At 36.3% G+C, this 72,089-nt stretch overlaps 1 protein-coding gene across 1 annotated transcript; it reads left to right on the top strand.

Annotated features, from left to right (window-relative positions):
* Positions 1-19,094: 19,094 nt before the first annotated feature.
* On the top strand, positions 19,095-21,176 carry LOC135158015 (forkhead box protein F1-A-like). Its single transcript, XM_064115257.1, has one exon. It carries the CDS (start codon positions 19,866-19,868, stop codon positions 21,174-21,176), a length of 1,311 nt encoding a protein of 436 aa, XP_063971327.1. The 5' UTR covers positions 19,095-19,865.
* Positions 21,177-72,089: the final 50,913 nt, after the last annotated feature.

The following is a 72,089-nucleotide window of genomic DNA, read 5'->3' on the forward strand; positions in this document are numbered from 1 at the left end:
CTGGATTCTTGAGACTTTTAATCTCTCTTTTTCTTATTTCCTTTTCTATTCTAATTTCCCCTATTTCTTTTTAATTTAACTGATTTATGTTCAAGTTGTTATTTTGATTTTTATATGCTATGTAACTAGAAGAATATTTATTAGGAGGCTGCACTCTACAAGCTCCGCTTTTTAGCAGCCTCCTCCATTTCCAACCTGAGATGTAATAATCTTGAATATAATTTTTGTACAGGGATACTTGAAATATGTTATGTTATTTATATTTCAAAATGTACAAAACAAACTGTAATTGTTGAAAATGGAAATAAACGAAATGAAATGAAATGAAATAATTACGATAGCTGATCAAATACGTTAAAAGCTACTAAATTCTAGATATTTGATTGGCTGATTGCGTCAGAGACACCAAATAGATTGATTTGATTCAAAGATGAAAACGACCCCAAAGCACTTTGATCATATTTTTGGTAAAGCGCTATAAAAGTACCTGTTATATGTATAGCTTGAAGCTCTGCTGTTCATTTTGACTGATTTATTATTTTACAGACGCTGAAGATTTTACATTATATTAAAAATGAAGACAATGGATAAACTCGCAATAACTTTTGATGCACCCTGCTGTCTGTACCTATTGACAATGTCAACGATGAGCATGCATACCCACCTTTTTCTTGAAATTTCACTTCTTTTGCATAAACACATTAATCATATTCTTAATACGATACGAGGATTAACCTGAAAGCAATGTGAAGACCAATCAGAAGCACGATGAGTGTTTTCTGAATGTTTGTTTTGGTCATCGAGAGTACGAGACAGTGCAAAATGTGATTTATGAGAGATGTAACAATATGATTCAAATCTACCGAGATCTCGGTTTTGAATAGGCAATTAGCCTGCATAATTTTGTAGGCCTATATTGATCATCCCTGTAGTAAATTGTAAATTTCCTGGCTCAGTACTTGTACATGATATAGGCCTAAGGGAATATAGACATGATAGATGGGTCAATTTATTATACACCTTTTCATGACTTTAAAAAGCAACACACAGTATGGTATGCCAACTCGAAAAATACAGGTTATGCCTTTCAAAAAGTGCCCCAATGTGAGTCGGGGGTGTGTGTGTGAGGGTGTTGGGGTGCGTGTGTTTGTGAGTATTGCGTATTTCCAGGCATGTATCAATCGTTTATAATTATTTACGTCAGGAGCCGATTTTGAACGTCACCATCCAAAAGAAGTGACCAAGGCTGGAACCTCGAAATCCCCGCATCCATGCGCAACTATCCAATCTAAGCAAAATTTAAATGTTGGTAAATCCCCCCCCCCCCCAAAAAAAAAAAAAAGATGAATGTCGCTATTCCGATTCAATACTAGTTCACATGTTTATCAATATGGATGTGAAGTATATGTCACAAAAAATGTCTTTTATTTCATAACTTTTACATTTTACATTTACATGAAAAATATTATATTCATTGGGTTCTGGTAATAAGCAAAATAAAAGTATATACGTCCTATAAAAACACATTAATCAATATCATTCGTTTAGAAAAAAGAAAGTATTTTGTAAATCGTTTGGAAATGTTCCAACACGATACCCACAACACATGGAAAATCATCAAACAGGCGATTAACCTAACTAAAGGAGTTTCTGAAATAAATAGAATCAGGATTAATAATGAAATTGTTGAAGATCCAAAATGTATAGCGAATATTTTCAATAATTACTTTTCCTCAATTGGTAACGATCTGGCTAAAAATATTCCTCCTTCTGACAGGTGTTTTACTGACGTTTTAGGTCCTGCTAATCCAAGTTCTATTTTCTTTTTTCCTACGAATAGACAAGAAGTCACAAACATTGTTTCCAACTTACAAAATAAAAAAAGTTCCGGCTTTGACGGAATCAGTAACGTTTTCCTTACATTGCAGATCCATTAGTCCATATCTTTAATTTATCACTGCTGCATGGTGAATTTCCTAATGCCATGAAACTTGCTAAAATCATACCAATATTTAAGAAGGGTGACACAATTGAAGTAGGTAACTATCGGCCAATCTCGTTATTGTCTTCTTTTTCCAAAATTTTAGAAAAAATAGTGTTCACTCGAATGATAACTTTCTTGAAGAAAAATAGAGATCCAAATGTTCTTGTCGATGTCGTCAATGCAGAGTTGCGAAATGTTTTAGAATGGATAAGAACCAATAAACTGTCATTAAATCTTTTGAAGACGAATTACATATTATTTAGTAACTCCTTAGCTTCATTACCGACTCAAATTATGTTTGACAATACCCCCACTTAAGCAGGTTTCTCATACAAAATTTTTAGGTGTTTTGGTTGATAGCAAGCTCTCTTAGACATTACATATGGAAAATATTTGCAAAACAATCTCTCGAAATATTGGTATCATTAACAGACTAAAATCACATTTTCCACAACCATCTTTGCTTATTCTTTATTATTCTCTTGTTTTACCCTACCTAAATTACGGACTTTTGCTTTGGGGAAACACTCATCAAACTCTGTTAGAAAAAATTATATTGTTACAAAAAAGTAATTCTTATAATCTGCAATGCTCCGTTTTGTGCCCACTCGGATTCACTTTTCCACGAACATAATATTCTCAAAGTAAACGATCTCTACTGTTTCATCTTAGAGAATTTATGTATAAATTCAATTCTGGTGCCCTTCCCTTAGTTTTTCCTGACATGTTTATAAAGAATCAAACTATTCATAAATATCCCACTAGACAGTCTGAAGAATTTCATTTACCTTTACTAAAGACACATTCAGCACAAAATACATTCATTTTTGAAGGTCCTAAATTTTGGAACACTTTGCGCATAGATTTGAAAAACTCCCCTTCACTCGCAGTCTTCTAAAGAAAACTGAAGACATTTTTATTGGCTACGTATAAAACCTAGCTCTCCTTGTTGTCCCTTTTGTTATTGTCAATATTATCACTATTATCATGATTATTTTTGTTATTAGTATCATGATTACTATTATTATTGTGATTATCAATATCATTAACATTATTATTATCTCTATTATTACTGTCATTGTTATTATTGTTGGTATCCGAAGAACTCGTCACCACTTCTCAACCAGGCATAAACTTTGATCCGTTTCCTATGCGCGTTTACTGCATACTCGTTATACATCACCTGTGAAACATTTTCTTATTTTAGTCCACATGCAGATATGTTCTCATCATCGTCTCTCCTCGTTATTCTTCGTAAATTACTCATTTCATGCATTATGTTATTGTTTATTTCACATTTTTCTTCCCCTCTTTTGGCCACTATCATTATTTTAATTATGTAATTTAATACTAATGAATAATTTGTTTTGAGGGGTCCACGATTTACAAGCACAGATTCACAGTGGACCTCTCCATTTCCAGCATGTTATTTTCAGCCACAAATGTTTCATGATCCATATTGAGGTTTCAAATGTATAATTTAGATGAATATATATATATTGTGTTACATGTTTCTTTATTACATTTCAATTGTTATAACTGTATTTATGATGGATTTTGTCTACTGTTTTGTTGGAAATGAGAAAAAATAAAACTGAACTGAACTGAACTGAATATGTGGTGTTTTTTTTTGTAGCATAGGCTATAGAAAGTATGTTGACTCTTGGAAATTTTTAATTTTGTATGAATGAAAACGATATTAAGAGTATCATTAAACTGGTTATAATTCATACATCATAAAATAAAACGTTGCATTCTGGGAAGGATACTGAACCGATATACTAGTACTTTGTATAAGGTTTTGGGTGCTGTTGTTGTTCAAGTCACTGTGGTACAGTACAAAGTCATGAAAGTTGAACCTTGTTGTAGAGTGTATTAAACGGTACAAGCAACATCAAAACTACTACTAATTTTAATACTATACTACTACTACTACTACTACTACTACTACTACTACTACTACTACTACTACTACTACTACTACTACTACTACTACTACTACTACTACTTCTTCTTCTTCTTCTACTATTACTATTATCATTATTACTGTACCTCTACTACTACTACTTCTACTACTACTACTACTACTACTACTACTACTACTACTACTTCTCCTCCCCCTCCTACTACTACTTCTACTGCTGCTGCTGTTGCTGCTACTTCTACTACTACTTCAAATACTGCTGCTACTACTACTACTACTACTACTACTACTACTACTTCTACTATTCCTCCTCCTCCTCCTCCGCCTACTACTACTACTACTCCTCCTCCTACTACTACTACTTAAAATACTGCTACTACTACTACTACTACTACTACTATTACTACTACTACTACTTCTACTACTACCAATAATAATACTACTACTACTACACCTACTACCCTTATGAACAATCACAGTGTTGCAGCAGTGTTGTTAGCAAATGTGGTCACAGTGTGGGACTTCAGATCACATATATAGGTACCCAAATAATTACCTACATAGTTGGGTAACAAATACAGTGTTGCTACAGTGTATTCACATAGTTTACTATGTGTAAATTGTGTGTTAACCATGTGGTCACACTGTTATTACAGTGTGGGACTTCAGGTCACACAGTTAACCACATAATTACCCACATAGTTGGCATTCAGAACACAGAGTGGCACACAAATACCACAGTGTGGTATGTATTGAACTACGTATGTGTAAATCATGTGTTTATAGTGTTATCCACAGTGTGTTCACATAGATGACCGTTGTAATTGCGTGTTTACCATGTGGTCACAGTGTTGTGACAGTGTCGGACTTAAGATCACATAGTTAACCACATAATTACCCACAGAGTTGGCATTCTGAATACAGAGTGGAACATAATATACCACAGTGTTGTGTGCATATAGAAATATGTATATAGAACTGGTGTCGTCACAGTCTGAAATTGTGGCTTTCCACATAATTTCCACATACTAGTAGTTGGTATATCGAACACAGTATGGTCTATTTTGAACAATGTGTACACCCTGTGTTGATAGTGTTGTCACACTGTGAGAGATTAGATCATTCATTTACCACATTTTCATCCCCCAGACTCGGTATACTGAACACAAATGGTATGGAGGTGTTGGAGCGGGACCAGCATTTGGCTATAAATACGGGGAGAAATAGACCAGGAGCCCATTTGGAATCTATCAGAACTTCTATCAAAGAGATCCGTTCAGCTCCGTATAGTCAAAAGCGGTTTGCCGCTAAACCAACATTAAACCCCCGCCGAGCCAACGCCCGCTTGCGCAGAACGCCGCTTTATCAACGCTCGCGTCACGGCTAAACCAACGCTCGCTACCGTTAAACCAACGCTAAAGCAACGCCGGCTTTAGCGGTGCACCACTGAGGCTCCTTTTCCCCATTTTGTGCGCGGCGACGAGCGTTGTCGAAATTCGGCCCCCTCCCCCTACCGTTCAAGGAACGTTCCAGCAAAGGTCGGGCGGTGTGACCAGGCCTTAAGTTTATTCTGTTCTGCTGACGGAGGCTCGAATCTCGCCTCGAACCATCGATTCGATATTTTTTTTATTATAAATTAAGGCAAAATTGTGGTAACAATGTAGTACATGTATATACAGTGTTCCCTCACGTCCCCAAATCACATAGTAGCCACATAGTGATAAAATCCTGTGTTACTTACCGTTACCACACGTCCCAAAAACATATATTGCACACACACGTACACACACACCGGTACACCCTGTTACCACACGTCCCCAAATCACATAGTAGCCACATAGTGATAAAACCCAGTGTTACACACTGTTAACACACGTCTCAAAAACATATATTTGCACACATGTGTCACACACTGTTTTGAATAGTGTGGTTATAGTGTGATCTCTACTACTACTACTATTTTCTCATCGACATCTACAGCTGCTTTCACTCTCAACCATGATCATTTGACGGTTAGTCAAAATTAAATTCCCGGTTGGTTTGTTACAATTACTTGGATGTTCTAGATAACCAATATAATATTATTTTCACCCACCAATGACCAAAGCTACCTCTCTCACTATACTGCTGCTGCTTTTCCTAATCGTGTTCCAAATTTCCTCGCAAATCCCCTTCATATTCATAACCACTTTCTTTCTAAACATAGAAGACCGTTTCAATTTACCCAATGCACTTGATTTCTTTCCCAATAAACACTTTCAAAATCGATTCATTTCTCTAGGTCAGCGAAAATCAACACCCTCAGATTCACTATACACGCCTCTTTGTTAGAATTGAAAGTGAGATTTTAATAATCGGAAGTATTATGCTGGACTCGGAGATAATATCATTTTCGAATTAGTGATGTTTGCAGCTTCGATTTCGTATCATACAGGAAGACGACAATACAGTGATCTAATTAATACCAGGATGTGAAAATAGATTTTGAACACATCAACTGCCCGTTCACCATGTTTATATTATGTTATTTTTGCACGTGTATATTTTTTTCACACGTATATGGTTTACCGTCATACAAGTTACTCGAAGGGTTTCGCTCACGAACTAAATACATATATGTATAAATCCCACGAGTTAAGTACATTTTACATTAGCCTTTCTATCTCATGACCCGAATACCGCGCATGCTGTAAACTTATGGATTTTCTTCTCTTTTTTTTTTGGGGGGGGGGGTTGTACATTTGGTGCCTTCAATTGTTGTCGTATATAAGCAGAGGGGTTGCAAGGAGCATTTTCCCCAAATTCTAAAAACCTACGTTTTTGTAGCAAAATTTCACAAAAATGCTCAAAGTGTATCCATTGCATCCCTCTTTTTCAACTTAAAATAAAAGAAAAATGACACGATATAGGTCGCTTCGCTCACTCGCTTACTTATGTTTTCGAACATTTTATGTATTCTTGCTCCTCTCCCGGTGAAACAGTCTGTTTACTTCGTCGGTTGCATTGGTCATTTCACATTTTCTGTATAAATTATTTGACAATAAACAAAACAAAAAGCAACAACATATTTTGAAGGCGCAGAGTAATATTTTGATCTGTTCATGACGTTCAATCATGAATATTTGGTATTTCTTTTTGGCCAAGAAATATTTTGTGGATACTCATTGAAACTCTTTTGAACAAGAATTTCCTTTTAAAGAGTTGACGATAAAGAGAATTTACCCTTAATGACAGGATCTTTCTTTTACCCTTCCACAGGGTTCTTTATTTTCAAAAATCTACTTCATAACATCATTATACAAAATTTTTCATACAAAGCAGTGAATAAACAAGATAAATCTCATTTTCAAAATGTACATGCATAGATAGTTGGATAAAAGAATTAGAATTTTGATATTTCATATAATGAAATACCAAAGAAAAAGTGTGTGACGGTGACATAATCGGATCTCTCATTTGCATGTCAATGCTTTGTGTAAATGAGCAAAATTTTAGCTTTCCAAATTCGATGAAATTTACAGGGTTCTGCTTTGCTCTCCCTCTCTCTTTCTCTCTCTCTTTATACAAATCAACGCCATGTTGGGATGGACATGACTTTTAACTTGATTTTCAGAGACAGAGTAGTATCTCAGTCGGTATATGGACCGACAATACATCACAACCCAATGGCCCGGGACCGTTTCATCAACATTTTTGTCCTACAAGTTGTCGGATCTGACAACTTTCCCTGATTCTGATTGGCTAAGAGGCAATGTTACTATGGCAACTGTAGGATAAAACGTCCGACAAGTCCTTTCATGAAACATTCCCCTGAAGTACTGTTACTATGTTAATTGTCCGATAAATGTAAGACAAGCCCTTTTATCACATGATGCCCAGTCGGTGCCCTTTGGCATGTTTGTTATAAGGCAGTCATCTTCAATACCATGTATGTCCCTCGAAGAAGACCTTAAAACCGTCGGTTCCCTTGTTGCTTTCTCACGTACATTCAGTCACCACACGTTCTTAGCAGTCGGGTAAAAACACCATGAATTCATATGCATAATTTGAAAATACCTGATATAATGTTCAGTGCATTATGTTTTTTAATGACAATCAAGATGACCAAGGAGGCATTTTCATGCCAAGATGGTGTCGGTCTCCTAGACTGAACTTTTGATTTGTGAGGAATCACAGGCGGGCTGAAGACGGGGATGAGCTGAAGGAGGTCTAGGTGGGTCTACGATCTAGAGGTCATCGTGTTTACATAGTTCTTACCCAAAGGTCAACCATTGTTTATCACAAAATGTTTTTAGGCAGCGTAATTTTTCATTGCCCGTCAGAAAATCGCCAGGAGCGACGATCAGTTCAGAGTTTGAAGAGATAGAGAGGGGGAAAGTAGAACCATGGAGGTAGAAGAAACATAACACTCAACCATTGAGCCAAGTGAGATGAAATCTCGGTTCCTGCAAAAAAAAACACGATGTATGAAAGATACTGTATTGCAGATATTTATAACGTTTCACTGAATATTATGTATTTTTAAACGATTCGGAAAGCATTTGAATCATGATGATACATAGCCATTGGCGTATTACTTAGCTCCAATCCACCCCCCCCCCGCGAAGAAAGGGTATACATGTATACGGTTGATTCGAATGAGTGCCATGTAGATACATATATATTTTCTGAAAATAATAATGAATTGAAATACCAATAATAGTAGAGAGGTGAAACCAATAATGAACATTAGTTAACTTTGTATCTGATTTCGGTCATTACTCTTCACTGACACATATGGCAAATAGAGCACTCAAATAACTAAAGGTATTTATGGTTGGCTCTACATTTTGTCCATACTTATGTTTTCCATCCTCTTCCACATTTTGTCGGTGTCTACCAAATTTCTTTATTTCGGCAAAGTTCATAGATGGCATGCATGGCGAACTTAGCATAAATGTAACCCTATATCTGCCATAGCATCAATAAATTGTCCAACTATATCATATTTTGTATGTTTAAATAGATCTCTGCCTATGTCATGCTTATGTTGGTGTAAGGTGTTCTGAAAATTATGGCACCACACTGAGCCACGATGCCCATCCAATTGAGTTAACCAAAGCTCAAGTTGCATCGAGATAAAAGACACAAGCAGGCAAGTAGACAAAAAATATGCATCTCGACGAGTCGACATCTGCAGGGCGAGAGACCAGAAGACAACAACTTGGATCCCGATCGTCGAGTCTACATCTCCAGGATGAGAAAGAAAAGGACAGTACCTTGCATCTCGCCCAGTCGACAATTTCAGGGCAAGATAGAAGAAGATATTAACTTGGATCTTGATCGAGGAGCCAATTTTTTCAGGTCGAGATACAAGAGCACAATAGCTTGGATCTCGTGGAGTCGACATTTCCTGGATGAGATACACAAGAGGACAAAAAAACTTGGATGGATATCGTTGAGTCGACGTCTTCATGACGAGAGATGACAATAGCTTTGATCTCGGCGAGTCGACCTCTTCAAGATGAGGTACAGGAGGACAATAACTTGGATCTTGTCGTATTGTTTAGAACGAATCGTCAAGTGACTTCGTAAGAGAATGGGCACCAATGTAAAACAAAAAAGGTTTCAAATTTATTAAGACGAAACATATATATTTTTTCATATAGTGTGACGAACAAGTGAAAACGAAGTCTTGTGAAAATATCTTTTTAACCAGATTTTGATAAAGCGTTAAAAACTGTAAAAGGGTGTACTCCGGGCTGAAAATATTTAGATCTAAATAAATAGAGTAAAACCAAACTCACAGAGCAAAATGCAGAATATTCTTCAAAACCTGATAATGAATACCGAAGTTATTGAATTTTAAAGTTTAGCAATATATTGTGAAAACAGTGATGTCACACCCCCATCTTACCTTTCCTTATGTTATTACGTGAAAATATAATTATTTCATTTTTTCATACATGTGTGAATTATTATGTCTCCCTTATAATGAAATAATTTGCAACCTGGAGCTCCGTTAGTAGCTCTTTGGTTGCAGCAATCTAATACTCTACATCTGTTGTCAGTCCAATTTTTTTATTTCTTGAAAGAAAAAAATGAATAAACGTAATTTCATATAATAAAATGCAAATGAATAAGTGGGGATATGACATCATCAGTTTGCTCATTGGATATTCATGAATACACGCCTAGAACTGTGTCACTGGAACATCTGGGGGGTAATGCAAATCTTAAAATGCCATAAATTTGTTATTCTTTGTCCGATTTTGATCAAATTTTCAGTGCATTCTTTGACTTTATTTTTCTTTATCTGTTTAAATCATATTATTTTCAGCCTGGCGTACCCCTTTAATGATGACCTGAATACAGTTAAGCGCTTCGTCTTACTGTATCCTGTAATCTATTGATTGAGTGCTGTTTAATGGTTATATACCTAACTGGGAGCTTCGAGTATGCCTAACAAAAGATAATTTGTGCACCGACATAGCAACACACGTGGTTTATTATATAATTCACTAAAATTGATCCTGTTCTTATTTGGACCCCCACCGCCCCCTAAACTGTAATGGCCGCCAATAATTTGGAAGCCCCCCCCCCCCCCCATACGCTATTCTGAAGTCGGATTCATCTACACCTCCGTGGAATACCATGATGCATGCCATGATGGAATAATGAAGACGTCTTGGAGCAAGCCTAGAGGCACCGGTGAAGTGAGCCCCCAATCTGTCATCGGCCAAGGGGGATAAAAGCGAGAGCATTATGGGTAGAGCTCGTGGCTTTTCACGTCATGCATAATGCAGGTCCTCTCCCTGTTCATCTGCCTACTATTTGTCTTGCGAAGCCCCTGTGACCGTGACATTGGCTGGTTGAGGCTATACGCAGGCTGGTTAGTTCAGGGCCTGCGATGAAATGGGATGATGGCCGGTGTGAGAGATGGATGGCTCTTTAAATTCAACATTCCTCTCTACCCCTCTTTCCCTTTCTCTCTCCCCCTCTCTCTATTTGTCTTTTCATATCTGACAGATTCCTCACCCCTCCCTTCCCCCTTTCCCCTCTCTTCGTTGTGTATGTACATCTCCCCCTTCTCTCTCTCTCTCCATCCCTCTCACAGTGGACATGGTGGAGCTATCACTTGAGTCCGTATACTATCCCGATTTCCCTTTTTCCCACATAAAATTTTGTGAATAAATTTCGGCATTCTTCACTTTCAAGACTTTTGTTTCAACGATTACCATAAATTATTACGAGTATGATCAAATGCAAGTATACAGGCCACATTCTAACAATGGCATGTTAAATCATTGTCATTCATTATGTCATTTAAAAAAAATTAATCTCTATTTTTTTCTCACTCTCATCTTCATCTCCCTCTACATGCCCCCTCACCTTTTCTTTCTCTCTCCCTCTCTCTTTCCCTCCATCTTCCTTGCTGTCTTCTGTCTCCTTCTCCATCTAGTTAGCGTTGGAGATTGACCTTCCATCTGTCATGCGGGAGGGCATCACTCACGGAGGGCGGGACCCGGTGACAGGTGCTGGCTTTTCCCAGGTTCACTTTCATAGGTGATGATGATGGTAGGGGTAATGGAAGGAGGGGGCCGGTGATAATGGTGGTGGTGGTATAATGATCATGATGGTGGTGGTAGTGGTGATCATGATGGAACTGATGTGGTAATGATAGCGGTGGCTGTGGCTGTTGCTATGTGTTTGATAGTGATCACGGTTGTAAAGAGGGAGGCGTGAGGGTAGATGTAATGATGATCATGCCAACAAAAAAGGGCTGTAACAGAGTGTTAGTGGTAGTGGTTGTGGCAATGATGATGGCGACGTTGATGATGATACTGATTCTGATGTTGTTGATGTTGATAAAGATGATGATGATGATGATGGTGGTGGTGGTTGTGTTGGGGTTGGTGGGACGGGGGTGGTGATGGTGTGATGATGATGATGATGATGATGATGAAGAAGAAGATTAGGATAATGATGATGATGGTCGAGTGGTTATCATATTGGTGGTGGTGATGGTGGTGAAGTTGTTGTTGTAGGTGGTGGTCATGGTGGTGATGAAACATCTACAGAATGGTAATGTGAAAAGGCTGGAATGAGTGATGGTGGTAGTGGTGATGTGGCGATGGTGGTATGTTGTTGGAGGTGTCGACGATGCTAAAGACGACACCGAAAATTAAAAAAAATGTGAAGATCATAATCATCATCATGATAACAGTGATGATAGAGATTGATTTTGGTAGTGGTGTGGTACTGATAAAACCGGATGGTGATCATGATGGTGATGGTAGTGATGATAGTCTTTGTGGTAGTGGTGGTGATGCTGATGATGAAAGAATTTAAAAATCAAGTCACATCATATTAAAACAAGAGATACCAGTAATTGGGGATACGATTTCAGTGTTGTCGAGGAAAAATGTTGGAACCACTGTTATATTCATAATTGATTTAGATAAAAAGGGAAAATCATACGAGCATAAGAAAAGGGGTATTCCAGGCTAAATTGATGATGATGATGATGATGATGATATGATTCGAACAGATAAAGAAAAATCAGACAAACGAAACACCGAAAAATTGATCAAAATCGGACAAGGAATAACAAAGTTATGGCGTTTTAAAGATTTGCATTATTCCGGCATTATTCTGAAACAGTTCTGGGTATGTCTGATGTCATATCCCCACTTGTTATTTCGTATTTTATTATATGAGATTATATGAATTTTTTCCTTCAAGAACCAAACAAATTGGAATGACAACTGATTTAGTGCATTAGATATTATTTGCTGCAACTTATTTCATTACAAGGGAGACATATCATTCACACATGTATGAACAAATGAAACAATTATGATATCATGTAATAACATAAGAAAAAGGAAAGTGGAGATGTAACATCATCAGCCCACATAATGAATATTCATGACAACGTGCCTATAACTGTTCACAATTTATTGCTAAACTTTTAAACTCAATAACTTCGCTGTTTGTTATCAGATTTTAATGAAATTTTCATTATTTTGCTCTGTAAATTTTACTATATTTATTCAGATATAAATATTTTCAGACCGGAAAAATAAGTCATGACATTTTATTATTTCCTGCTTATTTATTGCACAGCACAGATGTTTTTAAAATGAGACAGCCGATGACGACACATTCACTATTTTTTGTGCATATTGTCATATGAAATACAGGAAAGTTAAATAATTTTTGTAAAGTTGACTATTTCGTATTATGTCATTCAATTAATGCCTGAAATTTTTTCCAAACTTATTCAATGAACATACTCGCGAATGATTACATTATTTCAATCCCATTCTTTTAATTATTTTTCGCGCGCTCTCTCTCTTCAATTGTGACACTGCGTCGTCTTGAACCAGTGGTTGGTCTTTCTGTTCTCACAGACGAAAAAATAAAATGAAGGTGAAATCATAGTGGAATCTTGGAAAGTTTTTATCGCGGTTTCACGTTGCTGAAAACAATGTTACCTGAGACTCACTGTCGCTCAACGGGGCGTATTATTATCGAGCCAACTTCACGCTCAATTATCGCTGTGGGAGTCACGTGGTTCTCGGTATTGCAAAACTTTCGACCAGTAGCCGCGAGGCATCTGAGGTGCGTCACACCCGTTCTTCGTTATTACCTCCACCGCAAAGTGGGGGGGGGGGGGGGTCAAGATACGAGCAAAACTTCAGGTGACGTGTAAATATTTCTTTTAGGCACGAAAACATGCGTGTCTCTTTTGAACTTTATATAGTTCACGTTTTGTTAACACCCGGGAAACTGGGAATCCAGCTGTACTTTCTTTGTGACCCATATTCTGTCTATAAATGCTTAGACAATTTTTTTTTGAAAAACGTAAATGTGTAAGTAATTGCTTTCTACTGCACCACTAATTCAAGTGATCCCTGTTGGCGAAAACTTTATGTATTTTTGTTTAGTCGATATGGCTAAGTGATAAGTTTATTTTCATCCTCGTCCATATTTGGAAACTAATATCCCTTTCCCCATCTTTAGTCTCTTGACTGTCGAAAGTAGCCTTTCGGGCTGGGCGAGAACATGGAGACGTGACACGACATTTGCCCCTGCGACAATTGCTCTGGGCTTTATTTCGTCTAAGATGTAGGGTGAGGGTTACAATAGGCTTTGAAGTTAGGTTTGGGTTAGGTTTAGGATAGGGTATAGTGTCAAATCCATGGATGAAGTTGGTCATTCCAGTAGTGTGTGGAATTCACAGCGGAGCAATCATCGCCGGAGCAAATGTCATGGAACCCATATTAAGAAGGGGGCTCAGACTTCAGAGGACGACTTCACTTTTGTTTGTCATGTTTGTAGGGTATATACAAAGCTTTTCCGTGCAATATATCGTTTAAGCTGGACCAATTTTTTTTACGACCGTCACCGTAGTGAGATCACATTTAGGCCAGCTCAAAAATTTTAAAGATACGACTTCAGATTATGGCAGGCGATCTCTAGGTCGAGTAAAGTCTTAAGCTAAAATATTTATTTAGTAGCTATATGCCGAAATATGTGAGCATCCTACCTAACTTCCAACTTGATGAAAAACACGAATAATGTGGAATACGTAAAATCATTTATGTTGGTGAAAAATAATATGTTTCTTTATTTTTGTTAGTTCTCTTGTGTTTTAATCGACCTTTCACATGCAAGGCCGCTAACATCTTCCCAATTACTAACATTGATTTTTTTCAGATCTGTCTTTACAATGAGTATAAAGAAGACAGTCTACACTGTAAAAAAAAACTGATTTTACAGAAAAAAAAAGATTTTGCAAAAAGCAATAACAGAATCATTCTGTAAATTCATAAAACAGGATTTTTTCTGCAATTTAACAGAACAGGTCTGTTTAAAAAGGGGAAAGGGGTGTTTTATTTAAGGAAATTTGTAAGATTCCTTACACCAAATACCAATTTCCTGTAAGATTACGCAATCTGGTAAGATTACAGGTGTACAGTCTAGTAAAGACTGTCTACAAAAATAAGATTATGATAATTAAAATCATGCATGATAATGTTTGTACACTTTGTCTCATTTGTCATACCAACTGTAAACCAAGTAATGATTTTGTGTTATTTTTCTATCGGAAAAGAATGATTTCGGAAAATGAACCCCTGATTCCTAGACCGTTTCTGTATGTATACGGGGTGGTGTATGATTTCTGTATGGGTGTGTATGATAACGACCTCGACTGGGCCTTCGATCTCGGGGGACCACCTAAGACGTCGACACCCACGACCTTATACCACCTCCACTGTTGAACATTACACCAAATCGTTTCGGTTCATAGATCATCGATATCTTATTAAACTCAACGTATTTCTGGGGAGTACTGACTTGGGATGTGGGAGGGGGGCACATAATAAGTCTGTAAAGTCACAGGCCGAAAAACAAACATAAATCATCCTCCGTTTCTTTTCCTCTATAATTATCTCTCTATTTGACTTCAGAGTGGGGGTGTCTCGATGACTCTTACGTCGCCCCCCCCCAAAAAAGTAGACAAATTAATTATCTCGGAAAATGTGTGTTTTCTTTATTAATTGCAAGGGAGAAATTCTAATCTGTTTGGTTTTTTTATGAACTTTTTTTAATCATCGTGGGACTTATGGCATTGATTATGCTACACCATGAACCAAGTCTTAGCTCAAGTAAATGAGCAATCATTACAAACTCGAACCCCCCCCCCCCTTTTGATAGAAATGAAGATCGTCGAAAGTCATGGCACTGAGTCAATTACTGCAGCCCTCTTTAGTCCATCAGCATTGATTTACGTGGCGAAGCACTGGAAACGACTCCAGCGGGTCGTATTTTTTAGGCTAATTCCTCCTCCTGTCATTTGCGTTGAACCTCAACTTCAAACCTGAACAGAATATCAAAGACCCTCCACAGTCTCAAAATCACAGATATTCCTTTTACCTCTTTTTAAAAGAAGATCCGAACCATCATTCTGCTTATTAAAACCGATTGCTCAGTATCCAGAAATTAAGAAGGGGGAGGGATTGTTGTTATTGCTGTTGTTGTTGTTGTCAGTATTATTGTTATCAGTATTTTCATTTTCATTATTATCATCATTATCATAGTTACAAGCATTATTATTGCTATCATCATCATCATCATCACCATAATTATGATCGTTATTATTATTAATAATAATAATATTATTATTATTATTATTAGTAGTAGTAGTAGTAGTAGTAGTAGTAGTAGTAGTATTAGTATTAGTAGTAGTAGTAGTAGTAGTAGTAGTAGTAGTAGTAGTAGTAGTAGTAGTAGTAGTAGTAGTAGTAGTAGTAGTATTAGTAGTAGTAGTAGAAGTAGTATATTATTATCATCATCATCATCGGCGTCATCGTCATCAACATCATCTTTATTCTCATCATCACCATCATCATCATCATGTCATAATCATTATTATTTCATTATCATTTATACTACCATCAAGAAGAAGAACAATTCAACACAAATACTATGCCCATGGTGTGCATGTGTTGGGGTGTGGGAGGTTATGGGACCCGAGGTTATGGGACCCCCCCCCCCCCCTTTCATTAATCTCAACGAGGAAGATGCATAACTCTATACTTGTATGAGACTCAAATTTTAAATGAGGCAAAGGATATGCCTATACAAGCAGAAGTATAAACTTGTAAAATATAACACTCTTTCTCATTGATATAATAACAAGTTTCAGAAAGGTAGACCTTTCTTTGCAATATTTTTTTATTTTTTTTATTAGCTTAGTGTCTTGGAATGTAATAAGATTAATTAAAAAAAATATGATACCTGCGCAAAATTTAACTTCATGCATGTGCATATAGCATTACCCTGGTTTCCATGGTTACTATTCATTTTGACTCTATACTGTTATAATTGTCGAAAATAGACCTCCGTTCAATCCATTATTTCAGTTGATAATAATAATGATAATAATGATGATGATGATAATAATGATAATAATAATAATGATGATGATGATGATAATAATAATAATAATAATAATAATAATAAAGGGATATTTACGCAGGGTATATAGCTAGCCACTTCAGTTCCGAAAACTGTTCTCACAGCGGGCCCTGCTATTATTAGCACGGCTACCTTGATCGGGCGCTCGAGCATTCGAGAAATTTCCTCCTACCGGGTACCCATTCACCTCACCTGGGTCGAGTGCAGCACAATGTTGATACATTTCTTGCCGAAGGAAATTACGCCATGATTCAGTTCGGAATCATTATATCATTGTTCTCATTGTGATTACATTTACTCTGGTCCAGATTGTACCGATTCGCACAATCCTGTAAAACACACCACAGGCGTACGGATGGACCCCCCCCCCAAAAAAAAAAAAAAAAAAATAAAATAAAATAAAGACAAGGAAAAACATGAGGAAAGGTAAGAAAATGGAAGGAGAATGTTGAATATGATATTACTTTCTGAATTTTGTGTCAAAAGCTGTAACAGCAGTAGCTTTTTACTGAATAGGAAAAGAATTTGGCTCACTCGCTTCGTTCGCTGGCAGCTTTTTGGAGATTTCGTCCCATACGCCATGTCTGATTCCCTACAAATTTTTACTCATTGCGCCACTGAAACACACTAATCAGGAAGACAAGAACTGACAATTAAAGTATCAAACTCGTTTTCAGAATCAAATGCATTGGTGTTGAATTACACAAAATAGCCAATTAAAACATCATGTCATTTAAATTGATATATTAAGAATTGTCTACTTGTAAACCATGATTAAGGTCATTAAGAGACGTACTATGTGTAAGTGCACTTTCCTGTGCGTCGATAAATTGAGGTATCAATTAGATTATTAGTGTAATGATAATTTTATATACTCATGTCCTTTCATAATGCCTATTCGAATGGTAATTCAGTACAATTGCCGTTATCAGACTCTCGCATTAGGTGTCTACGCATGTTGATGAAACCAGGCCATATTAACTGGCCTGACGGGGGGGGGGGGGGGGTTCCAGCAAAGAACAAAATAAATGTCAATGGGTTATGCAATTAAACAATTGCATTTCTATGCCAGTTCATATAATTCCTTTGGTTAGGCTTACTTGAAATCTGCCATATAAAAATATCATAAAAAACACCATCAACGCCAAATGGGTCTATACATGAAAATAATGTTCGTCGAAAAAAAAATGTAACTTTCTCTAACACTACTTGTTACTTTATTTCAAGTATAATATGACTGAAGGTGTCAACATTAAAAGGGGATTCGATGAAATTTGTCCTTTTAGTCCTAAATTTGATTTAATCGAGTTCGAATCTGAACATATATATTTTAGCAATATTATAAATTGCTTTACAGTCGAACTTTTAACCATATTTAATCACATTACTGACAATAAACATTGAAGACGTCTGAATTTTGTGATACATTGATAGCTGGGCAATTATCACCCCCATTCCGTTTGCATGATTTGGTGCAGTATTTTTGACAGGTGTTTTTTTTTTTCTTCGTGATTCATAATTTAAACAAACCCTAATGATAATAATCTCTTTGTTAATATTATGAATAGTTTCTTATAAAAATATGCCTATACATGAATGGAAGGTTGAGGAAACTGAGTAACGTCGGAAGCGTCCAGTTTATTATGATTTTACATTTCAGTAGTCACAAAGGTTCAACTTCAAGTGGTACGCAAGAAAAAAAAATCGAAATGTCAAATCGAATTTCATAGCTTTGCAATATCTTGTCGTTTTCTTGCGGCTTTTATAACGACAAGGGGAAGTTGTAAGCATGGGTACATTTGGGTTTGATACTCACGCAAGCAAATGTTTGGTTTGATGATAAGAGGAAAAGATAAGGCAACTCTTTATCGATTACAGTTTATTTGCATAATTAATTATGCGCACGCGCGGTCTTCAAGGAGTAGCCTATGTTTCAAGACTGGAAGAGAAAGCCCGAGAAAGATAATGCATGTAGGAGTAGATCAAGAGAAAAAAAACAGTGGGGAAAGATAAAGAGGGTTGAGCGTGAGAATATTAGAAAGAAATACAGAGAGAGGAGGGGGAAGGGAGAGGGGGATTCCTTTCACTTGACATGAAGCAAATGCTTTTTCATCGACGTGGGGGGCGAGTGGCCAGCTCGAAACCCTCTCACTTCTACCTCGCCCTTACACACATACACTTGCTACCCGCCTCATTCACGCACCACGGTCGTATACAACCACTCAGCAATATTATAGTCTGCTAGCTTCAGCTTGGCCTGCGTCAGCGGTAGTGTAGTAACCACGAACACTCGTCTCTTCTTTCATTCACTTGCTTGCTTGGGTGCCCCTCTTTCGCTCCTAAATATTTTTGGGCTAAGGGGATGGTCTTATCTTTTCCGGTATTTTCTTGGAAATTGTTACTATCCAAATTTAGTGTGCTCATCTATGGTTCATCATCTAAGAACAGAAAGTTGTACAACGACCTACCCATTCTCACCTTCGGCTAGCAAACCTATATGGACGTCGAGAATGTTGCAGTATAGACAAATAAACAATGTTTGACTGTGATAAATAACATTGTGTATTGTTTTCCTGCCTCAAACTAGAAAGAAAACACCCTGATTTGTTTGGTAACTCAATGTTACCAAGATACAATGATTGGTCAATAGATAGACGGGAAGATTGGAGTATTATACACATCGCGAGTTGAACTCAACCCCAAGCAGACGATTTGTTTGTTATCGGGATTTATTGGTCGATTACCGCGTCAACTTGAACTATCGCCTTGCTGCTCTAGGGCAGCTAGCTCTTCAAACTCCAATCGCTTACATTTCACTCACGTGTTCTGCTATTTCTTGTAAATTCTGGACTGAGAGAAACTGTGAAAGATTATCTTCTAGAAAAAGCAAGAAGGGGCTGTGGTCTTCGGGGTTTCTACATCTTTACAATACATCTTATTTCGTGCAGAATATCCCGGGATTAGATTTAGTGCTGTCACACTCTCCAGATGACTCAATTAGAGAGCATGTCTGCGACTCTTCATAGCTCGACTGCTATGTCGGGCCAGCATTTGCCGCCATCCCAAGGCCAGAACCAGTCTCCACAACATCATCACCACCACCATCATGTAGCTGCTCATCACCAGCACAATCATCAGCAACCTCATCAACAGCTTCACCACAATCAACCGCAGCAACAACCACAGCAACAACAGCAGCAGCAGCCGCAGCATCAGCAGACGACACAATCCCACCAGCCAGCGGTACCTGCCGTTCAGCCTGCCGACTCGGTCGGCTTGGAGCAGTGTTCGAGCACCGATATCCCGGCCGACTCGCCCACCAGTCAAACAGATAGCGGTGACAAGGCGCTTAACAAGAAGGGTGGGGCTGGTATTCGTCGTCATGAGAAGCCGCCGTATTCCTACATCGCTCTCATCGTGATGGCGATTCAGAGCTCGCCGGCAAAACGGTTGACGCTTAGTGAGATTTATCAGTTTCTCATGCAACGATTCCCATTTTTCCGCGGTCCATACCAAGGATGGAAAAACTCTGTTCGCCACAATCTATCACTCAATGAGTGTTTCATAAAGCTACCCAAAGGACTTGGACGACCAGGAAAAGGACATTACTGGACCATCGATCCAGCCAGTGAGTTCATGTTCGAAGAAGGTTCATTTCGACGTCGACCACGAGGTTTCCGACGAAAATGCCACGCTCTTCGACCTCCTTATACGATGATGAATGCGATGCCTCATCATATGTTAGGGATGGGAGGTATGGATATGTTTGGACAGAACTCTGGCCCCGTTGCTCCCAGTGGATTACCAGGCATGCAAGCTGGTATGAATCATATGGGTCACATGAATGGGATGGAAGGGAACATGAACATGAGTATGATAGGCGGTCCGATGTCGCCACACCTTGCGAACAGCGCACCGAACGCCTGTTCACCAAACGGTGGCTTCATGACCAGCTGCTCGATGTCGGGCGGGGAGTACATCACGGCCAGCAGCGCGGGGACGCCTCCGACTCCGACGGGCCTATACATGAACACTGCCACCATCAGCGGCGGTGGCGGCTTGGGAATGGATTCAACGCAGTGCTCTGTCAGCTATGCCGGAGGTTGGGGGAACACGGCGGCGAATAGTCGGTACATCAAACAGCAACCACCCGAATGCGAGGATGGTTCTCCTCATCCCGCTGCTCTCCAATCTCATGTAGATGCTACCAATTACATCACATCAACGGGATCGCATCATCCAGTACCAGATGGGATAGATATGACTCAAGGTGAGAAGGAAAATGAATTTACAATTTAGGATTTTTAATTTTTTGGTAATTTTACAAGATGTAAGCAATTTTATGTGTTTTTTTTCTGAGTAAATGAAAGTAAATGACACATGCTGATGATGGAGGATGGCAAATATGATTTTGCAGTGGAAAGTGTATAGGGTGAACATGATTGTGGTACACAAAATTTATAAATTACTGCATGCATGATTATGATTTGGTGATGATGATGATGATGATGATAATGATGATGATGATGATGATTATCACGATGAGGACGACACCGACGATAAAACCGATGATGACGATAAGGAAGATAATGTTGAATTGTTGATAGGCTTAAAGAAGTGATTATAATAGTCATTGAATAATGATGACTGCTATTTATGGTGATTATGGCGAATATACGTTCGAGCTAGCCTATTAGTACACTTTTGATTGAGATGCTTGATTAAAATTATGAAAACAAATCTTACAAGTAAGTTATGAAACGATACGAATTAAAACAGCATGAAGCAGTGCCAGTTTCTAGGTCTCTTGATAAAAGATAAAATCGTTTAGAAAATAAATAAACTAAATAAAACTGTTAAAAAGGAGAAATATGTCATTACCGTGCGGACGTTTATACATCTTCGGTGGTAGGTGACTTTTGAAGAGTAAATATCCGAGGCTTGTATTTTGAATAACAACAAGTCAAGACTGAACACTTCAAAACCCCAGTGAGCCTACGGGAAAATGAGTTGCCCGACACCTTAGCGATTTTGTGGTTAATGGTCAGCCTTGCAAATATAAACAAATTTATTTAAATGAGTTCAAAGGTATCGTCAACTATAAACACACACTCACGGAAATATGTAAATCTCAGACCGACTCCTTTTTGTGGTGTCGAAAATGATATTCATAAACTTTATCGCACAGGTATAAGGGCCAAATTTTTGTTTGCAGATATCTTTTTGGTAATCGTTACCACATTCGGTATAGACAAAGAGGTTTCCTCATCTAATGCTGTTGGACGACTACCATAACACTATAACCGTGCCAATTATGACAAAAAATATTCTTGGTGAAAATGATGGTTCCTTTTTTTCAGTCTATTTTGAGAGAATTGTCGGATTATCGAAGTAGAAATGAAATGTTATGGATTTTAAGAACAAATTAGAACTGAAAAGTCAAAATTGTCAAATGAGATTATAAATCATCAGGAGTTTAATTATCATATTCATAATATTTTGCTAAAAATGATACCTTGATTTCTTGAAATAATCATGACCGTGCGAATTACAAATATATTAGAAAATGTAGAATTGTTAATACAAAGGTCAGTGGGTGATTCATATCGGCTTCTGATTTATGCTATATTTGATCATTAAGGCAACATAAATTGCACTTGTGTTTTACTCTCAGTCTTGATCGGATGAAAAATTGATTTTAAAAAAAGAAGTAGGCCTACAAACTTTGTAACGTTGTATTTTGTAGCTGCAGGAACTTTAACCTGAAACGTGTCTTATCATGGCACGCGATATGATAATTTTATCATCACGGAGCTTGATTCTCATTAGTATAGACATGACAGAGCAATAGCAAATATGGTATAACACGAGATGGACTTTCTTCTCTTAAAAAAGGATGAAATATGTCTTCGAAATACTATCATTTGTAGGTGCATTATTATTATTATCTTTGGGGGGGGGGGGCTGCAGGTTACCCCCACCCCCTCCTAACTATATTCTATAAGGAACCCTGATAACGACGAGTTATCTTCCTTTGTTTCATTTTGGTGTTATATTGCATTTAGAATGAAAGAATATACATTACAGAGCCCAGTAATCGTACAGGTGAAATGATAAAGGTAAACTCCTACGTGTCTGATAAGCTACGGTGATGTCTCCTGTCCACTTCTGCTGGTATTTCTTGGTGTAATAGAGCGAATGTGTCCGTGTTATAATGAAAGGGAAAGTTGAAAAGTGATATCCATTTAAGGCTTATAATGAGACTCGTCGTAGAGAATGATTTTTACTTAAATGCGTGACACCTTGGTAGTTGCTGTAGGGGTTCTTAAAATTATAGGTTTTTATTTGTATCTACGTCTGTGTTTTAACAGGGAAATGATTGCATAATTAAAAGCCGTGCGACGAAATCCTTTAACAATGCAAATGATATCAAGTAGACCTCTGGTGGTTAATCCGTATGCCTTGTAATTTGTAGTAACAAATCGGGTATGCATAATTATGAATACAGGTCATTAACCCAAGTATTAAAACCCCGAAAGATTACACAATTAGGTTATAAGGCGTTCGATCCCAGTTTTAGCAAAAAGGGGAAATGTTTAGCATGTAATACCCCCATAATGAAAGCATTTTGGGTGAATCAATATATTTTTTTTCTACAAATACCATTGTACCAGAAGCAATTTCCTTAGGAGATCTCGCAAATTGAGTAAGGTGCGGCAATGATCATAAAATGGTGTGGACAATTTTACTGCAATCGGATTTGGTTTGATTACATGGACATCTTTATTATGGTCCTTATGTACAAGCCAATCTTTCCTTCCATGCAAACTGTTATAGGATTCTGGTGACCAGAGAAGGTGTCGAATAACTATGCAAGGAAATTTGAGCGTAAACTGAGACACTTTTTAACACACGTTGCATGAAATATATGATCGTTTGGCACAGTTCGCAATTTGTTATTTTGAATAAAATTTAAAAAATCGACTCCTTGATAATTTAATCTTTTGGTGTAAAATCATTCCACAAGACCAGAATGTTCAGGAAAAAAAAACAGGGTATTATATTATAGGATCGTATTTAGCTTTCTGGTTCAGTTTTTTTTAGCCTTCATTATTAACGGACATACCTCTAATTTTCTAAATATAATGTAAACATGTTATTCAATACAAAATTGATAAACTTTATTTATTTTTTTTTGCAATTTCCTGCGATATATAATGACAAATTCGAATTTGTGGGGCTTTCATTCTCTCTGAAATTTTATGACATTTTAATGAATATTTATTAATATAATTGACCTAGTATTTTCTTTAAAAATAGTCTTCATTTTCGAAAATCAAAAGATAATCGAATTCTTCTATTAAAGGATGTAACGATTTTATTCTAAATCATAAATTCGATGTGCTATTCTTTTAACTTATTTGATTGTTAGTTATTTTATTTCGTGCAAATATTAAAAACAGTAGCTCTATGGCAAAACAGCATGATTATGATTCCCATGTTCAATGACTTAACTCAGTTTTAACTCTCCTATTGTCATTTTATAAAATGCATGCAAAACTCACTTCTGACAAATGACAAATATTGCATATTGGTCTATCAAACATTTTAAACTTATTGGGACCGGCCGATGGGCATGTATGTCTATAACCAAGGAACTTCGAACACGTTAGAAAATGCATTTTACTTGTATATATAGATATAGGGATTACCACAATGCATATCATGAAAAGATGTAAATTCACAGTAAATTTCAAGTCCAAAATGTTAGTCAGCACTGAATAACCATAAGCATTTTGTTTGAGTAGAAACTTAATCCTGTAGTTACACGTGTAAGCAGGCTTTTACATTAATTAGAAACTCAGATACAAGTATATGGGACAGCAAATATAAACATGTTGATTTTTTTTTGTATCCATGGTCCAATTTGACTTTTAAAAAGTCCACATTTGAATGGAAGCTTTTTTGAAAGACCATGACTCAGCAGTCACCCCATCACTTGATTTTTTTTCGCGGGTTTGAAGTTCAATTTTGCTAAGATACATTATTTAAAATCTGAATTTATAAGGATGAAAACGATTCGTGTTTTTTACATGTAAACAATGCACCAGTCATTAACATATAGACACCACCCCCCAAAAAAAAAAAAATAATAGAATAATCTACGACCAAGGAAGAAAAAAGGGTGCAGAAGGAGAGAAAGAACTGAATGAAAGGAAAAAAGGATGAGATATGATATTTTTTTAATGAATATTATGTCAAAATCTATCACAAAATTATATTTTGAGTGTGAAAAGGTCACTTTTTCTCGCTCGCGACCTTTTTAGATAGAAATTTAGCGCCTTATACCATGTTCAATCTCCTAACAAGTTTATTGATCGCTCTTATACATGGCTATGGTCGATGGTAATTCAATACTTGCCATTTCCCATTATAGCTCAGTATTTATTAAAGTTATTTTTTCTTACTGAATAGGGTCATTTGGAATACATTTGTAATTTTTTTTGTAATACATTGCCAGACTCACTCAAACAGATGAAAATCATTTATCCCTATATAAAAAGGTATCAATAAAAATTACTTCTTAATAAATACACACTGAGTTAAATGAGAATATAGTCTTTGTCAACTGTAACATTGTAAGGACCAAGTGCTCACACCCCCCTCAGCCCCCCCCCCCCTCCATTCTGCAACTGCACTTTTACATTAAGATACTATTACTAAATATAATTTGTGATTGTTTTTCGGGGTTGCCACACAGTCGAGCTCATCAGCTTATTGTGGCATCCCTGCAACCTTCTTAAATCGTTATCTTATAGAAAATACAACCTTGTTTATATTTTTTTGTATTTGAAAAGTCGCAGAAACAATAAATACATTGATTTTTTTATATTAAAAATTTTGTCGACCCATAGACATATTATTTTGATCAAAACTATGAATATTCGAAACTGCTACGTTATGACTAACGGATGAAAAGTTGGGTATTTCAGAATTATGATTTTGCTTCAATACAACTGACGATACATTTTTTTTCAATCGCAGTAAGGCTAGAATATTAAAACATAACAATCAGCACAGTGATACAGTATCTCTGGGAATTGGAATGACGATGAAATTTTATCAAGTTCATTATCAAATTATACCCGAGACTATATCACTCAATTACATGTTTAATAAAACCTGACACTTGATCGGCGAAACTATACGCACAAGCTATACTTCTCTAATGATAATAACAAATTATGGATAAAATTAAAGAGGGAAAATGATAAAGGAATGTTGTGTAAAGGTGAGGAACATGGATCACATTGCGATAAACACTAAATGAATGCACCGCAACCTAGCCAGCCAATCAGCCGCTACTAGCTGCATAACAAATCAAACGTCAGGTTTAACCTAAACACAGTAAATCCTGAAAATAAATAGTGTTAAATTTTCAATAAACTTAAGATCGAAAATGGCACGACTAAAGTTAAACAGTTTACAATAGGAGCAACCTGAAGTTTACATAAACTGTTAGTGTTATATCCATGCTGGTATACAATCAGCTTCCACTATCTCTTCGTTTCTATGCTAGCCTCTGGAGAGAGAAGGTGGGACCGGGGGACAATCGCAAAAGTATATATTTATAAACGGAACGCTTGTGTTTAAAATTTGGAGAGAGGGTTTTGAAGAAGGGAGAGTTGGGAGCTTTATTTACGCAAAGATCGGCCAGTGAGATCTTAAAATGAATATAGTCATAACAAACAATTGATAAAAAGGCGAGAGAAGTAGACTTGAGAATTTATTCGCAGCACAGATTATCATCAGAGTAGGACTAGAAAGAAGCTTCGTCAGGGTGTACAACCATCTTTTCGATCTCAAAATTTTGCCGAATATTGATCAAAGATCCTACTACTCATCGTCCTGCTACTTTGGCCTGTGATTCCGACAAAATAAGGACAATTTCTCTGACATTGTGGAATTTAAAATATTGGAATATATAAACTCTGTCTTGTGTGATGAGGATCCGTAGAACGTCTTTGTAGGAATATACAACCTGGTAAGAAAATATAATCTTCCCCTACTATTAATCGTTGAATAGAATGGACAATTCCGATATGTACTTTTCATCGTGGGGGGGGGGTATCTTGGTGGATATTTTTCTCGCTCGCCTTACCATACTGTGCTGTTACTGATGACATTGTATTTGCAATGACAATAATATAGAATGATTGTTCTGCAATTCATGACTTCAGAATTCATCTCTCGTTATATGAGGCTGTAATAAACATCTCACTTAAAAAAAAATCCACAGAGACAAATTAATGACAACAAAATCAAATCGTCCATTCTCGAATTAGTTTGGATCGTAAGTACTTTTACAGTCAATAGAAGAGTCGAGACTGTTTTTACACGTATGGCCCAGTCGCGGCTAAGGACTTTCTTGGTCACACCAGGTAACCAGGAGCATACAATAAAAGTAATCATTTGAATATTCATTAAACCCTTGAAACCGATTTCATTCAGCTACGTATCGACTCATATAGGAGAATCTGCTTGAATTATTAATTTAGGGGATTTTTTGTTCTTCTTTAATATTCCTGCACCTTCCTACTTGACTCTTAACCCGCGTTGAACTTCAGGAAAGGATCAACAACATAACGATTATGCAAGTGCCATAGAGCCAGGTCGGATTTCTTGTTGATGCAAATTCAAAGTCGACAATGTTCATTCGTCCGTTTCAGAAATTTCTTCACTTTTTTTTTTAGATAATACAGTTGTATCGTAATATTTTCGTACTCTTGAAAAGAGTCATTGTTGTTGTTATCAAGGTCATGCGCCATGGTTTAATTGGGATTGAACTCCAGCAAAGACTTTGGTCATAAACAATGCTAACCGGTCCCGGGTCGGCTCTTTTTGGCACGGGAACGCAATATGTGCATTATTGGGCGTGAGCCCCTTCAAGCCGGTCGTGTTTTACATGTATGTAGTGTGAAATCGAACATTGAATCTCAGATTTATGCAATAGAGCAATGAAGCTCACTCTCGTCATCGCTCTCTGGTCGCTAGTCGCGTCGGTCTTTTGAATATACTTTGGAGAAGGATTCCTCATCATCACATTGTTGGTCGTTCTGTAGTTGGTCGCGTTGTTTTAAATGCAGCAGGAGTAGGGTGCTCTTACCGTCGCTCTGAGGTCGTTGTAGGATCGGACATAGAACGACTGCAGTAAGATCAGTTAGACTTTTGTGACCACTCTACGGTTGTTCCGCGGTACATCTGTTAAAGAAAATGCACAAGAAGTGAAGCTGTCATCACCCTTTGATCCTTCTTGGTTTGGTCCCGTTCAATACGGTTCGAAGTGAGGCTCTTGTCGTCGCTGTTTGGTCGCTCTGAGATCGCTGCCTTCAATTATGTATTCATACAACGAATCTTCTCAAATGCAAAGGACCTTTATGCGAGTGCATGTGGATGTGTCTAGACGGGACATTTGACTGACTAAGAATATGGTTAGAGCAAAAAGCCTTCCATCATTGCTATTTGATTTCTCTCATTTCTGGTCAGGTTTAGGTGTGAAGCAGTGATTTTCTTGTCATCGATGTTTGGTCGTTGTGGGTTCGGTCTCGTGGAGGTAAATAAATGTAGTATGATTCGACCAGCGAGGCTCTGATCGCTATAGGGTCGGCCTTGCCGTTACGATTTGAATGCATTACATAGCTCTGGTCTTTCTGTTGAATGCAGTGAGCAATGAGCCAGTTTGGTCGCTCTGAGATCGGTGTCGTTAATGCAGTATGATTTGACCAGCGAGGGCCTCTGATCCAAAGACGGTCTGATCGCTTTATAAGATTGCCATAGGGTGGTACTCTAACGTTATGTTGTGGACGAACCCCGTTGCTTTATCATTCTGTTGAGTGTGGCACGAGTAGCGAAACCATTTCGGTCGCTCTGGGATCGGTCTCGTCACTCTCGTGGAGATTAATAATGTACTATGCGTCGGCCAGTGAGGGACTGATCGCTCTTTGGTCGCTATAGGGTCGGCCTTGATCGTTATGGCATGAATAGATTGCATCGGTTTGGTCATTCTGTTGGATGTTGTCCGCACAGGGACAACATGGGATGTTGAAGAGAGATGGTGATACCATCGACCTACTACTGTAGTACTAGTCGGTCCATGGTGATACCGTGGTGATGCATTCTCGCCATCGGTCGCGTGATTTCTGATGGCTCCTCTTGATAACATTCCAGTGAACTGAATACTGGTTGTGTTTCAATGTCTTCATGCTGATAACATGTAGGTCCGTGGTGATAACGATGGTAATGGGTAACAGTATACCACCGTTAAAGGGAAGGTTTGGTAAGTGTTAAAGGGGCACGTTCAACATTTATGAATTTGTAACAAATACCTCTCGATGAAAAATCAACAAACTTCAACTTTTCAGGCATATTGAAAAATTAAAACCATTGCAAATAATTGCAGGAGACTTTGAATTCGATATATATAGTCCGTGCATTAAAGGGGACATCGCCCTGACTAAAAGTCTATTGAATAAATAGCAGAAAAAAAATAATTATGTAATATATTGGTGAATGTTTGAGGGAAATTGAAATCACGAACCATTAAAACTTCGAAATGTATGCATTTTTTATCACATAACATAAGGGGCGCCTGCTCGTATGACGTCACAAATAAAAAAAAAACCCTGTAAATTCTAATAACCCTACATGGGCGATGAAGACCGGGAAGGGACAGCGTAATGTCTGCTCGCTTATAAGTATGGTTTACTTTCTTTTGCATTAAAATTATGTTGTAACCTGAAAAGTCTCCCCCTGTTTTCCATGCTGTAATGGCTAAAGATGCTCCTGCAGAACGCTTCAATTTAGCCCGAAATCCTTTAAAAGTGAGATTCCAATCGCTTTGTTTTTGCTGAAATTGGATTTTTGATTTGATTTTATTCGCCGTTGACATTTTGAATTGAATTGAATTGAATATAATATATCAGAGGCCTATACTGTATGCCCTTTCGTAATAAATGATGTAGTTTTACCATAACAACAAGATAGACTACAATTTAATCGTTCCCTTCATGAGTTGACTACCAATCAACCGCGATAATTATGTGTGTGACGTCGTCGGCTCCCGATTTGCATACATGCCAAGATGGGCATTATTATCGTATATCATAATTTGGGATACTTTCCGTAATTTCAATTTTCGCCATTGCTTCAAAGTAACTTGTTATTAGGGTGGACCTTGCCTTTAAGTTCATTTTTTTCTTCAAATATTTGGATGTTTTATTGAACAAATCAAGGTAGTCATATTAGAGGCGTACTGTATTCATGATATTTTTACAACTATAGAAAAAAAAGTAACAAAAAAGTAAGAGCAGTGTGTTAAAGTATAAATATGTAAAGAGAGAGTACATTAAAAACATGTGGAAATAGTGTGGATGAGGTAATGATATATACCCACAACCATAATGGATCGTTCTCTTCATTAGGAGATTTATTGCAGAGTCGAAAGTGAAATAACCTTCAGCATCATCATGATTATGAATTAAGTATATCAGTTAGTCCGGCAATACAACTTTTCATATTTCTGTTTTCATGCACGCAATCTTGGCAACTTCTATCCATTCACCATTGTTCCAATTAAGTTTTTATTGGCTATCGAATATGATAGCATAGGGAGTTTTTACTTCATGTTTCTGTGTGGTATTGTATTGTTACGCATCAATTGTTTGCTTGATTTTAATATCACAATGGCAGAAATAAAAGAGTTCATAAAATTAACTAAGAGACCCATTAGCTTCTGGTAACATTTTAATTGCTCTATTAAGTGCATGAAAAACATGCAGTATAGGTGCCGTTTGTTATTTTACTAAGAAAAGAGCGTGGAGACGGGGGGGGGGGGGGTTGGGAGGGGGACAGGGGAATATTCCCCACTTGCCCTTTGCCTAAACGTGTGCATTATTTTTCACCTTGTTTAGACCCCCCTCTCACTTTTGAAGTGAAAATCTTTATATGTATTATTATTGCGTCTTAATTTACGGGAAGTTGTGATATGTCTTAATTAATTGAGAGACCATCTTTTTTTGTCTCGAAATTAATTTAAATTTACCCACTTCCCGCGTTTCACCCCCCCCCCCATAAAATCCTGGACCTGACCCTCTCCGGCAGATAAACGAAATATCTTTTGTCAGACAGCCTATGTCCAGAAAATAGATGTTTTGGCGAAGAACTTTTTCATGTTGGTTCATGTGTTTCCATTTTATACATTACTATCATGTCGGTTCAGTTAATGAATGTTGACATCATGACCCCCCCCCCCAAAAAAAAAAGTTACTTTCTGGGCCCCGTCTTGATCCAATCAATCGTAACTCTATGGAAATCCATCAGTGTCAAGTGTCATAATTTTTTCTACAGGAAATTTGCAAAGTGTACTTTGTAAACAAAGAGAACACACCAAATTGTCAAGAAATCAATGAATTTATGGATATACATTCATATCTAGATTAAAAAAAAAACATGCATTTTATATGTTGACTTTGCTGGCTTTCCATAGTTGCGAGTGATTGGATCAATCGCAACTCTTTGTAAGACGGGGCCCATATATTTATTCTTGTCATCAATATTTTTTTATTTCACCATAGAGATATATTTAAATTGTATTCGTTTTATTTATACATACTTTAATTCCTTTTATCTCATACAATAAGTATCAACATTCTCATATCAGATTTCCTTTGCGTACAAAAATCATCATAGCCGTAATTATGGTTAAATCAACACGATGGAGCTTTTATTATCCCCCCAAAAAAGATTCGCACTTGTTAAGGTGTATACTCTTTACCTGAGTTACAGAATAATGACACAGTGAAAAAGTACGGAAGAGGTTTCCTAAATAGATAATTTGCTCGATTACTTTACCGACAATCCGTCGGTACAATCTGACCACTCCCACTTTGAGATGGTAAATTGCCAATCCGTCTACTGCCAACTCGTCCACTGACCATTATGGTCTACACTTTCATTAATCTAATGCCATTCCGTAAATCAACATTTCGTCTAACAACCATTTGGTCCAATAACCGTTTGGTCCAATCACCACTTCGTCTAATCACCATTTCGTCTATGACCATCTGGTCTCATAATCATATGGTCTAATATCCATTTCATTTTCATTTATTTTGCACAATTAACACTTAATCCAATTAGACCAAATGGTATAGGGACTAAATGGATATTGGGCCAACTGGTTAATAGACGAAATGGTGAGTGGACGAATTTGCAATTAGACCATGTGGATAGTGGACGAACTGATGGTAGACCAAATGATAGTAGACGAGTTGTCAATTTGACGAATTGCAAATAAACCCTTTGAGATGCTACAGCCCCACCAAGGAAACATACTTTGATCCGATCAATCACAAGTATGGAAAGCCATGCAGCAATGTCAAAATCTAAAAATGCATGTTTATTAAAAATTATTTGCTACTTATGATGTATATTAGTCATACATGCATCGTTTTCTTGAAAAATTCAGTGTGCTTTTTTTAAAGAACATTGTGCTGATTCCCTGTAGGAAAAATATGACATTGATGGATTTCCATATATTTTAGGTCGATCGGATCAATCGTAACTCTTTGTAAGACGGGGCCCTGGAGTCGGTTTCATCCGTCTGACCAGAGTCTACTCCAAACTCCCTGGTTTGACTGTATAAGCCCGGCTGATTTAGAGAACGACGTCTAAAACCCCTTTTGCAAAGGTTATAGATGAATAACTGTCAAATGTAATTATGGATGAAATTTGACATTTTTTTTCTCAACGTTCAATATCAAACCTCCGGTATTTGTGACCAAAACACCCACATTATTGATGTAATTGTTTCCTTTGTATACACTAGATGAAAATTTTGTAGTTGGTGCAAGATGAAGCGCTGCGTGGGCTTGAAACAATGAACTCATTTTATTTTCTTTTTTCTTTTAAATTAAATGAGAAAAATATCGATGGAACTTACTGTTGACAAATAAGGGTAAAGATGTTGCAAACCCTTTTTTTTTGTTAAAGAAATTAAGAGAAAACAATTTCTCCTTTATTTGCCATATTTGCAGTTGATACGAGTTACTATTGAAAGTTTTTGCTTCTTGTGCAATGTAAAAAAAACATATTTGGTGCGTATTTGTATATTTCTAAAGGACGATCATGCTGCTGCCTGCTTTTCTTTTGGTTACTTTGCCTAAATGATGGTCAATGTCGTCCGAAGTCAAATGAAGGGGCGCTTTCCGAAGAATTCACTTGTTCCATGAAAATTATTCAAATTTATTTTGTGATGAGGGATGACTTACCGCCTCGCCGGTACCCGATATTCGGATTTGTAGAAGGACTACACACTCATTATTTTTCTTTGTAAAGAAGAAGAAAAAAAAAAGGCATTAACAAATTTTCGGGTTTTTCGGATGTTGTCTTTCAGGGCAGTCGAGAATTTGGCAGTCGTGACCCCAAATCATTTTATTCAAAGTCATTTTCATCTTTCAGAGGACACCTCCCAGCCATTGGAAGTGTTTGATATCTGATTCCGTTTCCTTCATTGGCCCGGGCTCTCATCCGGAGCTTCTCGAAGAAGGAAGATGACTTCATATACCCTTTGGAATATTTCTGGCTGCAGGAACACCAGGAAAAGCTGTTGCGGATGCATGCTCACAAACCCCAATTCTTTGTACCTTCTTGTAAGTCCAATAAGTTTGAGTCGTAGGTTGACCCCGTGCACCTCCTTTGTCATTTTTTAACACTCGAGCAAAAGAAACTCTTTAGGAAGTTTAACCTCGATCAGCCATGCAGGTGATGCCAATGTTAGTTGTCTTTCCACCAGTGTTGAATCGGAGGGCTGCGTTCATGCAATAATCCATTTTCAATAATCAAAGTAACGCAATGCCAATGGTTTTAAAATGTCTTTAAGTTCATCTTAATGATCATCAATATCAGTATGCTTGGACTTGATTTAGTGCTTTAGTGTCGCCATATTGAATTCATGAAAATAACCTAATTTTCTAATCATTTATACTTTAAACATTTTACTTTTATATCTTAAAAAGTCACGCTCAAACCTGTTAAACAGTACATATCGACTGGTTTCCGCATACATATAGGGCTACAACAGTCAAAACGCCGGGATATGTTGTATTTTAAGGCTGTTGTACAGTGCGTTCTTTTTTCTGTTTCCTCCTTATCCCTTGTCTCATTTTTATTTTATGATTATTTCTTGTGCTTCTTTGCAGTGGCGTATCGTGGGTCATGACATGAGGGGGGCATAATTAACAATTTTGAGTCACCAGTCACCACTATACAGTGCGCGAATAGCGGTCAATATCCATGCTAAAAAGAGACTGTAAGGACTGTTGGTAGAATTTCATAAAAAGGATATATATCTTATTTATCAAATAACGCGAGCTGAAAATGTTTTGATATTCAGACTTAAAAACGGGACATTGTAAGCAAATTTGTGTAATCATGCTACGTACTTGTCTCACTAACATGACTAAGAAAACAATGCGAGCGCGGAGAGCTAGCTGAAATTTTGGTATATATTGGCCTGCAAAAGAGGCACTTTAAGGACTCTTTGTAGCAATTTATGAAGATCATATACGTTATCTCATCATAGTCAACTAATGCGAGCGCAAAGCGCGTGCCGATTTTCTTTTTTTAGGATTAGACCTAAACACAGGAAATTTTAAGGATATTTTAAGGATATAATTAACATGATAGGCCCTACGTGCGAGCGCGAAGCGCGAGCCGAAATATTTTCACATCCCGCAGACCTGCAAAAAAGGGGGGACATTTTTTGCAGGAATTCAAGAGCATACGTATTTCACTAATCAAATAATGCGAGTGCAAAGCGCGAGCTAAATTTTTTTCATATTCAGATCAGAAAAATTTATATTTTAAGGACTGTTTTACATAGGAACTCATTTCACCAATCCACTAATGTGAACGCGAAACGCGCACTGAACGTGTTTTTATATAGATATTCAGACTTTGAAAGGCAGCAATCACTTAAGTAATCATGAAAAAGATGCGCCTGTCACTAGATAAAATAATAAATGCTCGAAGGGCGAGGAATAATAGTTTGTGTATATTTACTTGAAAACGCATAGCGCAATTTAATCCTCATGAACGGGATTATGTATCTCATTAAACGGACAATGTGCGCGCCAGCAGTGATGAACACATAGGCCCTGTTACAACCGATAATGTCGCACCAACGCATAATGTCGCAGCAACGCATAATGTCGCAGATTGCGACATTATGCCAAGAGCGTCCGACGCATAATGTCGCAGTCAACGCATAATCATGATAATGTCGTAGTTTTTCTAACGCATAACGTCACATGTCGCAACGCATAATGTCGCAGCAAAGTGTCAACGCATAATGTCACATGTCGCAACGCATAATGTCGCAGCGGTATTTTCTTCAGGACTCGAGCTACAGATAAGATATAAAATATGCTTTCACTAAGTATTTTGAGACACGAGAAAGAGAATTAAGTGATTTGGAAATCAGGATTACTCAATGTATGGATATTTATCGGTTTATTGCCATTTTGTCTACTGCCTTTTTCCCCACTATCGCATGGTCTGATATCATTTCGTCTACCATTAGTTAGTCAACAACTATCAACAAAGTCCAATTACCATCTCGTCATATAGCCAGTTGGTCTAATAGCCGTTTTGTTAATTATCATTTAGTCTAATTGTATTTTTTTTTCAATTGGTCCAATTTCTACTTTGTCTACTCTCATTTTGCCCACGTTCCATTTGGTCTAACTTTAGTTGGTTCCCTATCACTTTGCCCAAACCCATTTCGGCTAACAATCATTTGGTATCGTTGCCATGGGTCCAATCACCAATAAGTTCAATCACCAGGATTTTCTTCAGGACTCGAGTTACATAACTACACAATTGACGGCAGCGCGAGCCGAGAAAAATAGATTTCGGATCTAAGAACAGGACACTCTTTTAATGTTTTGTAACTCGTAAAATGGATGGGTAACTAGGTATCTTCCTACATTAATGTTAATAATGCGAGCAGAAGTTTTTTGATATTCTAATCTGAAACTGGATAATTCAAGCACGTTATAAATGTATAGAACAAGCTGCGTATCTCAATAAACTTGGGTGCTGAGTGCGCGTTTTTTTTTTAGATTTAGACCTAGAATTTAGGCATTTTGAATACATGTTTTAATCATTTCATTTTATTTCCGTTTCACATGTTGTATATAATGAACATATCATAAAAATAAATAATGTAACAAAACATAACATCTTATAAAACATAATAAGGCCAATACATTTGATAAACACAATTAATGGCATTAAGCTGCCTTAAATGATTTTGTTTTGTATTTTAGAGTAAAACGGAGGGGCTGCCGAAAATAAGCAATGCTTGTATGTGAGGCCAGCCCCAAAATTTAGTTTCTTTACGTAATTTTACACAAATGCATAATTATAACTTCGTAATAGTAAAAACAATAATAGTAATAATTATCGATGTACACTTTGCAAAGCAAATCAGAACTGAAAAAGCATAAAAATATAAAGCGAGAGCTAAAAATACTTCATATTCCAGTCGAAAAGGGGTAAATTTAAGCACTTTATCAAGCGCGAAGCGCGAGCGAAAATTTTAGCCTATATAGTACATGGTGATATTTTTTACCTGGTTGCTAAGAAAGCATGAATGCTTGTAAGCAAGCAACCAGAGAACCGACGGCTTAAGGTCCTCTCCAAGGGACCTGGTAGGCATAATGACTATTATGCCTTACCAAGGGACACTAACGCACCAATTAGGAATAAAATGAATGTCACCGGAATCAGAAACCCCCGTTTTACCGACTGAGCTATCGCGCCTCGTTTGAGACATGAAAGATTTTTTTTTATTTTCCAAGTCTTCACCTCACCCTATTTTATTCACTCTTCTGTCTCCTCTTATTTTTCCTAATTTTCCCTCCTCTTTTCCCCCGCTTTTTCTCTGATCTTTCGTTCCCCTTCCTTTTTTATGCGGTGGGGGGGGGGGGGGGCGGGGGAGCCGGGCCTTTCCCTGGATCCGCCTATGCCCTGTCGGCGGATGGTAAAGGGGCTTTTTGCGCTCGCGAGCTGATCTGAACCACAATCAGGAGTAGTACTGCAACAAGTCGGCAATGATACATAGAGTCACCGTAGAGGTCTAGTGCCAGTAGACCATTATGGTTATAAGATGAAATGAATATGCCTATTGGACGAAATGATGATTGGACTTATTTGTGTTTGGACCCGTGGCAACGATACCAAATGATTGTTAGCTGAAATGGGTTTAGACAAAGTGATAGCGAACCAACTGAAGTCAGACCAAATGGAACATGGACGAAATGAGAGTAGACCAAGTGGTTATTAGACCAATTGGCTGTTAGACCAAAAGGTAATAGACGTGGTGATATTGGACAAAGTGGATATTGGACCAATTGAAAAAAATACAATTAGACTAAATGATAATAAACAAACGGCTAGTAGACCAACTGGCTATTAGACGAGATGGTAATTAGACGAGATGGTAATTGGACTATGTTGATAGTTGTTGACTAACTAATGGTAGACGAAATGATATCAGACCATGCGATAGTGGGGGAAAAGGCAGTAGACGAAATGGCAATAAACCGATAAATATCCATACATTGAGTAATCCTGATTTCCAAATCACTTAATTCTCTTTCTCGTGTCTCAAAATACTTAGTGAAAGCATATTTTATATCTTATCTGTAGCTCGAGTCCTGAAGAAAATACCGCTGCGACATTATGCGTTGCGACATGTGACATTATGCGTTGACACTTTGCTGCGACATTATGCGTTGCGACATGTGACGTTATGCGTTAGAAAAACTACGACATTATGCGTTGACTGCGACATTATGCGTCGGACGCTCTTGGCATAATGTCGCAATCTGCGACATTATGCGTTGGTGCGACAATTGCCACCTTTCGCAATCATCACGGACGCTAATATTAGGGTCCCCTTACACAAAAGTTGACGCTTAATCATACACTTGATTTTTAAGATTGATTGTACATTATAGTCAATAGAATCAAACGTAGAAAACTGCTCTAAAATCAATGCTAAGATTTGTGTTACAGGCCCTACAGATCTGCTTTTCGGGTGCAAAATTCTTTCCCGCGACACCCGCGCGCCATACATGCATGTATTACGACTGATGGCTGGAGATATTCGAAATGCAGGACCTAAAATAGAATATGACATGGATAAGAAAGTGGTTTTTCGAACAAATCGAGTACATATTGAGTGAGGAAAAAATTACTAAATTAATGCTTAGATATAGATCATTACAGTCCATCGAATCGATATTGCATTTAATGTGGATTATTGATGGATGACTGGCAATTGATTCCATGGGTCAGATCACCTCTCAAGCCGAACCCATTTCGCACATTACACAGCGTATGCAATACGATTGAAAATGCAGGTTTCTTTTGTTTCTTTTGTTCACTCCTTCTACACAAACGATACGCCTCTAGCACGATGTAAAGGGTATTATGTTTTATACTTTCCCCAGAAATGGGGGGTTAGATTCAAATTCCGGGGGGACCACTTCCATTGATGAGTGGATACCAGGCACGACCATGCGGTTTCGAAAAGTACCCTAAACAAGGGAAGCAAGTCTTTTCCAGATTATGAAAATGCATCTTTTAACAATTATTTGGCTTGTGAAACCCTACAAGTATTGGAAATACATCCCTTTTTTCAGTATTTTAATAATCGTTTTTGACACCTTTATAACGTTACATAGGCCTATACGTAACGTACTTACCCACTCTTCCCCTTTTTACGCGTTGTTGCGCCTGGTATCCACTCTTCAATGAAAGTGGGCCCCCCGGGCGGCCTCTCGAGCTCTGGGAGGAACCAAATGTGGATTTGGAAAGTCGTCCTAAATCGGATATCTCGCTGTTACCATAGTAGCAACCAGAATTTTGCACACGAAACGCAAATTGAATGTTTCCGTTCCAGATGCGAAACGAAAAAAAAAATTTCATGTCACACAATTTGCATTGCAGGACAGAGTTTTAAGACCATGACGACGGGCCCAAAAGTCACTTCTAAAATCAAATAACGTCGTAAATAGGCGTTCGCGTTCTTCCAACGAAAGGTCGGGATATCGGTTGTAACAGGCCCTATATGGTCGCATGTCATAAGGTGGTCCAATTTCGCGAACAGGGTAAAAATGGTCAAAAATTTTATTTTTAGATATGTTATAGCTATTACCATTCTCTAAATAATGGAAAAGTTTTAAGTCTCGAATACCTTTTTTTTCCTTAAAATGACTAATTAACAGCTAATTATTACATAGACGTCAATGTAAATGTGAATTTTGAAATGTGTTTTTCTCAAATTGGACCAGCTGCACATAAAATGGTGTCAAAAGTTAATGCAACATTGGATCACCCTAGTAAATTGCAGTTATAATCTTGAAACATCAATAATTAGATCTGTACCAAAAATCGAATAATTATCTCTTATTGTATGCATATTAATTATACTAATTAATTAACAGTATTTAATTTCACATTTTTGCCCCCAAAATACCTGTCACTGTATTTATATGCTTGGCAAAATGACATCATGGGTAGAAATGTTTGTTGCAATGATACACAACATTAATTTTTGTACTAAAATCAAGATTACAAATTAGATAATTAACCATATCTCTCCGGTTTACTAATTGATTAGGTTGCAGATCAGAGCTGACTTACACATGTATTCCATTGCTGCATATTTTCAAAATTGTCAAATTTTTATGACATTTAGTTGTTCCCTGCTTTAAAACGCCCAGAAATATGAGGATAACAGTCATATTACATATTATAGTAAGTTGTTAATTAGGTTTAATTAATATTTTATCATTTACCGCATCCACCGGCTCCGCCACCCCTGTTACTTCAAACTTAATGTGCTATAGTTTTTGTTCCTGATATTGTATTGATCTAATTCATAGTAATATATTTAGCCTATAGTTCTAGCTTCAAAATGAGATTTTACTCAATAAATTTGGTCAAGATGCTGTGATGTAGCAACAATTTATTCATGGCACCGTGTGGAAAATTGTTCATACGCCACCCTTTTTGCATACCCAACTTATGAAATGCGACCATATGCAAATTATGTTTCATAAAATTATCAAAAAAATCTTATATTCCCTTTTTTCTTTTCCTACCATGTCTCTCTTTCTTTTTCCCTCTTTTTCTTCTTTTTCCTCCGTGTTTTTTTTCGGTTTTGCCATCCGACCCCCCCCCCCCCGTAGTTACGCCTGTGCTTCTTTGTTTTTATTCCTCTTAAATCTTAATCGCTCTCAAGAAACAGGAAAAGCGTTATCGCGAATTCTTGATACTTCAAGGAAGAACATTAATATTACCACACTCCAGGCATCCAACATTGTGACTTCTATCTTCTACTATTTTATAATTTTTCACTTTTGTCGGGCAATTTCATACCTGTGTTGGATTTGTTTTCTTTCTTACCTCGCAATCTGTTCATCCGCTTGTTATACTATCGGGAGAGAAAATGAGTTGAACCTTTGTAAAGGTTATCAGGTAATGCGTGATGCACACCGGTATGAGTTACTGTCTTTGTCCAAAGAAATTCGACTGGTCGCCCTGGGAGAACTCGATAAAGATAGGGAAACTGGGAAAGGGGAATGGAAATGACTTGCGGTTTCCAAACGTCGCATCAAATGTTGGTTGTCTGTCTGATACAAGATTTTAGGATAGTAAATGCACATCGGACATTTGCGATTAGCAATCATTTCTAAATTCATGGTAGAAATAGCTCGTATGGTTTAATAGTAGGTCATTTTCTCTGTTTCATTTGCCTCCTCCCTTTTTCCAAGAAAAACCAACAATGAAACTAATAACCATTATGATAATAACTAATGGACTTTGGATAAGACATTTATTTCATTTATATTCTTAGAATATGTTGAAGTTTAACAGGCATACATTGTTTATTAAACTTTTTGTTAAGTTTCGGTAGACCCGTGAAGAGTGTGATTGTGTGAAGATGCATTTCCCGAAAAAAATATGGATAATTAAAAAAAAAACCTGTTTAAGTATGCATTTTACGATTATGCATGAAAATTAATTGGTCAGAATCCCGAGTCTTCCCGACAAAAATCAAAATAATTGAGTGTTTTCTTCCTGAAATCACATTTGAAGCATATGGGCTGAAAATTCCAGGGTATAATCTTTGTATGTAGGTTTTTAATATATGCTGTCACTAAATTTGTAAAGATAAGTGTTAAAAATAATGCGAATTTTGAAAAGAAAAATAGAGCATCGAGAAGGGCGTCAGATATTGTAAAAGGTAAAACTCTCATTTTCACACAGAATCAATGATTAATGATAAACTGTTGGTAAACTTTTTGAATTTTTTTAGGTGACACAGGGGCGATACAAAAGGTGACGTCATGTCTTGTTTTGCTTTGTTTTGTTTTTTAATAAGTTTGATAACGTTCTTGATTTACGCATTTTGACTGATACTCAACTTAAACTTTAATTACCCAATCCTTAGACAGGCAAGTGCATGACTTGTAAAAGAACAAGGACTTTGCTACAAAGTCATGGGTTATTAGATTACATTGCGACCTATATCATGTATATAAGATTAATAAACGTTATTTTCTCTAATATATTGACTACCTCGAGTTATCATATTTTCCTTCTTGCTTTCACTTCGCGAACGTGCGTGCTATTTTCAAAGTTTGCCCTTATCAAAGTTAACGTATCAAATATTGTTTCGTGATGTAATTAGCAATATCCGATAGTTTCGATGATTAAAGTACACCCATTCATACTTTCATCAATATTTTCTATGATTTTTTGTTGCACTTCGAAAGGATTTTGTGTCCATATCCCTTTCCGATACGAGGGAAGATTGATCACGTGATGATTTTATCACTTGTTCTCTCACTTTTACAATATAGACCAAGACAGGTTGTTTTTCCAACATTACATTTCCGCATTGCAATCATTGTCTATTCGCAAAGCATGATGGGGCAAATTTCATTTTATCATTTTATTCTTTTCCTTTCTCCGTTTTATACTAATATGCCAAAACTACGAGAGTGAAAGTATAGACGATTATGAAAAGTAACTGATAAAGTGTATTAAAATTGAAAATGGTGCTATATTTAAGATGACGGCAATTTCAGAAGAAACATAGGTCTGCTATATACACAAAATCGAATTTTTAAAAATGTTAAAAAAGCAAATTGGCTCCATTGGACCAGATTTTCACAAATAACTTGGTGCCTAATAAATGATAATTTGTGATATAGTTATATTTGCACGAATATGGAGCTATAAGACATAATCATTGGTTGGAATTATGTTTCATAAAACCACATTTCTAACCCAGTGAATCTAAAATGATAAATGAATATCATATTACTAAATAGGTATTATATTTATATATAAAATATTGTATTGATGAAATCAGTTTCATATTAAGTTGAAGAGTGATTGAGAACGATATATCTTGGGACCAGGTATCCATGTTGGAACCTCATTCACGTAGCCCGTTTTTACCAACGCCATCGCACTTTTATGCTTGAGGGTATTGAAATAACACAAGTCAATTTGTTAATAAAGAAAAAATGCAATATCATAATTGAGTGCTAAGTAAACGTTGCTTTCGTGACATTTGAATGTCTTGCTGCGAAAGACAGAGATCGCCTGGAGTCCTGTTAGAAAAACATCTCAGCTGTACTTGGCTTTCATCGTGACACTCTAATAATACTATCTTACAGAAGGAATGAATAAAAAAAGGGGAAAGCTTCTTGTACAAGACAGTTATCAACGCACATTGTACGTGCCATTTTCTCGTCTTTTTTGTTATCAGCGGTAGACTTCTGGCGTTGCGTACCCAGAGTTTCGGGGGCAAGACGGGTTCGAGCTATAGATGAGCCTGCCCCGCGGCTGTCCAAATTATTTTCTTTCTAAAGCCTCGACTACCGGGTCGTAAGCTGCTGCTTTTTCTTCTCGATGTGGGCCTTGTTTTCGGAGATTTAGATGTTGGAGAGTGGACAAATCTGATCTGCGAGAAAGAGATGTAGATTTTATCGTCAAGTTCGACTTCAACTTCATTAGTGCAATTCAAAATGGCTATCGCAACCTTCCTTGATATGATTTAGCAGGATGCCAATGCACTTATCTTCCTGTACAGGAGGAGGGGTATTTGCGATTTACACAAACCTATTCAGCTATGGATAATAGCGATCTGTAATAAATCAAAATATTTACCTTTATTGCGTTTTCTCGTGGTTTTATACTTTTAAAGAATTGTTGTATGACGTGAATGGTTCTGCCCTGGGAACGTTTTTTTTTTCAGAGGGGGTGCAGGTTTTGAAGAAAAAAAAAATACAAGCAAAGAAAAAAAGAAAGAAAGCTTCTCACTACAAAATTAAAATGATTCTGGTTAGATTTATACTTTCTAGTTCCAGAGGGGGGGGGGGTGCTGCCTATGGTGTGTAACTTACGCGGTAACCCCCGACAAATCCAGGGCCCCAATGTCTCCAAACAATGCGTGAAATTGCGATCGAGCGAACGAAACAACCAAGCTGGTTGGCGGTGCTTTATAACACCCTAAAGGATGACAGGGGAATTTTCAGTGCCAAAATCCGACAAAATAGGTTCGAAGGCTTGAAAGTGTGAGTACATCCATAATGGGAGTTCCCCCACCCCTCGCTGCATGTACAGCCATGCACAGATTGTGTTTGGGGGAAAAAATCTGATTCAGATAAACAGGTATTTAAAAATAGGATCATCTTTTATGTCTTGTGAAACTTGCGAAAATGGGAACAAAGAAAAAACTCTCAGGCGGTATGTTGACTGGTAAAATCATGTTTATTTATATAAATCATTATGATTATTGTTAATTTCTATGGATGTTATTCATTTGTGCTTTCGGTGGTTTAAGGGAAATTAAAGTCACTCCCTTTTTTTCGTTGGAGAGGCAGCAGTAGAGAGCTCGCGAATGACAATGTTATGATGATGGAGCTAAAGTCGAAAGCACAATACTGTTGAGGTCAAGATCACCACGTTATCCCTACTATGTCTCCCCCGGGGGATGGGAGGGCGAACACGATAGATGCCCTTGAACTCACAGAGGTGAGCAAATGCGCCTTCTAAATTCCACACGTGTTCGTGCGTATTTTGTTTTTGGAGTTCGTTGAAATAAGTTGAAAGGAACGAAATTTCACCTACATCACTATTTGACATAGAACCTCGTTCTAGTTTTTAATTCCTGCTTTATCCATGAATTATCAGATTTTTGTATTGATGATGAAAATTAATTTTTGGTAAGAAACATCATGAAGGCTAGTATTTTTAATATCTATTGTCAAATTCAAATACATTTATTTCCAATAACGTTCCACGTCTAACAGATGTGATGCATTTAGAGTCAAATAATTCTGAATATTAAAAAAACAATGCTAAACTTTACACAATAAAGTAATTGAAGAAAATGTGAAATTGATAACAGTAATTGAATTTAGATTTATTCAGACTTTGAATAAGATAGATATGAAAGTCATGTAATGTAAATTCAATTATAATTTTTCTTCATTATCTAGATATAGTAAAATCCTTACAAAATATAGAATGACATTTGAAAGTCATTAATTGCAATCATGACCCCCCCCCAAAAAAAAAAATGTATATACATATATATATATATATATATATATATATATATATATATATATATGTTAAACTCACAAGTATTCAACATGGAGATGGGGCAGGGGAGGCTCGAAAATGACTTCTACTGGAATCGTAAAGGCTAATAAAGCTTTGTAGTCCTCCATTCAGTTTAACATTCACATGAAATAGTGTTATTCACTGATTTTATTGAATAAGTAAGTAGTGGGTGTTGTAGGATATGTTTCACTTCCAGCTACAAAATCATACTTGTGATTGCAAGCTTTTGCAGTAGGCATATTCATGAAAATGCATCTCACTCCGTTTCGTTTGCAAAAATGATGACAATGACAGCGTTCAGTCAACCCAGTCCTGACTTTCATTTCATTAGTCTTTTGGTGGTAAAGAATTTATCTCCAATTACTGAAGATCTTAATCCTTACTTTTGAGAGTATCTCTTGGGGGAATGATCAAACCTTGAGATACTTTGGTGGACAGTGGTAGAATCCAGACTAGTCCGTCAGACCCCTTAGACTTGTCGCCTCCGGCTCCTGGCTTCTCAAGATATTACCAAGAAAAGAGGTGTGACGTTCTTCACAAACATATGACAAACTTCATCATTTGACATTCGGGGTATTTTTTTTTATCGGGGGAAATTTTATTACTACGGGTATTTTTGTTTGTGTATTAAGAAGTTTTTATTTGTCAACAACTTCAATTCATACAATGTCATATACAAAATAAAATACATACATCAAATACAATATATCTTTTCAAATTAATATATGAATACATTGAAAACTCATATAATTAACACTGTACATTTTCTCTTTTTTCATCTAGTGTTACAATAAAACCTAATAAAACTCAACGTAATCAATGTTTTTTTCTAGTGTCAACATATTCACAACATAACAGATTTTCCAAATACACAAAATCAATCATTAATACAACCTAGTCGAATTAAAGCCATTAACAAGGATTTTCCATAACCCCCCCCCCCTCCTCACCCCTTGGCCTCATTCCTCAAATATTTCATATCCTATAACAACATCAGCCTCGGCCCTGAACCCTACCTACCACCCCCCCCCTCCCGCCCCTTTGTTGTGTATATTAAGAAGTTTGTAAATAGCCAAGAAGCAAGAAAAGTGAAAAAAATAAAATACAAACCCCCTTCCAACCCAAAGGCATGTGTCCCCCTACCCTCTACCCCACCCCATAACCCGCCCATGCCCTTCGTCGTCACAACCTTCCCGTTCTACTCGTGTGGGGGCGGAAAGAACGTTTTCCTTCCTTCTCTGAATGGTAAGAATGAAAAAAAAAAAAAATATGTACATATACATATTTATGAAAAATTCTCTTATACCTAAGCATTCATAAAAAAAAATATTTTATTCATTATCGTTATTATATAAACATATCATTTGGGTGTCATTCTTTTAATCGATTATGACAATAAATAAGTGGTTAAATGTTGAGGGCTTCTTTCATTATTTTGATTGTTTCCTGGTGAATTTAAAGGCATTTTTTTCCATAGTTGTTCCATGCATGCATGCATGGTCTGCTGGGTGAACAGTTCATTAGACATGTTAGAGGTGAAACGGATACCCTTGGTAAATAAGAATGATAATTGTTATTGTGTGTGTGTTGATTTTTTTTCAGACATGTATCAATCAGATATGACTACGTGTGGAACCGACCTTTAACGTCACCATTCGAGTGAAATCATATGATTATCTTGTGCAAAATTAGGAAAAGACCAAGAATTAAATTATTCTAGTCATGTACCCCACACGTTTTATCAGTGGTGCAATGAGCCCCAAAATGAGGGCCACAACATGACGTTTGTGACCAAATTTCATTTAAGTCCCCCTCGAGCGAAGCAAGCGAGCAAAAAAAATGACCTTTTCAAAATGTTATGATAGACCTTTACATAACATTCAGAAAATAATATATTTTAGCCTGTTCCCTTGTTCTCTTCTCCCTTTTTCTTTGTCGTGAAACTTTTTTTTTTTTTTTTTTTTTTTTTTTTTTGGGGGGGGGGGCTTGGCCCCAAGACCCTCCCCCTACCTATAGGCTAGTGAGTTTTATCATAATTATACTACCCACGAGTGAGACACCTATATGGAATAGCTTCACAAGGCTAGGCCGACGTTGCATTCATCTTGCCCGTTTTTACATCATGGGCCTTGCAGCACGTCTTAGGAGTGTTATGCTGTTTTCAGCATAGGGAGTGGAAAATGACATGTCACTTTGCTCGTCTCGAGCACTGCATAATATCATGGAGATATTAATATTTTAAAGTTTTATAAAGGTCTGTATGGCAGATTTGTCAACCTTTATTATATAGGGGTAACCCTACTCCTGTCCATCATCTCCCCACACTCTAACTTCCAAGATTTGAAATAAATCCAAATTTGGCTGTGGATAGTGACCAGCCGAATGTTGGATTTATTTTAAATCTTTAGGATTAACTTTCAAATCTCAAAATATATTAATTCAGATCTTTTAGATTTAAATTTAAATCTACAAGGTTTAAAACTAAATCTGATATTCGGCTGGTCACTATTCACAACCGATCTGGATTTATTTTAAATCATTGGAATTTAGAGTGCACATACGTCTTACACAGATGTCTTGAAATAGCATGTTTTTAGCATAATGACTTGTCCGAGACTCCCGATTATTCAGAGACTCGAAATTATATTTTTCCTGTGATGTAGGTTTCATTTCATTCATTTCCATTTTTGACACAAAATACACGATATAAAACATATAATTACCAAACTATCATGAATAATGGCGCTATTAGACAAAATATACAAAAGTTTCATATACAGATCAATAAATTTAATCCTATATGGCTGTTCCTTTGGACTCCTGGGGCCCGTCTTACAAAGAGTTGCGATTGATCCGATCAATCGCAACTATGGAGTGCCAGCAACGTCAACATCTAAAATGCATGAATGTTCAAAATGTTTTCTAGATATGACGTAAATTACACAAATTCATTGTTTTCTTGACAATTTGGTGTGTTCGCCTTTGTTTACAAAGGACATTTAAAAAATTTTATGTAGCAAAAATTATGACACTGATGGATTTCCCTAGAGTTACGACTGATTGTATCAATCGTAACTCTTTGCAAGACGGGGCCCTGATAACTCACACTATTATAGGCCTGTTTATTTTTCTGTGATGTATTCTCATTGTCCCTGTATAAACAAAACATTATTTGGTAGCAGAGACTGAAACATGGGCCACAATCCCCATGTCATCCATTGGGCTACGCCACTGTCCAGAACAACACATCATATCACACTTGCTAGTCCGAGGCCCTCGAGTCCGATTGATATTATTATTACTAATCAGAAATATCAACTCTCAGACGGACACAGTCTCGAATCCAGACCTTCTCTTTATTTAGAGGTCTTATCTATCCAGCCACTAACAGATCGACTGTAATTTCAGCATTGTTCTTTTTTTTCTTCAAATTTGATTTTTTTTTTTAATTCGATTTTTTTATTATTTTCACACTTTGCATCGAGCCGTTTGTCTGTTATATCAACATTTTAAAATTTTAAATAAATTTTCTTATTATGAATCTGTATCTCATTCTTTTTTCCTTTTTTATTTAGAATTTTGAAGTTCTGATTATCAATACCGGTGCATTATTGTTTTTTATTCGTCGTATTCGTCATTGTGGATTTACATTATTCATTACATGATTAAACATTAATTTGTTTATCAATTACGATGATAGAGCACGATTTCATAATTATTTTGCATTGAGTAATATTATCGAGTGATACACTTCAGAATAGGTTTGTATTATTATCATTTTGAAAAAATTACAACGATAAAAACATGTTTGATTTTTTGTTTTATAATTCCTTTTCAATGGATTTTAAGTTGAGGTGTATACAATTCCTTTGGAACACATAATCATGGACTCACGGAACTCACATGAATAAAATGGTTAAAAGTTGTATTATTTTAATATTTTTACTTAATTGTAACTAACAAAAAAAAACAAGAGGCGTCCCATTTCTCAACATTATTACAGTGATACGGAGATTTTCTAGGAAATATAAAACGGTTAAATTCAGGCTAAAGCCAGCGATGAACAAAACTGGGATGACGCTGATGATCCTTGAATAGGCAACGCCAACAGACAACCGTTATCCTATGTAAAATAAATAATCTGACTTGATGAGCCCGAAGAATCATCTCTCAATCGATTTTTCTTGTCTCCATGCATTCATTCCAAAGACTGGACCTTGTAGCTTAAATTAGATACGATTTTTTTTTATAAATTATACAATAAATTCATATCTCATACAATTATAACTTATTATACATCAAACTTCAAAGATACTGGAAATGAATACTGATGCGTTTCAACAATTACAAAATGAAATATTAACAAGATGTATTAAATGATAAGAGAGAGAGAGAAAAATAGTTACAATCGATTTTAGCTTTTCGTTCATAGTTGGCCATAATTTATCATTGCGATTATTCACTGTACCCATATTTGATTCAACTTATGGATAAATTACATTTTTTGTTCCCTTCTTTGGGCACAAGGCCTAATGATTAGCTTTGTGTTAATATTTTATGAATAATCTTTTAGGTACAATTTTTAATTAGTGCCATTTTAAATCAATCTGGGGTGAATTGGGCTTGCTCGTCGTGGCAAAGAAAAGGTGAAGCAATCATGCATTTTTTCCTGCTTAAATAAAAACACTCTATTATTAAGTAGGCATATGATTTTAAACAAAACACAAATTGAATAATATGTATCATGACAAGTATGATCAATGTAGCCCTGCAATATTATATTTTATATTTATTTTGATATGGTTTAATTAATTAATCAAATAATGGATATTGATATTTTGACAGAGCCTCTCTTCTCGGTCAAATTAGGATGAGCTTTACCTGTAAAATAAGAAAAGAAAACACGATTTATCATGGACACCATTACGATATAATACGCTTTCCTATAATGTCTAATAAAGAACCGAACAGTGACATAGTCTTCAAGGGGATTTACCCAATCAAGAGCTGGTACAGTGTATCTCATAGGATGTGATTTTTTTCTTGCCTTCAAGAACTTAAGATGTTCATTTGGAAGACAGAGCAGCTGACTTATATCGAGGAAATTGAATCCGAGATGGGATAATTCATTTTAGTTCAGACCAGCTACTTGGGTGATATCATCTTCCGTTTCCGAAACCACTCTATCATAGGAGAACATCAAGACAGAGAGATGTATGGCCTATTATAAGACCCCCTCAGAATATTACTTCAAATCCCTAACGAAAACGCGCCAAACCCGAGCACCAAATCCACGAACAAACGCACATTAGGGTTGTATTCCACTCAGGGAATAAAAGATGAAATGGGAAGATGGATATAGGATGCATTCTCTGGATGGTACAAGGTGTCGCCATTGCATGTAAAGTGCACCCGCTAATTCCTGACAACAATGTAATTTAGGCGCGAAATCCGTCGTCACTTTCCATCGTCTGCCGAGATGCGATTTGGAGCGCGGAGCGCGCCCCCGTGATCTAGATAGCTGTCGAGCCGGAGCAACACGCAAATGGTGTGTTTTTGTTTGCTGAGATGAAAGGGGAAAAAGAAAAGGTTAGGATGCAATGCACGACAAAAGATGAACCAATAAACTGCTTTGTTAACTCCTGCTGAAATCATGAAACTGTAGTCTTGTTAATATATGTATCCAAGAAAATAAGAACAAAGGTCGTGTTGCTGCGATTACGCGTCGACTGCCTATTGCGTATAGAACTATTGCAAGTCATATTGTAATATTTTATGATGGACACCACTGAGTTTTAGTTTTTAATGAGTTTTATTGGTTTTACAATCACAAACATAATCACAATATTTACATTGGTATATTGGGAAAAAAACTGAGTTTAAATGTTAATCAGTGAAATCATGCCATTATTCTTTAAAATGTTACAATCATAGCCTACATATAAAATGTCTTAAAAGTTATATAAATGATTTAAGTTAACCGTATTTTACCGTGATTGATTTTTTTCATTTGAATTGACGTCAGGGAAAAGAAGAGGAAGGGTGTGGTACATGCCATCATAAGTGAAACGAGCTACATTTAGCTTTAAAAATGTTAAGAACCAAAACTATATGTGGTAATGATCATGCATGTTTGATAGGCCAATGATGGCTGAATAATATAGCATGTGGAAAATTATTTTGTAGTTGATCTTAGATGTTTTACCCGACTCATGATAACAAACATTGAAAAGTTATTTTGTGATTTCTCCACGATAACAAGTACCTATATATAGATTGTGGAAACTTAATGAAGTTACTTTATTTTACACTCGGGGTTGAATTTCTAGGTATCTTTTTGTGGAAAATAGTATGAACATTTCAGATAGAAGGTACAACCAATTTATTTTGTTCGGTCATGTCGGTAGGGTAAGTATTTTTTTTGTTAATCGATAACTATTTTACGCATCTTAAGGACATCGAGTTGCCCAATCTCTCTCCCATCCCTCTGTCTGTCTCTCCCTCCCTCTTTATGTCTTTCTTGCTTTTCTCTCTTCCTTTCATCTCTTTCTTTCCCCTGATTCGATTCGATGACGAAAGTTCTTTAATTTCGGAAAAACAAAACCCGCCGTGGTGATGAAATCAACCTCAATCGCCCTGCACGAACAGGTGGAATTATAGCCGAGCCGTGTTATTCGGGGGCTCGAAATAATTGTGGCACGCATGGTCGGATGGGCGAAAAGGTCACCTTACATGATATGATGAGGAAATTCCAGTGGGGGGGAGGAGGCACACATTACTGGTGAAAGGGGATCTGTTGCACAGGTCAGCAATTAGCCAAGCAAAGTAACGCGATTGATAGCGGTGGGAAGGTAAAAATGGAGCTATATATGGCACGCCATTGTTTTCTCAAAACCACTGATTGGAACTTGGAAGAGCGAACAGTTGTAAAGAAGGGAGAAAACGAGAAAAGGTGCTTCCATGGAGATGGTTGATATTTAAAGCCACTCTCTTGAAATTGAAAGTTCGAAAGGAAAAAAAAATAAGAAAGAGCAACACGCTATACTGAAGAAGTATATGTCGTGATTGACACTGTCACCTTTTACTATTATCTAAGAAAGTGAGCATACAATTATTACTAGCCATTTAGGCCTATTGCGAAGTTTACTATGCGAAGGGTTCATTACAAACAAGCGAGCACGCCATTATCCCACCTACCCCCCCCCCCAAAAAAAAAAAAAATCCACAACACACGTAACCTCCCTCCTATCATGGAGCTACTATTCGGAATAGGTCCATGGCCGGTTTAATGCACTCGCCTCGGCGTACAGACAGTCAACAAAGCTATATTTATAAAAGAAAATAAAAAAATGTTCTTGAAAGAGCTAATTTTGTCGAAATGGGCTAGGGGTTAAAATTACATAGTGGTTTAGGCATGTCACGGCGTTGTCAACGAAGGACCACCAAGAACTAAGGTCATTATTTACAGGGCATGTTACATAACACCTTTCGAGCTGACCAACACTCTGATGGTTCATGTTACTTGCCCTCGGCATGCAGGGGCCTCCAGTGGACTCTTGTTATGCCTGAAAACATTCCTAGGTCACAACCTGAATGTAGCGGACATTCACTGATTCATCAAACCCGACATGTGTATGGTGTCCGCAAATGGTCGGATGATAATCGGCACTTATCTGTAACGCGATACTGGGGCGTGAGGGGCACCATTCCAGTTGAGAAAACATATTAGGTCTAGCATGTGTTGTACCATGGACCTATTACGTAATAGGTCCATGGTTGTACGAAGGCTAGCTATAACCGATTATCGTGATCCTTATGTCTACACCCCCCCCCCCCATCCTCACACACCATTATGCTCAATTATCATCCTTTTATTTTCCAAACTCTTGCCTTCTGTTTTTTTTATATGACAGGCCCAGCGAATCGATCAAACATTAGTTTATTATGGAGATATAGATAAGTCGATGCAAAATAAACTCACCATTTTGGTTTTCAATGTTTTATGTCTATATCTTTTTGAAGCTGTGTTCAATGTGTCATTTATGTGTCACTGCACAGTTAGCTGTGGCGGACTTTTTTTTTCTAAAGGTTCAACGGTCGAAATAATATCGCAAGACAATAACAAAAATTTCAGTTCACTATTTCAAGTTTCATGAAGAAATCCAGGGCAAACTCATAACAATATAAAAAGAAAGATTGCGATGACTTCATTCTAAGGAAATCACCGAAAACCTCGAAATGATATTTTTGACGGAAGGAGTAAAACTCACAAACGATATCCAGAATAGCTTCCTCTATCCGGAGATCAGATTCCATGCAGTCTGGACTTTCCTCCCAATCTTTAAGAGCAAAATATGGTTCAGTCTTCAATTCGTATTTTTGCCAGATTTAAGAAATTATTACTGTGGAAATAGACGACGAAGTATAAACACAATGTTCTTCAAAATGCTATTAATATTAGAATGATTCTGTTCTTAGAGAAAGGAGGGGGGTGTTGTACTATGATGGTTTCACCATGGAAGCTCCTTGGTTTCACTCAACAATAAGCCAACATCCAGAATCATCAATTATCATAATACGATCCGTACGTACCAGATTCACATCAACATTATTTCTTTGGGCAGTTTCTCACTTTCTCTCATAACTTTTTTTTCTCCCCAAAGTATCAGTGGCTTGATGACTAGGTATTGTCGTACACATGCAGGAAGGGGATAGACCTACTGAAAATGTTCAAAAATACATTACAAGTGAGAGAACGAAGCGATTGATTTGATTTTGAGGACCTGCTTTATATTTTTCACGAGCCCCCCCCCCCCCCTGCGTTCAGCCATGTGGCACAGTCGTATGGATCTTGTTACGATCTCGTAACTCAAATCGTTACACTCGTTGCTTACGACATCAAGATCCCTCGCCCTTTTCTTTTTCTTCGGGGAAGCAAGAAAAGGTTATAACTCAAATTCAAAGAATACGTGTGGGAATGAAGCGACTGGGCTTGACACGAGTGTTTTGCTTTTATTATTATTTTTTTAATTAAAAAGTAGGGTAGAGGGCAAAGGGACACTCCCCCCTTCGTCCAAAATGACCGTTGAAAACATAAGTAAATCAGAAAGGACTAAAGCCATATGAATATTTCTACTTGCTGTCAAAGGTAAAATAAAGTAGCTGTCGCAAACAATAATTATTTCATGAGAAAATCTGTAAAATCAAGGTTAATTGCCACCATATTATCATAGGTCTATATAACTGGTACATTGAAAAAAAAAGACTAATCTTTGTAAAATCATAAAATCTTAGCTGCAATCCGATAATTCTGGTGATCACTAAAAAAGCATTTGTAGGAAATTTTATTAATATTGTTTTGAAAAAATACCCGACATTATTTCTATGGAATTCCGTGCTTATTTAGCTTATTTCTCAGCAATTACACTTTTTTTCCAGAGCCATTTGGCACATATTTTTTATTTATACATACAAACACTTGGGTGGTCATTTAATTGGATTCTGTTCGAACTAATTTTGAGATAGTTATCACTTTGCAAAACTGGCATTTATCTTTAAACAACCAAAACAATATTTTACCTTTAAAGACGGAGCCAGGTATATGCGCTATTTGAACATCAGTAATTGTGCAATATAATGAGCTATCGGAGAAGTGATTACATAGGCCATAATGATTATGGATAATGTAGTTATTATTGATATGCCTTGTAATTTACAGTCATATGTAGGCTCTATATGCATGATATGCATGGCCATAATGTATCTGAGACCTCTTTACCAGAATTTCAAGTAGGTCAACGTGATATTATTTCATGATTATCATCTCTCCGCCCACTCGTAATTGGTACCGTGGACCTACAACATGATAGAGCCATGTTGTTAAGATCCAGATACTTGTTTTACTCCAGATAAATTGGGCTAGATTCGGTTACTAAACCCAACATCAGTTTAGTCGGTAGCAATTTCATTTGAGTAGACCATGGACCTGTTACATTTGTAATAGGTCCATGAGTAGACGAGCTCTGACGATCTCCTTCCTCATTCTTCAAAATGTTTTTTATCGAATGTTATCCTCCACGTGTAAAACCACAGACGCAGTCCTATCTCTGTTTTTTTCACCCTCTGACCTGAAGTGAGGTCACAGAGCCCCAGACAAATCAAAATCTAATTTTACCCTCACCTAATTCGACCTAATTGCTATGTTTATGAATTAGAGGTAAATTGTTTATTGCTTGTAGTTTCGCTATCCCAATCCTCTTGTACGCGCGGCACGCGACCGGCTCTTGGCTCACTACGGTAGTTTTTGGTGTTATGTAACACAGCTGTCAACCGAATGTCCATCAACTCAGACAAGAATATATTTTCATATTTACATGGCGTTGGTCTTTCCAAAAGTGCTTCTGTTTACAATTCACAATTTCATTGAATGGAATGTTCCAATGTGAGCTGGATTTCTTCTTTTAATCATTGCATCAACAAGGATGACCCTGTATCCCTGTATGCTGATTATGTATACCATCTATTTATCTTTCTCTGTGAAGATGGCGATTATATTTTTAAAGCAGATAACACTTTTGAGAGTCAAACCAATAATTTGCTATTAAAAACACGCCCCGTCCAAACACCTTTTGACCAAAACGTCAAATTTTTGGCTCGGTTACTTTGCTCGCTCGGTGATGAAGGCCTATAGAAATTGTGCGTCTTTCTTAAAGTTAGATTATTTTTTAAATGTTATTTTATATCCAATTCCATATTTTATTATTACACGTGCCACTGTATTAGCCATACAGTGACTATATCCTCAGAATTCTCCTTGGATTTAATCCTATACTCCCTATCTACATCCTTCCTTCTCCCTCATTATCACTGCCCTCAACATACCCCTATTTTATGTTATTTGTGAACTTCCTTCTTATTAAATGAGAAATAACCGTTCGAAATGTTGTTGTGTTTTTTTTTGCTCGTCAAAAAAATTCGCATAAATTGTCTTCTTTATTGAAATGCTAACCGTTTTACATTTTTTCTCTCCTTTTCCTTTTTTTTTCTCTTCTAAAGTCCGTTCACAATTCGCCCCCCCCCCCCTTGGAAGTGGGATTCATTTTATGTACATTGTCATTGTATACGGAAAGTCCAAATAGGCCCTACATAATATTTTCAGAGATTATGTATGTACATGTATGTCCCGTGTTTTAAAAGAACCTATGTATGTTCGCTGTTGACAAATTCATGGTTTTTTTTTTTGTGTGTTTTTTTTTACTTGTTCACCCTCCCCCTCCCACCCCACCCCAGAATCCCTTCCATTTTTCATTGGCATAGTTTCCCTTCAGACCGTCCTATTATCTCCCATCTTTCATTTTTATTTCTCCTTGGGATGTGATACAGATGCCGACCACACACACGGTCAATGGGCCACAAACTCCGGGCCGTGTCTCGCTCATAAATGATGACAGTATATCGCATCCAAAACTAACGTATGATTCCCACAAGGTCGAAGGAAGTTCGTGATTGTAAAAAAAAATGTGATGAGAAAAACAAAATGTTTGTCACAGTTTTACAAAAAATAAGAATGTTTTTGCATCATCTGGTTCACACAACGTTGAAGTAAGATTGTGTGATTGTAAAAAAATGTGAAAAAACTCCAACAAAATGTTTTTTTTAATGTAAAGAAAACAAAAAATGTTTGTGAACATTTTTCATGTGACGATAAAATGAAAAAAGTGAATAAATAAAAGGAAACCATGTTGGGTCTGTCTATATCATCCATTTAATATGTTGCAGATTTAACCATTGCCGTTGGACGTCTACATATTACAGTCGCTTTTAATCAATCATTTAACTCTTGTATTAATTCTACTGTTAGATCTGCGTCAATTATATTGACAATGTTCGAATTTAATGAAACATCTTAATTAGCAAATAAATTATTCAAGTTTTAACTTCAAACAATATTTATAATTTTCATTCATTCTTATTTTTGTGTTGATCCGAAATACTAAATGCAACTCTTGCAATATTCCGTAAGTCCATTGGATGGGCCTATATGGCATCAACTTGTAGTTGTGCACCCTCTTTATTCAAAACGATTTTGAGCTGTCAGTTACATACACCAACACAGTCATATTCAATACATAACAAAGCGAGCAAGCAAATTAATAAAGGAATACATAGCATTTAGATTAATAATTAATTTTGGTATTGAATCTTCAAGTGTTGAACAGTCATAGAGAATTTGATTTTTTTAAGTATTTGACACCAAAATACATTTTTTTAATGAAAATTCGAAGGGCCTTTCTTTTTGTCAAATTTAAATGATGAGTTAGACGGTATTCTGTGCATACTATTAGTCCAACATTGATCGTGTGAAATGCGAAAAGTGAGGGGTAAAATCTGTTTGGATGAAATGAAAAATATGGTTGCAGTGACCACAGGTCATCGTTTTTGCGTGATAAGAATGTGTTTTGGTCCCATTTTGTGGACTTGACACAGATGCCGTTTGATTGAGATGAAAACAGAGAGGCAATGATTTATAGCTTTGATGGGTGCAGTTTTCATTCGAAAGTCAATCTTCCATTGCCCTGTGTGTTCTCTCCTGTCAACCCAACAACGACCCCCCCCCCCTTATACCTCCCTTGCCCCCTCGGCCCCTCCCTCGTTCTCTCTCTCTCCGTTGTCTGAGGTATCCCTCTCCCTCGTTCATCTCAAGCCATGCTAGCCATGCATTATCTATTCCAGACTCACACTCACCACTCCAGCCCCGGATCCAAGATTGAAGAGGAAAGGGGATGGGGGTTAAAATGAGTCCACTTCATCAAAATCCTCGGACAACCAAAAAAAAATGCAACACCCCCCTTGACGCCAGGGGCCCAAAGAGTTACACACTTTTTTTGGTCTACTTACAAAATTTGCTTGTATTTGCTCCGGGGGTACTCCGCCTCCCCCCACCCTGTATCATCCGCTGCCCTCAAATATATAGGCCCTACATTTGTATTTTCATCATGTTCATGTATATCTATACATTATTTCAGAATACTTTCTTTGAATACTTTCGTTGATTATTGATATAAAAAGTGATTAGTGATATAAAATAAATATGGGCAATTCCATAAAATATGTACGTCCGACCCCCTATATGTGGGACCTTCATGAAATTTTCTGTCTCTGATTTCTGGTTTTAATGACAGTCTGTAATGCTTTCAAAATGATCATGACTTGGTCATTTTATGAAGTTAAGTACACTCTTAAAATATTGGGCAACATACTGTCCACACAACAATTGGTTAAAAAAATTATCCAGCTTTGGGTATATAGTTTTTAACCAGTACTGTGAATTTTTCACCCAAAGCATACATTATTGGTTTAAAACTACCCAGAATTTGATAAAGTTTTAACCAATTGTTGTGTGGACAGTATGTTTCCCAACATGTTTAAGAGTGTAATAATTGAGAAAATTGGGGGTCGGATATACAAAAAGGTTGATTCTTTTATGGAATTGCCCATATGGAACACGAGCGAATTATTTTGACGAAATAAAACTCTTCGGACGCCCCCAAGCTCTTAATTGATGAAAAGGGGTTTTAACGCAATGAAGAAAATAGTCAGAATCCTGAAAAGATCGAGCGCAATATTTGTTTGATACATATAAATTAATCAAGAATATGAATTTCATAAATGAATAATGTTCAATGTTAAATAGGATTGGCCAATATTTAACCAATGGTGGATAAGAATAAAACCTACGGCCCCTCCCCGCCCCCCCCCCCCCCAAAAAAAAAATTATAATGAGCATCACACGTCATCGTTAGCCAATATCATTGGTTGAACACATTCATAAACATGAAAGCCATCTGTATACGAGTGTGTTTTTGCAATCCACACGACCAAGACTGTACAATGTGATATTATTGTAAATATTCTAACTTTCAAGATTGTAAATTTATTGAATTTCCTTGAATAACTTACCGATCTTACTTTTTTTTTACATGATTCCAGATCCAGTAAACAAGATTAGGGCTACCTGTTTTTTTTTTTTAATCTGGCTGATTTTTTTTTTTTTGGGGGGGGGGAATGATTGCTAAAAAAATCACGATATATATTCGTTATGTTGAATCGTTGCTTGTATATATTTTTAGCTGCATGGTTTGCATTTGGTCAATTTGACTTGTTATATGTGTAAATCTAAGACAGTATGATTATCTCGAAATTCATACTCTAAAAATGAGCAAGCCAATTATTTTGATTTCGACGTTTTGAACATCACTGTACCTGCGCACTTCGACGGTTCCTAAATCCTGTAAATAAATCTGTGTATACCTTTCATTATCTAAAACAAAGAAACAACACTTTGCACTTTCATGCCACACTGGATGCACACTTCTGGTCTCTGGGAAACTTTGAGACAAAAAAAATGGGCACGATTGATGAATTGAACATGATACTGCAGTGTGCTGGAATGTTGCAAACTAATTTGATTCCTTTCTTGTGTTCTCTTATAGATCTATTCTAATGAAGAATACCATCATGACCATTTATTTTTTCCCGTTCGAAATGGAACTTTGAGAAATCATAATGCGCGCCGAAAGTTGGGACTATAGAGAGGAAAAGAAAGATGTCTGCCCTATTACATGACGGCCTATAATTATATTCCATTATCATTATCTTACCTTCTTACATGTCTTTAATATCGATTACTATCGGAGAAAATTGCGGATATCAAATCAGAAACAAACTACATTTCAGTGTGTAGTCAATAATAAAGATGGTGAAACGGGAAACTGCATGTGGCAGAGTTGGCTTCTATTCCTGTTGTTGTCTCTGTCGTTGAAGAGGATGATGATGATGATGACGATGATGATGATGATGGTGACGATAATGACTATGATGATGGTGATAAATGATGCTGATGGTGATGATGATAATGGTAATGATAATGATGAGGATCATAATTATATAACAATAATAATAATAGTCAGTTTCTTGTATAGCGCATAACACATTATGAATAACGTCTCTATGCGCTTCCAAAGGACTTGGATATTATTACCCTGGCTGTAGCTCAAGCAGCTTTATACGCGCTCGGCATTGCAAGGAATAAATTCCTGCCAGGTACCCATTCACCTCACCTGGGTTGAGTGCAGCACAATGTGGATTAAGTTCTTGCTGAAGGAAACTACGCCGTGGCTGGGATTTGAACCCACGACCCTCTGTTTCAAAGTCCGGAGACTAATCCACTGGGCCACAACGCTCCACGTTATGATGATGATTGTGAGGATGATGATGATGATGATGATGATGAGGATAATGATAATGATGATGATAATGATGAGGATGCTGATTATTGTGATAATGCTTTGAGGTGGTATTGATGATAATCATGAAGGAAATATCAAAATTATCATTCACATTCCTATTGTTTCGTTATAAAGTTAATTTATTGCTTTATTTATTATTCTACCAACGATCTGCTCAAATTTGAACAGATACTTTTTGCAAAATTCCTCTTCTGATTTAGATGGAAAGAAATGGGTTTTATTCGTTAAAAAATTACCCCTACATCATTTTCGAATAGAATAGATATAAAGTGTTCGAGTAAAGAGTATACTATAATTTCAGAGTCATTTCAGTTATTTTTGTATATTCTTATTTTTTTATCATTCCCCCTCTTTGAAAAAAAAAATTGTTTCATATGTTGTTAAAGAACTAGGCCTCATGTAAATTTCCTCCAATAACTATTTTCCCCCTTCAAATTGTATTCTCTTGTGAGAACCAATATTGACCTATTTTGTTCATAGGCGTAGACATATGCCTCCATTATAGGCGTTTTTGAAAGTATTTTTACTGAAAAGGATAATGCATAGAACCGAACGAAAAGAAGTTTGCCAAAATGACGGAATCTCTTATTACCTTAATTAAGATGGCAGAAGTAAAAAAAAAATGAATCTCGACAAGAAAGAGAAAATAAAGAAAATGAATAAATAAAGGTGAAGGTATAAGAAATATGAATAGCATCATTTTTTTTTGCACTCCCAATGCCACCCTTTACTTGAAAGTGCTAAAGAAATCATTAGCACAAGCTATATATATATAGGGAATCTCATTCTTTTGTATAAAAACAAAGAGTTCACTCCTGATCACAAGCGTATACAGGTTCTATTATTGTGTGAATGTTATAATAAAACAATCTTGCTCCAATATTTATTATTCCAACTCACTTTTGTGTATTTTTGCTTCTCCCCGTTTGTGTATATACAGCATCCCTACAGGGTATGAGAGGAGTGGTGCACGGTGAGATGGGGGACAGCCCGCCGGCAGGTATGGCTTGTTCAGCAGTGGCAGACCGTAAGAATTTCATGCTTTCACAGCAGCAAACACACCAACAATCGCACGCCATACACCAAGCCTCCTACTAATTTCGTAGGTTGAAAATGACAGGCGATACCGGCCAAGGCGCCAGCCGTTCGCTCGCTGAAAAAAGGGGATTTACCGAGAGCGTGCTCGCCAAGATTGCCTGAGCTCCTCCGTTAGGGCAAGTTGGGACTGTCGCTCAAAACTCGCAGTTGTTTTTCTCTCCTATTTTTCTTGTTTAAATTTCAAGATATGAGGATGACGAAAAGCCGGAGATGTAAAATGGAGTACTGAATATTTAGGCCTATTGTAGACCTTTGCAAACCAGTGTTAATGGACAGCGTTTCACTGAAATGTTCGATTTCTCCTCCATTAAGCGAATGACCTTGCAAAAGTAAGTACTAACTGACGGAAAGTTTGATATGATTTTTTTGGGTTACTATAAACGTTATCAATGGTAGAGGGTCCGACTCATGAATGGGATGTCATGGCCTCATGGGTTTAATCCTCATACCAAAAACTTTATTTTAAAAATGGAGCCTTCGGCCTTCTGTTGCCTGGCGCTCTGCATTTAGACTGTAAGTAATGTTATTTATTATCCAAGGCCCGCTGCTGTATAGGGCAAAAACTAAAGCGGCTATGTAGATTAAACACTATCATTATCATTATTGAATAATCAAGCCCCTTCATACAATTTTGAAAGAAGAGCTACCTCGAATACCCTTTCGAATTTATATCGATTAATAGTTATATTTTACAGTTGAAGTAATATACTTCGAAAATTATTGTTTGGTAGTGCTATGGTCAAGACAATATTCATTTTTCCTTGACTCTTTGTCAGTTTTGGTTTCTCATGTACGCATTTTGAACAGTCTTAATAATTAATGCCTATTTCCTCGTCATGCTACTGTTCTAGGCAAACTGTAACACGCGTGATCTGCAGTACTGCTCTCCAAAGAATGCATAATTTTAACAAAAATACTCGAAAATTTTCCCATTATTTTCCTTAAAAATAGTTAAGAGGTGAAAACAAATCTGAAGATTTCATAAGATAGTGATGATACATTTTTTTTTCAGTTCATATTTTACTGTAATATCGGTTTGAGTGACCGCTGTAATCGCATAATACTCTTCTATAAAACCAAAGCAGCGATTGCTGTCAGTGAATACTCTAATACCCCGTTTAGATCTGTCTCATATTTGAGTACTTTTTTCCTCTGCAGGACGATGAAATGGCGAGATTTTATTCTTTCACCGTACATGATGGCTGTAATATAATGTTTGATGTTTTGTGATACGAAGAAGAATTATTATATCATGGTGCAAAAGACATAGAAATGTATTTGAACATCTTTAAATTGTACATATTTCTTGACTTCTATCTGTACATTGAAGTGTTTTGTGTTTCCTCTATTTGTGAGTTTGGGTTTGAAGCTTTAATGCGTTCGATTTGATTTAAGAAGTGATGATGAATATAATTTCTATATCATTCCTTTCAGTTGCTGTACACTAATCATACAACAATTATGTCTACGATCAATGTTCTTGTTTGTGTTTATTTATTTTGATGTAATATACTGATATACCAAAGTTCAGATCATACTTTTAGTGTATTGATATTATCCACGGGATTCTTAAAGGACTTGAAATCTGTCTCAGAAACGCGTCTGTAGTCTTATGACATGTATAATGTTTAAAATAAGTTTGCTTGAATAAATTTAAGAAAATAATTTTGTCCCGATACTGTGTGTTTACGACGACGGTAGAGGAAGGAAAACAAAATAGTTTGTTATTCATCAAAGAAAGACATGAAGAATCCTGAACGATTTGAATTTTCTGATTAAGTATACATGGACTTAAACAGAAGTTTTTTTTTTTTTTTTTTTTTTCTTTCGGTCTTCAGTACTTCATAAGATTGCTGTACTTTGTCAGAACTGCAGACGTTATTGCAATAAAGCCACCTTGAAACTATTCACTTATTTTAAATAAAGTACACTAAGTTTAACTGATTTTCCACAGAGTGAATGATAAGTAATAATTAATGCATTAATGGTTTAAACATCTGATTGAAAATAGGAAATGAACAACGTGTTGCCAGAATGTGGTTTGAGACTAGAATTTTAAAAAATAATAATAAAAATAGATTGAGATGTCAATCTATTTTATATCAATAGTGGTTTTGTCTTTTGTTGCCGTCATGAGAATTCCAGGAGGACAATTTAAATCGTAACAGAAGAATAAGTGATGTTTGATTAACTCTGAAAAAAAAGTTTACCATTTATTGAGTAAAGGGGTAACGAGGTTCAATTTATTTTCTGCGTTTATTTTAGGCAATATCGTGTGAATTTTAGGCCTGCAGCTACACGTGAAACAATATAGGGTCATAGTATAATATGAATTTAACACAAAATTAATTAGGTATGTTATTCCATCCTGATGTAAATTCATGCACAAGCGGAAAGATCCCCCCTCTTCTTTGTTGTCTGATCTTGAAATGAAGATCGTATAGTCATTTGTGGCCACACGATTGTGATAACTGAATATTATTACCTTTATCCATGCAATTTCAGAGAATTTGATTTGTAACAAACATCAAAAAGACTATAATTATTTTTACTGGCATCATAAAAATTGCAAATGATAATGTCTCTTTTGTTTATCCTAAAATACTAATCTAACATATCTTTTGTGGTAATGATTGTTCTTTTGAACTCTGGAGAAAATGTCCGAATCAGTAAAATATGTTCGGTTGTTTTGAATAAAGAAAATCTTATCTATTTCAAAACGTTAATCACTGTGTATTGTAGTATGTTCCTTTTTTTATATGTATTTGTTGTTAAGTTTTTTATATGCGTGGGTTTGTATTCATTTGGATTACTATATATTGAGCGCACGCGATTGTGGTGATTTATCATAGGCGGTTTTCGCATGCAACCTTTACTCAGTCTACGTTTTCTGGAACGTTGAAAATCTATTGTCAAAAGCCCTTCATGACAAAAAAAGACTTTTTCGAAAATCGGTGAATGCAGTGTCGTCTTGGAATCTGGACAAACGGCATCATTATTTGCTAGTTTTCGTCAGCTCCGAATCTTAGGACGATCTGCTGTCCCGGTTCATCAATTGTCGACAAAGACCTCTAAGCTGTTCATTGTGATTTGTCGAGCATTTTCGATAGGTTTACTATGTTGTAGTATCCGTCCCCGTTTGCAAATGCAAAAGCTCGCTTTTATCAAAACAGGGACTGGTTCAATATTTCAAACGCCCAAGATGGGAAAGAAAGTGGGTCGACTCGGCCAGAAAAGGTGATCACATTGAAGAAGAGAATACAATCTTTAAAAAAAAATGAAGGGCAGCAGGCACAATGCCATTTTGGGGCAAACGGGATACATGTCCAGTATACACCCCCTCCCTTTGTTAGGCCATTTCAGTATAAGGCTATTGTTGTTGAACTTCTGATCGAGTGAGTGATCACATGCATGCTAAAAACAAAATATTGTAAAACAAATCTGCCTTGGAAGGTAGCTCACCTGCAATTAAGAATATCATCAAACAAGATATTGACCCAGTAATTGTAGATTTCACGTATGTCCGGCATCGTGATAGAAAGACTGACGAAGGAGCTGGCAAGAATAGACATAATATGGTAAACTCATTGGTGAAAGTTAAAGGACAAGTCCAACCCAGCAAAAAGCTGATTTGAATAATAAAAGAAAAATCCAACAAGCATAACACCAAAAATTTTATCAAAATCGGACGTAAAATAAGAAAGTTATAACATTTTTAAGTTTTGCTTAATTTCACAAAACAGTTATATGCACATCCTGGTCTGTATGCAAATCTCATTGTCCTGTGAGACAAAGTTTTATTCCTCCCTGAACATGTGGTATTACCATTGTTATAACATCTTATGGTTCAGTCAAGTTGGTCCTTAATGTCAAATTGGTAAAAATTGAAATATTGTATAATTCAAACAATAAAAAACAAAAGAAATAATGAGTGATGGACATCACCGTTCTCTCATTTGCATGTCACTGAGTTGTGCATATAACTGTTTTGTGAAAAATAACCAAAACTTTAAAATGTCATAGTTTTCATATTTTACATCCGATTTCGATGAAATTTTCAGCATTATGCTTGTTAGATTTGTCTCTATTGATTCAAATCAACATTTTTCTGGGGTGGACTTGACCTTTAAAGAAAGAGTGGATGAAAAATTAGGCAATGGAGGTGATTCTTATGTAGGAAGGTCTATGAGTGAAGGAAAAGAAGAAGAAGAAGAAGAAAAGGAAGAAGAGAGATTGGGTGCATACAAAGTCATGTATATGGTAATAGGGAGCGTTATTTCTTTTGCATGAAAATAAAATACCACTCTAAAAAAAAATACATTGAAATCGGTCCGTTTTGGGCCTCACTCCGTTCTGGGTAAAAAAAATGTGACCAAAACTGGATCGAAATCAATCTGGCTCATTTTGTCAGTCACCTCGGACCTTATTCCGGGTCATTTTTTTTTACCAGGAGTGGTGTGTAGCCAATCCGATTCATTTTCGGGTCAATCTGATCCGGGATTTAAAATGTGCAGATTATAGACACTTATTTCTTATGACTTCTTGATGAATATAATAGCGTAGTGATGAATGGTCGGTTAAGATTGAGATTACAACATTTTTGTGTGATATCAACGTGAGGTACGATTTGTGTGCTTATTTCATGACTTGTGTGAGATATTTTATTTCATGCGATATTTTCATGATAAAAAAATACCACTTACAGGACGGAACGCCCTATCAGCAAACTGATGTTTTTCGTAAAAGGTCTGTCAATACGAAATTTTTAACGACAATGCTCGTTGGAATACTCGTCAAAAGATAAAAGTAATGAATGAAGAGAACTAAAATACCAATATACCTGAATCTTTGAAAGTAATGATGAAGGCCATGCAGCACACAGAAAATACAGGTATTATCTTTTTTTCTTGAATGGATGCACCATTGTGAGGTTTGCCCGTGCATGCGTACCTAATCACCATTCTAATAATGATATTGCTCCTGTATCAGGAAGAGAGAAATCCTCTTGTCATTTGACAAGAAAATCTCTCATCATAACGGAAAAGTAAATCATAAAAATTGCTCACCAGCGTTGACTCGGCGATGATAAGCGCTGCAACCCCCTAGGCCTCCCGCGCATGCGCACACTGAAGCAGGAAGAGTTGCCGGTTGTCAGGCTGGCGCCAGATGAGTGGACTATGGGACGCCAAAGACTCTAAGGAACAAAGAATACTAATCGGTTAAGGAAGAGATAAAACCATTATCTTAACCAACTTTCTAAGGTTAAAACAAGCCCCAATTCAAGTACTTGATATGTATTTGCAAGCTACTCTGACCCTTGCTATCACTAAAATTATCAGACTTCATTTTGCTGGACGTAAGCCGATTATCAGGCCAAACAACGCACAGTCATGTACATGATGTAGATAAACATGATAAAGGATAATGTGTCTAGTATGGAGAAAATGACTTATTCAAAATAAAATTCAAACTCGTATTTATCTATTTCCAACAGAAAAAATATTTCAAGCCATTAAATTAAATGTAATTAAAACATTCGGTTGCATGTGTATAACCGAGAAAGTGTACAAACAAAGATTGCTATATATGCTTCATAAACAATCGATAAGACATTGTAAAGAGAAATACTGCATGTTATTATCGGGGTTTACTCAAAAGAATAAAGCTTATACACTAGTAATCTGCTCCCTAAAAGAAAACCGTGACAAAATAGCTGTTAATTGCCTAGACAAAGATTTACGACGAAGAACAAAACCAAACAAGGCCGAAACACAAAATAACATGTGGAAGATGCGATTTGAATATTGGTAGATGTTGCAATCAAAATATCCAAAGAATACAGCAAGGAATTGCAACATTCAGGACCATTTCTTCTTCTTCTTCTTTTTTTTTTGGGGGGGGTCATCAGTTTGTGATGAAAATTCCCAGGAAATATTCTTCGTATATATAGCATTTTGATTTATTTATTAAAATTAATAGATTTATGATTCTGTATAAGAGAGATGTATATTATATCAAAATCGATACAAATAATTGTGTTCTTCAGCATTCAGGTTATTTTATCAAAGATTTTACATTGATTGATTGATTTTATTTTATTTCTGCATTCAAGATAAATATGCAACATAACATCTAGGTGATACATTTAAGTTTTACAAAACAATAAAGCAATGAAAAATAAATATCAACAAAAAGCAATATTAAATTAAAAAGAAAATACCAGTTTAAACGAATGCAGGATACCGCCATCGTGAGCGGTTAAGCTTGAAAATGATGGCGGCCTCGTAAAATGGTACATAAATTTCTTTATTCATTGATCAAGTGGGTGCAATGCAGGTGCAGGTGCGGGTGAAGTAAAGGGCAGTTGAATAATTAACCTGAAGAGGGGGATGCATATGATTTGATGGTTTTTCTTTTAAAGGGATGGTCCAGGCTGAAAATATTTACATCTAAATAAACAGAGTAAAATTCACAGAGCAAAATGCTGAAAATTTCATCAAAATTGGATAACAAATAATGAAGTTATTGAATTTCAAAGTTTATCAATATTTTGTGAAAACAGTTATATGCACAACGTCATGAATAATCATTAGGTGGGCTGATGATGTCACATCCCTACTTTTTCTTATGTTATAACATGAAATCATAAATGTTTCACTTTTCATACATGTGTAGTGATGTGTCTCCATCATGATAAAAAAGTTGCAGCAATAAATAACTAATGCACTAAATCAGTTGTCAGTCCAATTGTTTTAGCTCTTGGTAGAAATTTTTTGAATAAACCTAATTTCATATAAGAAAATACAAAAGATCAAGTGGGGATATGACATCATTAGCCCACCTAATGAATATTCATAAAGACATGCCTAGAACTGTTTCACCGGAATAATGCAAATCTTTAAAATTCAATAACTTCGTTATTTGTTATCCGATTTGGATCAAATTTTAAGCATTTTGCTTTGTGAATTTTACTCTATTCATTAAGATATAATATCTTCAGCCTGGACCATCCCTTTAATAGTAGCTTTAAATTAGTATATTAATTGTTAAACATGACTTAACATTGTCTGGAAAGTTGTTCCAAATATCAGGACCGTAATGTCGAATTGATTTATGAGTTATTAATAACTTAGGGTTGGTGAGATGAAGGTTTCCTGATGTGCGGGTTGGGTAGGAATGAACAGACCTGTTAAACCTAAACATATTATTAAAGGACGGAGGAAGTTGATAATTAAAATATTTGAACATAAAGATGGCTACTTGAATCGTATTGATATCAGAGATTTTTAAGGTTTTGAGTTTATGAAACAATGGGTCATTATGATAGTCGCGAGTGAGTAAAAGATGATAAACATTTTTAGAATAAATATCTAATTTGCAATGATTTGGGGCGAGAATCCAAACTGAATATTCAGGCGAATGTTTTTTTTACCATTGTGCCTTTCATTGATTTTTCTTCTTCATTTTGGTTTCGAGGGAGGGGGTGCCCCTATCTGTACCCCAGTGCCATGATATTTATCTGAGAACATTGAACTTGCGAACATTCAACTGGAAATGACATTGCCATTACAAATTGTTCCGTATTTTCAGTTGATACTTAAACAATAAGAAAGATATCCCATTTGTACATAAGTCACGTTTTATTGAACAAGATTTCCCCATTATTACGTTTTATTGTGAAATTTTCAGAAAATTATTTGATGGCAAGATGATTTTAAGACATAATATTTAGCGGTGTCTTTAATGCGAATGTTTTTAATGGTAGTTTGTTGATGGGTTAATATGAAATGAACATTAATGAGGGTTATAATTATGAAAACAATGAGACAACAATGAAGGGCTTTCATATTTTTTGCTTCATTTTTTGTTGAATATTTTCATATTGTGCCTGCGGGTGCTCCTCCCGCTCCCTCTTAAAAATATAAAATTGTACAATTGTAAAACAATGATACGTTTTAGCATAAGTATCATTATATACAGGCAGATGGCAAATGAGGGGTTCGATGATGCACACAATCACCACTTTCATTTGTATTTTATAATTCATTAAAAATTGTGGATTTGAAATGAAAAAAAAACACGATCAAGAGGAATAAAAACATGCTTTGCATTATGATTATGAGGAAAATATTCAATCTAATAAAATACAAAAAGCTAGTAAGTGTGTCACGTCTTTAGTTTCCTTCAGTTTGTTTCTTTCCCATTTAACTTGGATTAAACAGGCACACGCACAAGTACCCAGGGGGTGCCGCCCCTGCCGTAGAATCTAGTTAATCCAATAAGGATATTCCGGCAATATATTACACTGAAAGCCTAGATAACGATATTCATATTATTGTTTTCCCCTTATATCGCAATACGCGCCTTTTATCATTTCATGAACACAAAGTATAATTATACATATTCTTGCTTGCATCATTATTCAGACATGCTATTTTAGAATCATTTCTCCGAATAGAAAGATATTAGTTTTGAATAAACAAGATAGTAATCTTGCTTATGAAATAATTTCTTCATCCGGTAGCTAGGTAGACTTTGTTAAGATGAAATTCACCCATATTTACACCTTTCTTTTCTTCCGCAAACAAATCTATTTCGCTTATTTTTGTACGTACGTGTAATTGATTTAGATGATATTCCAAATTAATGTGACATGTTTACGTGCAGGAAATGTTTCACTTTGGAACGATAGAGTATGGAAGATTGTTTTCCGGCCGCGTCAAAACAAATTACCGTTGTTGACAAGTGACACGTTTACCTCGAAGTGGTGTATGTATGGTAAAATTCATGTTGCTATAATTATCATGATTATGAAATAGAAAAAAAATAATGATCAAAACAGGAAGAAAAGTAAACATGTGCTTGTATCAAATCATCCACTTCAGTTTGTTGTGCCTGTTATCTCCAGAAATTTCCAACTAAATTTCCTTTTTTAAGATTGCATATTATACATTTCCTTTTTCTGAATCCGTCTAAGACATCTTCAAATGAACGGACACTTTAGATTTAAAAAAAATGAAGACGATTGTCCTTCTTCCTCTTCTTTCTTTCCTCCTTTCTACCTTCCTTCTCTTCCTAGAAATCTTTTTTATTTAACGGTCAAATCTGGTCAAGCGATTGTGCAAAATACGTGCATATGAAATTATGGTTTATTAAAAAAAAAAATTGGGTTGATTTTCTGAATTGGTCAAGGTATCGTTGTCGCATTTCTGGCACTTCGATCAAATGGGTTGAATCATGACCTACATTATAATGGATTTTATAAGAAAGCAGCAATATGGGCCTTCTTCTTCTTCTTCTTTCTTTCCATTCTTCTTCTTTCTTTTTCAGTTTTCTTCTTCTTCTTTTTTCTCCTTTTCTTCCCTCTTCTTCTACCTCTTCTTTTTCTTCCTTCTTCTTTTTCTCCTTTTCTTCCTTCTTCTTCTAACTCTTCTTCTTCTCCTTTTTCTTACCCCTCCTCCTCCTTTTCCCTCCCTTATTCTCTTTTCTTCTTCTTCTCTTTTTCTTCCTTCTTCTTCTACCTCTTCTTCTTCTTCTTCGTCTTCTTCTTCTTATTCTTTTTCCCCCTCCTCCTCATTTTCCTTCTCTTATTCTTCTTCCTTTTCTTCTTCTTCTTCTTCCCCTCCTTCTCTTCTTATTCTCTATCTTCCTCTTTTTTTACTCTTCTTCTACCTCTTCTTCTTTTTCTCCTTTTCTTCCTTCTTCTTCTTCTTTTTCTTCTTTTCTCCCTTCTTCTTCTACCTCTTCTTCTTCTTCTTACCCCTCCTCCTCCTTTTCCCTCCCTTATTCTCTTTTCTTCTTCTTCTTCTCCTTTTCTTCCTTCTTCTTCTACCTCTTCTTCTTCTTCGTCTTCTTCTTATTATTCTTCTTCCCCCTCCTCCTCATATTCCTTATCTTATTCTTCTTCCTTTTCTTCCTCTTCTACTTCTTCCCCTCCTTCTCTTCTTATTCTTCTTCCTCTTTTTCTTCCTCTTCTTCTCTTCACCCTCAACCCCCTCCTTCTACTCCTCAACCTCCCTCTTTGTCTGATTCGTCTCCTTTATTATTCTTAAGTTATTTAGGACGACTGAGATTGCTCTGGTCAATTTCTTACTAGTATCTTTTTGTCTTCCATCGTGTTATCAAAAGCTCCCAAATACCACGATTGCCATCAGTCTATAGGGTAAATCTAATGAAACTTAATAAAGTAATTAAAATGTTTATTTTAAATAGCATATCATATGCAGAAGGTCAATGAACAACCAGGAAAATGAAGATTACAGGAAACCCGTTTTCCGATTTTAATTTAATTAAAAGTCTTTTATTCATTTTATTTATCCATTTCAAACATGGTTGTTGGTGGGTTACAACACTCATCTCGTTTACTTACGCAGATTTTAAAACATATTTTGCAAAAAAACAAGTGAACACCAAGAAAAATAAACGGTTTCAACTCTCTATGAAGCGACAGCACCCTTCAATCCGGTCATACGTTATAGAATTAACAAAAAATGTATATTTCTTGAAAGATTAATATAAGGTATGACCCGCCCCAGACAACCCCGTGACCTTGAACTGATGCTTGTGCATTCTGTGTCTAAACTGTGACATACAACATCCAAGACATCTTAAGGAGACCACACGTAGAGGTTGAGAATTTTATCCTGCTAACGACAAGATAACAGCGATATGAAATCTGTGATGCCTAGCTCAATAACCGAATTAAAGGGTATCTTGATTTTGTAAATTGTCTTCATTTCCATATGGACTATGCACAAAAACACATATGGAATAGATGAGGATTAACGATAAAAAAATAATAAATTCGTATGTATTTTTTTAAAACTTTTTAGCATACACTCTTATAATAGTTACTGTCCACGCAAATATTGGTTAATATCTGTCCAAATTGGGTAATAAAAACTAATAATTGGGTAATAAATTTACTCAATTGGAAAATAATTGCCCAGAATATATATATGTTTTACCAACATACATTACCCAACACAGTGGACAGTATGTTGCCCAACATAAAGTGTGTAACCCCCCC

The sequence above is a fragment of the Lytechinus pictus genome, unplaced genomic scaffold (genome assembly GCF_037042905.1).
Source record: "Lytechinus pictus isolate F3 Inbred unplaced genomic scaffold, Lp3.0 scaffold_25, whole genome shotgun sequence".
NCBI classification, from domain to species: domain Eukaryota; kingdom Metazoa; phylum Echinodermata; class Echinoidea; order Temnopleuroida; family Toxopneustidae; genus Lytechinus; species Lytechinus pictus.

Excerpts from the sequence above, each read along its gene's own strand:
- LOC135158015 (XM_064115257.1), top strand. The coding sequence starts at position 19,866 with ATGACTCAATTAGAGAGCATGTCTGCGACTCTTCATAGCTCGACTGCT.